The sequence below is a fragment of the Arachis hypogaea genome, chromosome 2 (genome assembly GCF_003086295.3).
Source record: "Arachis hypogaea cultivar Tifrunner chromosome 2, arahy.Tifrunner.gnm2.J5K5, whole genome shotgun sequence".
In the NCBI taxonomy this organism is placed as follows: domain Eukaryota; kingdom Viridiplantae; phylum Streptophyta; class Magnoliopsida; order Fabales; family Fabaceae; genus Arachis; species Arachis hypogaea.
In genome coordinates this window covers 52,744,141-52,816,229 of record NC_092037.1, presented here as the reverse complement: position 1 = coordinate 52,816,229, position 72,089 = coordinate 52,744,141, and the positions used below count along the sequence as shown (strand labels likewise).

The window sequence follows — 72,089 nt, the reverse complement described above, 5'->3', positions numbered from 1 at the left end:
TAAATAATAAAATTGAAAAGAAACAAATTAAATTAGAAGAGAAATCAAATTAAAGGAACATTGAACCTAGAATTAAGAAGAAGCAATACTAAAATTAAGAGAAATTCTAAATCCTAAATCCTAAGAGAGAAGAGAGAGCCTTTCTCTCTCTAAAAACTACATCTAAAACCTAAAAATTGTGAATATGAAAGTTGTCCCCCGATGAATGGATGCATTCTCCCACTCTATAGCCTCTAATCTGTGTTTTCTGGGCTTGAATTTGGGCTAAAAAAGGGTCCAGAAATCGGTAGGGGCGAATTCTGCAACTTTCTGCACGTGGTAGGATGTATGAAATGCAACCTATTTATATGAATGCAACTACATGCAAAATGCTTTTACCTACTTGGTTAAAAGTGAACAAATCATTCAAGAAGAAATATGAACTAGATCTCACTATTTCAAATCATAAAATAAGGTACAAGTAAACTTGCAAAAGAAAATAGCTCATGAAAGCCGGGAACAAGGAATCGAGCATCGAACCCTCACTGGAAGTGTATACACTCTAATCACTCAAGTGTTTGAGGTTCGATCTCTCGGTTCTCTACTAATCTTGCTTTCTAAGACTTGTTCTTCTTCTACCAATCAACATAAATTTAATGCACAAATACACAAATCAAGAGGTCTTTTGAGGGTTGTAATGGGGTTAAGGAAAAGGTAGGATTGTATTTGGTCAAGTGGACTAAATTTGAATCCTTAATTAACCTAAACTTCCCACTTAACTTAGGACAATCTATATAATCATAATATAAAATCAATAACTACCTATTAACTGTGTTTACTACATATTCATACATTCTAATTTTTTAGTACAATACATATGCATTGCTATCACTATTTACTATGGGGCATTTTGTGCCCTTTTATTTTTGTTTGCTCTTTTTCTTTTCTTTTTCTCTTTTTTTTTTCTTTTTCTATTTTTCTTTTCTTAATCTATTTTTTTTCTTTCCTTTTTCAATGCATATGATTAAGGTATTGAATGCATAAACATGTTCTTAACATTTTTCACATTTTCACACAAAGTCTAACATACTCAATTCCCAAACCAAACGTTTCCAAACCCACTTTTCCAACACTTAATTCATGAGCACTTTCACTAGTCTAAACTAATCAAGGATTCAAATTAAGGACATTATTATTTTTCGCGTAGAGTTAGTGATGAGCTAATGTAAAGAACAAAGGGGTAAAATAGGCTCAACATTGGTTTGCAAAGGATAATGAAAGGGTAAGGCCATATGGGTATGTAAGCTAAGTGAAACAAGGCCTCAATCATGTAAGTGTATGCATACATCAAATAATGGAAATATAGAATTAAGCAAGACAAAGATTAAAATTTTAGAGAGAATAACACACACTAAAAATAAAATATATTGGTTGATAAAATGCAACCAATCAAATAGGCTCAAAATCTCACTGGTTTTGTGTGTTCGAGCTTTAAACCATGTTCCAATATAATATTTCTTCAAACAAGTTTTTCAAAAATTTTAATTCAAATTAGTGAAATGCTATAAAAATTTTCTTGAAAAAGAAACATTACTTCAACCAAGTGGTAAAATATGCACAAAATCAAGCAAACATGTAAATGCAATAACTAATTTAACAAAACGTCAAAAAGTTAAATGCTGGCGTTGAGTCAGGAAGTACTAACCCGCGGAAGTCGGTATCGACCTCCCCACACTTAAAGGTTACACCGTCCTTGGTGCATGCTGAGACGTGCAAGTAGACGGGGGTTGTGAGTTACAACTGCTGCTCTTTCTCTAAAGAATGTGCAGATGGACTTGTTTATTGCCCCATTGAAAAGCTTTTCCTTTCCCTTCTCGGTGGCCACTTGATAAACCACTATTTTATGGTTTATCTTGTGCTCAATTGAGTGGTTTTTATCTACTCTTTACCCACTTATTCATACTATTTGCATGGTTTTATATTTCCTTCCTGATTATGTGCTTTGATTAAAAACATGCTTCTCTGGACTTATATTTGCTTATTATTAATCCTCTCTTATCACCATTAGATGCCTTGATATGTGTGTTAAGTGATTTCAGAGATTACAGGGCAAGAATGGCTTGGAGGATGGAAAGAGAGCATGCAAAAGTGGAAGGAATGCAAGAAGTTGGAAAAACTGCTAAGCTGTCCAGTCTGACCTCTTCGCACTCAAACGGATATAACTTTAGCTACAGAGGTCCAAATGATGCGGTTCCAGTTGCGTTGGAAAGCTAACGTCTAGGGCTTCGATTTGATATATAATTTACTATAGTTGCCTCGACACCAGACGACGCGAACGTGTGGGTCACGCGGACGCGTGACCTAGCCAACACCCAATCCGCGCGGTCGCGTGGACGACGCGGCCGCGTCACTTTTCCGCGACCTGTACGGACCAGAAAGCGCTGGAAGTGATTTCTGGGCTATTTCTGACCCAGTTTTTGGCCCAGAGAACACAGATTAGAGGCTATAAAGTGGGGAAAATGCATCCATTCATAATCAAGCCTCTCATAATTTACTTTTCATGTTTTAGATGTAGTTTTGGAGAGAGAGGTTCTCTCCTCTCTCTCTCTCTTAGGATTTAGGACTTCTCTTTCTAGAGTGACTCTCGATCCAGGTTTAATATTCCTTTTTACTATTTAATTTCTCTTTTATATTTTGATTACTCTGAAGCCTTTATTATGTTCGATTGATGTTGCCCAATTGGCTGTTGATGACATTTTTATTTAATGATAATTGAGGTATTTTCAGTTTATAATTATTCTCTTTGAATTGCCATTGCTTCCCATCTAAGGATATTTTTATTATTCCAGCAATTTTACTTTTTCCCCTTTTGGTTCTGATTAAGAATTTAGTAACTCAACAGTTATTGAACTCAACATAATTAATAATCGTTATCTTGCTAATTGAGCTGAACCTAAATAATCCCAACCTTTTCTTAGGAAATAATTAGGATTCATAGGTCAATTTAATTAGTCGCTTGACTTCCCTTTGCCCTGGTAAAGGTTGACCAAGTGGGGTTTAGATTCAACTTTTATTATAGTTGAGAGAGATGACTAAGTTAGACCTCTAAATTCCCTTATCTTGCCAAAAGTTGTTTTACAGTTATTTATTTATTTTTAATTGCCATTTACTTTACTTGTCATTTAAATCACTTGCTTCTCACCTTCTAAACCCTGAATTCACAACCTTTATAGCCAATAATAAGAACATACTTCTTTGCAGTTCCTTGAGAAGACGACCCGAGATTTGAATACTCGGTTAAAAATTTTTAAAGGGGTTTGTTACTTGTGACACCCAAAACGTTTGTACGAAGGGATTTTTGTCGATTTAGAGACTATATCTACAACACGACTATTTTTATGACATTCTTTACTGACAAAAATCCTAACGTCACCACTCTGAAAAAAGAGAAAAAGGAGGAAAAGTAACCCAGAAGTAAAGATAAAACCAAATAAAATATGGGTGGGTTTATGCCGAATAATGAGGGTCTCAAATATATGGTAGCTACAATATACAAGTGAGAAAATAGTAGAAGCAAATGGCATATCAATAGTGTAAAAAGTGCAATAATGGGGGAGAGAGTGTGGGTAATGAAAGACAATATTGGTGTATGTCAATGCAAAAGGATTACAAGCATTATAAAGGATTAGCATTGACTTAAATAATATTACCCAACAGTGTAAAACAAGTTACTAAGCACCAAAATAATACTAGAAAAGATACAACAATTGAATAAGAACATGTAACACCAATGGAAAAATAATAAATTTAGAAAAAAAATAAAAATATGCACAAAATTAAAATGTAATGAATGAAAGTATGCAAATAAATTAAGAAAAATAGAATGGCAAAGAATAAGGATGAGAAGTTTAAGGAGTGAAGAAGAAGAAAGTAAGAAAAGGGGAAGAAAGAATGAGAAAGGAGAGAGAAAATGAGAAGAATGGAATCTGCGAAGTGACGTGTAAGCGTCGCCCACGCGTACGCGTGGGTGTGCAAAAGAAGAGGTAATGCATAAGCGTCGTCCACGCTTACGCGTGGGTGAGCAAGAAACCTAGTGACGCGTAAGCGTTAGTCACGCGTACGCGTGACCACTGGTTGTTCTAAACGCCCAATACCAGCACCAAGGCAGCACAACTCTCGGGCAAATCACCCATTGATGCCGATCTGGCGATCCACACGTACGCGTCGCTGACGCTTACACGTGGGGTGACTAAAATACGGGTGACACGCACGCGTCACCCGTGCGTACGCGTGGGTTGGCTCGTGCGCAAGGCACCCTTCCTACATAGCTCCCGTGTAACTTTCTGTAAGGTTTAGCGTCGCATGTGACGCATGTGTGTGGTTCACGCGCACGCGTGGGATGCGCTTTTCTCTCTCTTCGTTTTTTTAATGCAGAATGCAAAATGCAGATGCTGATGCAAACATTATGAATGAATACGAAGAAAAATAGAAGAAAAATAAAACTAAGAATAAAACAAAATAAAACTGAGACTGAAAAAGAACGATCATACCATGGTGGGTTGTCTCCCACCTAGAACTTTTAGTTAAAGTCCTTAAGTTGGACATTTGGTGAGCTCTTTGTCATGGTGACTTGTGCTTGAACTCGTCTTGAAACTTCCACCAATGCTTGGACTTCCAATAAGCTCTATCAATACCTAGTAAATTTCTCAAGCTTTGATGGAGTTATTCACAAGCTTTGAGCTCCCAAATTTGATCCTCATATATTCCCGGATCCCAAATCTTGATTCTACACCCGTCTTCCAGTTGATCATCATGATTCCATCCGGGTGGTAAGCAATCCGAATCCTCACTAAGGCATCCAAACAGCTTCCTAGACCCATTCATTTGAGCTCTACACCAACCCTTGCATTTAGATTTTGAACATCCAACCATAACGAACCTAGGATGGTGTTGCCAACCACTAACCATCTCCCTCTTATTCTTAAAGCCACAAAGAGCTCTAAGCTGACCATCTATCTCAGGTAGCCCATATTCAAGTGGGAAAGTAAAAGTTAAGGATATGAATTTTACCCACTTGAATGTTGTATTGGATGGTAATGGCTTTGGGTGAGAGGTCTCCAACAACTTTGGCAAGGTGATTTCAAGCTCCATTCCCTTGTGCTCTTCCTTAACAACTTCCACCTCTTTGCAAGCCTCTTCAACTTCAACCACTTTCTCTTGGTAGCTTTCTTCCAATTCAATCTCTTCTGCATTGCCTATCAAGAACATGGGAGGCTGTGCTTCTTCTTCTTTAGTCTACATCTCTTGATCAATCTCTGCAGAGTCTTCAACCATGATATGCCTTAGAGATTGTATACCCTCCTCAGCATCAACATCAAACACCTTGGAAGGAGGCTCTATGATTGGACTTTCCAATGGAGGTTCAGCATCTTCTAAGTCTGTAATCACTTCTTCCTTTTCAATAATTGCTGCTTTGTCCAGTTGTTTAAGTATAAGATCGTACTCATCCTTGATGATTTCCTTTCCATGACAACTCCCTTTAACTACTCCTTCATCTTCAAGGGTCTCTCCTACCTCTACCTTTTGATCCTCCTCTTGCTCCTCTGAAAATAAGGCCGCGTGTAACCAATCCATCGCGATTGCATCCCTAAGACGATCCCTCCACTCTTGTTCCATGTCCATAGTATAATTGGGATCATCTTTCTCTTAGATTGATGGATATGGGTGCTCTTCCATGGAAGGTGGTGATGGGATGGAGAGATCATTATGTGGTTGAAAAGGAAGTGCACAAGAGCTTGAGGGTTGAGTATTCGAGGTAGAGGATTGGTCCATGCGGGATGTAAGAGCTTGAAGAGTATAGGTGAGATTAGTGATAGAGGCAAGTGTGGTATGAAGCTCTGTTTGCTCTTGGTGAATAGCACCAAGGGTGTTGTCATCCAATGGAGGTTGGAGTGGATAGGAGGGTTCATTATTTTGGACAAAGGGCTCATAACACGGAGGTAGTTCCTCTTGGTAAGGATATGGAGATGGTGTATATTGAGGTGGTGGTTCTAAGTATGGCTCATATGGTGGTTGGTATGGTGGATAAGAATTATGGTCATATGGAGGTGAATGGTGAAAAGGCGCTTGTGAGTATGGTGGTTCAAAGTTATGTTGAAGAGGTGGTTCATAAGCATATGGTGGGGCTTGTTGATAACCACAAAGGGGTCCACCGTATCCATCATCTTGGTATGCACCTCAGAATGGCTCTTGACCATAGTAATTTGGTGGAGGTTGGTTGTAACGAAGAGGTCCACCAGAACTATTATCTTGGTATGCATCATGAAGTGGTTGTTGGCTATAGCGCATCGGAGGGGGTTGTTGCTAAGAGGGTTGATCAAATTAAGGAGGCCTTCTTCGCCCTCCACCTAAGCTGCGCAGGAAAAGCCCAAAGCCAATCCCAGGGAACAGTGAAGCTTCATAGGGTCTTTCTGTCCAGGTGGAGGTAGTCCGCATGGCACCTCCCATCTTTGATTCTTCCAACCTTGATGCCTATTCTAATTATAGCTTCCATTCCTTACAACAACATTGGAACCAAACTTTAAGCCAGAGGGCTGAGAATTCATAGTAGCTAATAAAAATTAAAAACAAAAACAAATAAATAAGCAAAAACAAATATTTACAATAACCAATAATAAGGCACACGTTTGCAATTTCCCGGCAACGACGTCATTTTGACGAGAGGACTTTTGCCGGTAAAGAATTTCACAAAAATAATCACGTTGTAAGTATAGTTTCTAAACCAACAGAGAATCCTTTCGTACAAAAACTTGTTTCTCACTAAAGCAAACCCAATAAAATTTATAACCAAAGTATTCAAACCTCGGATCGTCTCTTAAGGAGTTGCAGGGAGGTGTATTTATTATTGGTTATGAGTTTTGTGGAAAATTTGGAGTTTGGGCAATGGGCACAAAAATAATTATAAATTAAAGTAATAAAAATTAACAAGAGGTTTTATATAATTAAATTAAAAAGCCTTGACCGGGGGTATGATTAATTAGAAGTTCTATCCTTGTTGGAATTTTCTCAAGTGTAGTATCAAAAGGTTGTTATTTTCACTTAGTTAACCCTTACTAAATAAAGGAAAGTCAAGTGATTGAGCTAACTCTTATTCACAAATCCTAGTCCTCTCCCTTGGGAAGGCCTAGCATTAGTAAATACAGAATTAGCCAACAACTTCCAATTTAACTAATCACTTGAGCATTCCAACTCAAGTGTCTCTTTTTAATCAACCCCCAAGTCAAGTTGGGAGTCTACACTGTAATCATGCATACCATTTTTGTTGTTGGGAGTTTGGAATAGAAAAGAGACATGATAATGGAAATAAAATCGAAAGCAATTAAATAAATAATAAAATTGAGAAGAAACAAATTAAATTAGAAGAGAAATCAAATTAAAGGAACACTGAACCTGGAATTAAGAAGAAGCAATCCTAAAATTAAGAGAAATCCTAAATCCTAAATCCTAAGAGAAAGGAGAGAGCCTCTCTCTCTAAAAACTACATCTAAAACCTAAAAATTGTGAATATGAAAGTTGTTCCCCAATGAATGGATGCATTCCCCCACTCTATAGCCTCTAATCTGTGTTTTCTGAGCTTGGATTTGGGCCGAAAAAAGGGTCCAGAAATTGCTAAGGGTGAATTCTGCAACTTTCTGCACGTGGCGTTCGTCATGCGTTCACGTGGGTCACGCATGCGCGTTATTTGGAAGTTTTCCTTGTCACGCGTACGCGTCAGTCACGCATACGCGTCAGTCACGCGTATGCGTCGCTCGTGCTTTGCACAAGGCATACGTCCGCGTCGTCCACGCGTGCGCGTCCCTTGGGTTCTGCACAAGTCACGCGTCCGCGTCGTCCATGCGTGCGCGTCGCTGCCATTTCCTTCAAAACTTCATTTTCGTGCGTTTCTTCCACTTTTGCATGTTTCCTTCCTATTCTCTAAGCCATTCATGCCCTATAAAGTCTAAAAATACTCAACACACGGATCACGGTATCGAATGGTAATAAAGGATAATTAAAATCAATAATTTTATGGTCTAGGAAACATATTTTCACATATATTAAGGAATAAGGACGGAATTGAAAAACCATACAATTTATATGAATAAGTGAGCAAAGACTTGATAGAAACCACTCAATTGAGCATAATATAAATCATAAAATAGTGGTTTATCAGCGAGCGTGCTCTTTCTTCCAGATTGGTCCCCCGATTTTCGTTCCTCAGGAAATCAACTCAAGGGATGGTGATGTCCTTTTTGGGTTTACAGTTGTTCGTCCATAGAATGACAGAGGTCTAGATCTTGTGGCTCATGGTCCCTTCTGCTATGAGGTACGTTTTGCTCGTCAAGAAGTGTCATTCACAATGGTTGAGAAGATTCTTTCTGTTACGGGATATACTATTAGTGATTACAATTATCGCATTCTTGGCCGTGTAACAGAACAGTTGAATCATGCCAAGAAGGAGGAAGTTGACCGGTTGAATGAATGAATTCATTTACTGGAAGTTGAAAATGAAGATCTTAGGGGACAAGTTGAAATGTTTGGAGAAATATTGGACGAATAGGCTGCATGTGATTGTGTTTGTGTATTTGGTTCTAGTATTAATCTCTTCTTTTTGTTTTGAGTAGATGGAAGACTTGCATTCTTCCGATTGTAACGGAGTATCAGGTGTTTTGGTTGGGCTTTATGGTTGAAACAAGCTTAATGTGGATCATGATGGGACACAATTTACATATGGGTTTGAGGCAGGTTTAATCACGTTCTAAGTGATTTTCATTAGAGAAAGTAATTGGGTAAAGATTTCCTAATTAGTAAGATAATATTATACAAGTAACTTTATACTGTTAGAAATAATACGTTTTAGTTAAAATTAAATACAAAAAAAATGATCAAGAATACTAGTCACACAAAAAGTATACTACCGTTATATGCATCCTGCTTCTGTGTTGTTATTCTTTTTTAATTGTATTATGTGCTTGTATTTGTGATCAAGAATGTCACATATTTCCCTTCATATACTTGTTGGTTATAAAACATGTAAAAAAATGCGTATGGTATGAATAATAATTAAAATAAAGAATCACAAACTAAAAAAAAAGATGATTTTGAGCAAACTTCAGAATTATCGATTAAAGAACCAATCCTGTCATGATGACTTTTACTTATCATCAACAAATTATGAAATTTACGGTAATGAAAATTAAAAGAAAACAGAAAAATAAAAAACATTGACAACAAAGTTAGATATGTGTTTTTAAAAATATTTAATTGGATATTTATTTATTCATATTTTTATTAGCAAATCATTTGCTTAAAAACATGCTTACATCACTTGTAAATTGATTATTTATTAATAACTCAAAAAATATAATATTAATTTATGATATTATTTTGTTAAGTATATTTAATTCGTTTTTTGTACTTCGTTCATTATATTTTTTATATAGTTGTTTTTACAATACCCAAATTGAGTATGTTATGAATTTTTACTTTCATAATGAAAAATAATTTTCATTTATTATGTTAAAAATAACATACAAAAATAGACAATTTTTTAAGTATTCTTTGATAATAAAACTAATATGTACTTGTTAAAATAATAATAACGTATAAAATAACATACTTTAATATACTTTTTATGTACTCTCAACAATGTTGTTATTATTATTGTTGTAGGTTCTAATTTTGTATGAGTTATATTTTTATTATTATTGTGGATGATAAAATCTTATTATAATTGAATTTTGCTGGTAAGTTACGTATGGCGGAAAAATTAAATAAAATTAAAGAAGGCATACCAAGTTTTAAAGGGAACCAGATTCTTATCACTTAATCTAAAAACATTAATTTAATTTAGCAATGGTTCAGAGTGATTAGGAAGAACTCATGTTCTTAGTTGGCGCGAATGTTAATTATTTTGTTAACCGCGCTTTTGGTGATAGGGTGAGTGAATCTTCTAGATTTTTTCTTGTGAAGAAAGGATAAGATGCTATGATTGATTGATGGAGGTGCATCAGAAAGGGATGATGAGTGTCTTATGATGTGACAATACATGTGAAAGCAGGGTTTCTCTCACACTTAACCTTCCTTGGAGAGTGAGTATGCTGAGGGTTAATAAAACGATGCAAATATTTTTTAAAAAAATAATTGCTATGACATATACAAGTTAGGAATGATACACTATAGGAAATGTCCCTCAATGTAAGCAAGACTCTGTGTTGGGCCTCCCTGACTTCACCGGTCCAAGATGCACAAGGCCCAAGCCCATTAACTATGGTTGCATCGTTGTCTTGAAAAAGGAATGCATGTACGCGTGGAGAGCTTAACACTACTTATACAACAACTTTTTTTTCCAACACAGCAAGGACACTTCCTGGTAACCAACACTGATGGAGAAAAACAGTGTCTCACCCTTTAGCAAGGAAAAAGACGTGTTGAAGTTTTCCGAAGATACCCCAACATCCCAATCTGAACTTGAAAGGTATAGATTATTAGTTTGAGCATAAATACACTAAGTCGTGTAAAATTATGCCTTTATACGGCGGGTTGTTTTTTCCGTAGGGAAGGACGAACTGATGCCAGTGAGAATGGGACAACGCAGGACCAACATGTGTTGCGTCTCCTTGGTAGCATTAGAGAGGTATGAGTTCTTATTTGGTCAAGTTTATTTGTTGAGATGTAGATGTCACGAGGGTTCTACTATGGTCCGTTTGATGTGGTTACTCATGTGCTGACTTGATACTTGTCCGTTGTACTTGCAGCATCTGGATAAAGATGAGGAAACAATGAAGGCCCTTCTGCAGTCTCATGGAGACCAAATTAAGAAGCCGACAGAAGTGGTTGAAGGTCACAGCCACATACTCGGAGCTTTGATCAAGAATGTGTCAACCAAAGAAGATCTTGTGCCGGCCAAGAAGAATGAAGGAAAGAACGCTCCAGCAAAAGAGAGACGCGGCCGACCTAGAAAGACCAGCGATGCCACCAAGAAGACAGGGATGGGGTGGTAGCAAGGAGGACGCCAGAGTTGAAATCGGCAAAGTCGAAGATTGTGGATAGTTCCTTGAAGGTCAGATTGGGTTGAAATGATTGTCATGTGTGACTAGCTACATTTCTTTGTTACGTACTTTGGTCTCCATGGAGCCTCATGTGTTTATACCATGTGTTTTTCATTTATGGTCATCTTTCTTAGCGGAAGCTATACTTTGAGGAAGAAGAGTCTAGCACTGATGTCATGTTGGAGGTACAGCAGCAGGGTCATAGAACTCCATTCACCTATTACACTCATTCTAATGCCTATATAGATGGTGCTGAGACACCTAAGGTATGACCATTATCATCCTATTGATGAATATATATATAAACATCATATATTCTTTGCCTATTGGAGTTTGTCCTAACTAAGTATGATTTGATAAACAGTGTATGGAAATACTATTCCCACTGCCTGAGGGAATGGAGTTAGTTGGAATGGAACTTGCAGTTGCCACCTATGTTTTTGGAAAGGATTTGCCGAAGAGGTTTAGCTATCTATATTGAACGATTTCGATTCTCCTGTTTGCCTCGGATGTTTTCTATAGTTGCTATGTCGACATAATACTTTTCTTGTTACTTAACAGCGAGGTTCTCATCCCAACTGAGCACGGTCTCGGACAAGCGTGCCCTGCACACCCTCTGTCCTGGCAAACGGATGATGGACGACGTACGAACGATATACAACGTTGATGCCGTTTGATTTTTTCCATACATACTCAAGAAAGTCATTGGTTGACCCTTATCGTAATTGTGAATAAATCATTTTTTTGTCCTCCCATTTGATAGGTGATCAGTCTGGTTGCTGTCATGTGCACCGAAGGCACTATGTCAGATTCTGTTCTCAAGAGGTGGTGGCTTCCCACCACTTTCCAGGTAACGAATGTATAGCACATGTCCTTCTAAGTGTTACGAAATTGCTATGTGTGACTCTTAGAATTTCAGCAAATCGCGATTAATCCCACAAATTATTGTCCAAGCATGCTGGAGTACATCAAGCGCAAGTTCATGGGAAAGGCAGACCAACTAGTTAAGGTAACTTTCTCCATTTTTCATTGTATGTTAAATGTCTCTATACATGGCAAACACACTATTTCATTCAACATCCTCAAGTTTACATTCCCCTACACACAGAGGATCATTGGTATCTGATGATCATTGATTTCTTCAACTGGAAGTTAGTGTATCTTGACTCGCTGAAAGATTTCAAGCTTACAAAGTCCCATAAGGATCAGATGTTGTATGTGGTAAGCGCGATTGATGAAAAATTTTTTTTACTCAACTTACTTTTGTGTGAAATAATGGAAAGATGCATTTTGTTAAATTAAAATAATGCATGTTGGCTTGTGGATGAAACAGGAATTTTTCTTAGAGAACTTATTGTGTGATGACGTTTTCTACGAAGGAACTCCAAATGAAATGCACAAGCCTTCCACTTGTGAAATAGTGGAGCCTGAGATCGGACAATAAGCTGTTGGATCGTAAGTAATTGGTTTATTTTTTTTTTCAATTCTTTCCCCCTACGTGGCCAATAACAAGTTCTCTACTCAGAACGGAGTACATTTTTTCCAAGCATATAAGCACCTGTTATAATATACGTTGGTGCCTCAGGTTCTCTATGTGATAAGTAAATTTTGTTTGACTTGTAAATTTCATGTTATAAAAATTTATTGCGTTGTTAATTTAATAGATCAAAGGTCAAGTGGTGGACAGAACCATATTAACCATCACATTATGTACATTCTTTAAAAAAATTCACATACCCCATCCTTAGTTGTTTTCTTGTACCGGTATAACACTACAAATCATTTTTCCTTATTGGACTGATGTATCGTGCACCCATGTTGCCTAATGCTGTTAACTTCAGTAACGACTGCGAAGTGTGGGTCGCCCAGTGGATGATCCAGTCCCATCTGTGGAGTAACTACGACCTATTGATGTGCCGTCAATTAGTTAGCAAAATCACCATTCATAATACTATTTTTGTTGTAACGTTTGCCATTTTGTAGATCGTTAACGAACATACAAGAATGAGGTCAGCAGTTGATATTGTATTGGGGAGACACAACCCCTATCGAGTTGAAATCGGTCGGATAGCTGTATAATATTCGGACAAAAGATGTAAGAAATCAGCCAGAAAGACTAAGAAGATGACTGGCCAAGTGGATGTTACTACAAGTCCTACCATATAAAATGTACTCAGCCAAAATGTACCCCTTTTGGTGGCCAATTATGGGATTTTTGTTTTTGTTTTTTTGGGTCATGTAATGGTGGAATGTTTAAACATTATAACACGAGCTGCTGATGTAAAAAGCCCCTTTAGTTCCAACCAACATGTAAAGAGGCCCTGTTGGTTTGTCTTTTTGTTTGGCTGATGGGTTTATATAAACAGGCCCTTTTGTTGTGTCCGTCTTTTGGTCCCTTGGAATTCAGTGGGTTAATTGTTGTATCTGGGTCCACTTTTAACAAGAGGAAGTATGGTTTGATTTTTTGGGCTATCACAACGTTCTTGTAACAAGTTTGTCAAATGCCTAAGCTGAATGTGAAGTATGCTCCATCTTCTAAGCTATTAATACACACATGAATCTCGTTAAAGGTCATAGGTATTACGTGGGCTTTTCTAATAGATTTTTGACAGAACCTAACAAATTATCCACACAATATGCACTTTAGTTTCTTAACGGTGGGTAATGCTTATACCAAATTTGAATTCCACAAAGTTTTTCATTCTATGACCTTTGTTTAACAGCACATTACCAGTTAAATTGTATATTAAGGCGGTTAACAATGAGGTCAGTTGTGCGAAACTTAATTAAAAATATCCTAGTAACTTACCTCAATTACAAGTGTCCCTTATTTGTAGTAACATTTCAGTTGACGATGTTACATTATCTAGTTCTTATTTTGCAGTTACATTCATAAGTTATCAAGTAAATATCTAATATTACTCACCAAATATCGCAGTGATACTACTCAATCAAATAAAACTTCTTCTCGGTCATTTGCATATTGTAAAAAATAAATCATTTATGGTGTAACCATTACTTAGCCCCTTGGAGCAAACCTTTCCCAACCCAAGAAATCTCTTCATATCCTATCAGTCATGTATCCAGTTTTTCGTTTTTTTTTCTACACAATTGTTTATTTGTGCACCTATTTTTGTATTTACATTAAGTGTTTATTTAAATTCTTTAATAAAACTTATGAAAAACTTGAACATATAAGTATGACTAAACATGCAACATAGCTTCTCGCTATAGTAATTAACAACATTACACATAAACTTATGCCAAATACTGAATACTTTTCATGCAACGACAAACCACTCAAGAGGACAAACAAGAGAAGGTCAAACATAGTGGTCCCCATGCAAGTATACATGGATTAGTTTAACATGAAAATCACATTAAAGGGCTACAGATGGTGGCAACATCATAATCACACATAAGTAGTCCATACTAACCAACATGCGGTTGGGTGGAACCCTCGAATGAAAGCTTCACGCATCTACACCAGTTTAGACAAGTTGTGGAATAGTTCCAGAACCTAAAAAAGTGTCATTCATCAAACTTGTTATCAGGATGCCAAACCCTATTAGTCTAACATACTAATTGTTTATGCGTTCAGTTACAAACCTATTGATTTGGACCAACACCGTCACTGGTTTCGAATGACTTTTGTCCACGGTATCTGCGAAATGGAACCGGCTTCATGGATTCTACCTGGGACATGCAAAGAGACCCACCTCCGAACACTTCTTTTACCCCGATCATTTGATCTTTGGATCCAGTCATGTCCAGTTCAGCAACTTAAATAACTCACAATTGTTACCAATTCTCATATCACTAAAAGGTTCTTCACATCAAAAACCTTAAGTAAGAAGTTGTTGCTGCCAAGTATCTAAGCAAATTAAACACGTTCACGCTTTACCAACAAAGAAATTTATAAAACAATCTATATTACCTCCTCACTTTGTCCATCATCTTCATCCGAATCCAATCTATCCAGTCGGGCCCCTTTGCCCCTTCGAGGCCTTCCATCTGTGCAAGTCCTCTTAGTATGCCCCAGCTTGTTGCACTTAGCACACTTTCTCTTAGACACCTTCTTCTTATGACGCCTTGGTGCTCCTTTTGTTCACACAACAATAGGATCTCAAATTTCACCGCATGCCTTAGAGTTCATAGGATGGACACCTTTGGCCAACTCTGACTCCAAGGTTGCACATAGTCAGCGAAACCTCTCCAAAGCAACAGCGAATAACCTAACCTGCTGGGCACCTAAAAAGAACAACCATCGTAATGCCAAATGAAGTGCTCCATGGCAAAGCAAAAACCCTCTATCACCTCTGTCATCTGTTTTCTCGACGTATGCCTTTAATGATTTTGCTTCATTGGTCCAACGCTTCAACACTAAACTACTAGGTATTGTCAACAAGAGTTCATGCTTCATCACAAAAAATATATGTTTGCATGAAACCCCTAAATTTTCCAAAAATTACAACGACATTCTAATTTACCCATATTCTTATCACATAAAACTATAATATGACGGGCTGGATGACCGTACTCATCAACTATGTACACCTTCGTGGTCAACGACCTCCTCACCCCAACAAAATTAACTGAAGATACAATCTCAATCTCCCTTTTAACATCTCCAAATACCGCTCTTGTGTAAAGAGAAGCTGCATGACGCTCAAGGGAGTCTAACGAGGTTGTCAGCACCGGTTCACTATAAATAGACCTGAACTGTGCTAGCAATTCATTGTTCATATACTCCCACACAAGAAGTTCTAGATTCTGAACAAGCTCCAAGATACTGTGTTTTGATTCAAGAAAATTCTTGCACACTGAATTTATCCCTTCGCACCGTGATGTTGTTCGATCCCCAGTACAAAATTTCTCGCACAGGAAAGCGTTTGCCCACATCTCCTTTTTCCCATACACTTGGTTCCACCACAGTACATCCTGCAAGCCATAATCGGTTGCGGCCTGGGCCTACTCCGCCTCAAAGTCTTCAACCGTCATATCAGAATAAATCCAACGACTAAAAAGCCGACATAAATTGTCATCCTTCACGTTTGACGTGACATTCTTCTCAAAGTGCCAAGCACATAACCTATGCATCACATTAGGAAAAACTGCTCGGATGGCTTCTCAAATTGAATCATCACCATCTGTGACAACAACAGACAGCTGCTTGCTACACATGACCTCCAAGAAATTCTCCAACAGCCATGTATATGATGCAATACTCTCATCTAACACCAAACCAAACCCAAAAATATATGTTTGCTTATGGTTATTACATCCTGAGAAAATCACCAGTGGCCTCTTGTATTTGTCCTTCTTGTAGGTTGAGTCGAATACAAGTACGTCTCTAAAGTATTGGTAATCTATCCTGTTGCCACGGTCGGCCCAGAGTAAATTTGCTAGCATCTCGTCATCCATCACATTATACCTTGCCATTAAAGTTGGGTTTGCATCAACTTTACCCTCCAAGTACACTATAGATGCATTCGCGTCTCTGTCAACTATCTTTGCACGACGCCTCTTATCCACATAGTTGTAAGCATCTTTCTTCAAAAAACCTACCAATGAATACCCTCTAGATACTCCAGCCATATACCGCATTGTCTTTGCCGTTGAGATGCCACATCCTTGAAACCCATCTATTTGGGCTTTCGCAGCATCTGTCATGGAACAAAAATTTGAAATTAGATGAACCATTCCAGGATGAGTCATGTCGTGGTTGTGGTTCAAAATGATTTTCTTGACCCTCCACAGCAAGCTTTCCTTATCTAAATATATACACATTCTTACTTCACAATTTGTCCTTGTCTCTGGCTTGTAAGGCCTCTTCCTATCAATCCTATTATAATGTTTCTTATCTCTCTGTCCCTCTCTATTGCAAAAAAATCTTCTCCGAACTAAATTACCCTTCTCATCCTTGAACATGTCTCCCCTTCTAATACCAAACCCGTATAATTTTCCTAATTTCTTATAAAACTCGTATGCATCGTCTTCGCTACGAAACACCTTCCTCAAAATATCATTTTCCTTTATATCGGCAACATCTCCAAAATCGACTGCGCCCGTCACACCAACCCCATCGTCACACATTGTATTAACGTCAACAACCTAGGGGACGTCCATCACAATATTCACAATGTAATGCCAAATTCTTAAATCAGGCCTGCAAATTAAGCTTAAACGAAAAAAATTCAACATTATTGCACAAAACCAATCACACAAATCTTGTTGCCCCTAAATAAAATATTATGTTGTTTACTCTATGAACCCACCACAATATACCATTTTGTTATCTTAAAATCATGCAACGATACCCTGAAATACATCATGATTCGCGTTCTGCATCCAACACTTTAATAATTACATGAATATCGTATTTCATCGTTTATTAAATGGCTCAGATTATAAACATAAACTTTCTTCACTAATAATTTTTTCCTATTGGTTTTCATTAACTAAATTATTTTTTATTACAGACATAAATTACCTTAACCTTAAACCATGCCGAAACAAAGCGAGCATCAATTAATCTGCAAAGGGGAATTAACTCTATTAACTCAACAAACACAGATCCCTGTTAACGCAAAACAAAAACAGACCCTGGCTAACTTATACAATTAACAACATCAAACTCTACCTACTCAGCATGATTAATGAGCTTAGATGCATGATAATATAGTGTGGTGAGGTAAATTTTTGTATCCTTTGTTAACATGACATTATACAATGCTCCCCTGTGGATTTGTCTCCAAGAAACATTATAATATTCATGAATTCACAAAACATTTACTCTAGGGAACCAGAGAGCATACATGCTGGACTAGGCAAGTAATGCTTAACTACTTTCAACAAATTTGCATGGCCTTGACCAAAGTGGTTATGTGAATGCCTCCAACGACAGCTATCAAAGGAACTCCAACAAAAGTGACCAGTGCTAATTGCCACACAGCACCGAATCTCACAGCAAACTCAGAAATAAGTGTGCCAAAGTAGTGAAAAAACTATACACGTCTTACTAATAATAAGAATAGAAAAATTCAATCTCTTGAACTTAATAATTACATCAGTTATCCAACCAGATAATTGCATCACAGTTATCATAAACTGATTTCAAAGCCTACAAGCAGAGTGAAATTAAAAACATGAAGCATATAATAAATCAAAAGATCACCAATTGCAAATTTTTAATAAGAACAGAAGTTAAGAACAATGAAAAATAAAGAAACATTCAACAGTTTTCACCCCAATTTTAACTAAACTCATTACAATGATTAACAACAACAAAAAATACTGAACAAACAGTGAATCAGTTACACAGGCAGTGCAAATTTAAAATTTAAAGGTTATCAACTTAGAATTCATAATCAAATACAATCAGTGAGCAAAGCCAATCAACCAAGCACTGACTCAGCATTATGTTCTGATTCTGTAATTATGAAGCAACAAATTTAACAAACCCTACTAAAGTCCCAATTTACAGTAACATTTAGATCATCAACATGCCAAATTTTTTGAATAGAAATTCAGCAACATGCAAATATACAAGGAGAAGGAAAATCTGAAAAATAGGAAACAGGGAAGCGATGGTGCAGAGACTCACCAATGGCAGACTGCAATTCAGTGACCATCCCGCGGAAGGCGACGAAGCAAGAGTCCCCACGAGTTCCTTCTCCCGCAAGCGACGAGACAGACAAACCAAGAGTAGCCAGTGACTGAGACTCGACTCGACTGAGATTGGGAGGTAGAATCGACAACATACAACCACAGACGACGAGCAGCAACCAGCATGCAGAGCTCGAGCACTCACTGGCGAAGGGAGGCGCGAGCAACCTAGCATAGAGAAATTTGAGAGGCGAGCACAGGATGCCGAGGAACCAGCAATAGGCCTAAGAGCACAACGACAGAATTCCTTGGGTGCTAGGGACAGCAGCTGCAGTCTCCCACTCCCACAGACGGTGACAAGTATTGGTGGAGGCTAGAGTTTGCTTTCTTCAGTATGGCAAGTTGCTCTTGGCTGCCGGAAGGAGTCAGAGAAGGGGGGATGACACGTACAATCCATTTTCCCCTTTCAAGGAAGGAAACGACGTCGTAAACCAGCCGGGTTCAGATCCGGTATGACAGGCCGGTTCACTTCAGCTGTTCATAAGGGGTTTTCAAGTGGACGGTTTTCCACAATGGACCGGCGTGGAAGGATTTTTAGAACGTTGAGAAGCTTAGCCACATTCCCTGGAAATTAAAAAACAAGATTACTCAAACAAATCCAAAAACACATTAGCCCATTTCCTTTTTAATGCTATCTGTGACTTGTTTTTATCCACAAGAAAACTTGTTTCTGCACAGTTGCATAAAAAACGGTGACCCAGGCCCAAAACCCAGTCATGGCCACATACACAAAAAAAAAAATACAACTTGCCCATTGGCCCCAACTTTCCAAAAATAATTAGCATCTCATTACACTTATTAATTTTCCTACATTGTGCAGTACATTAGCAAAACCACTGCTACTCCCTGACATGCTGTCCCATCAGCTGAACCTGTGAGCATGGGCAACCAAAACGTGTTCATCGAAGAAGGTATCCACATACTATCCACAGGTGTGGATGTTTAATGCCATACACACCATAGAACTCCCCAATTTTTTATAGTGCAGGAAATAACAGGTGTTTATGTCCTTCAATAAAAGTGGATCCTTTTTTTTAATTATTTATTAAAATATGATTTTTCACCATTCAATATATTTTCACATATATTTTTTCTTAATCCCATGTAAAAAATATAAGGTGAGAGATCACACTTTACCCAACAATTGAGAAAAAAATTGAGAGGATTTATTTCTGTCCTTTGATTAAAACCAACGCACATTGTCTCTCTCTTACTTTAATCGCTCAAGTGTCCTTTGGAGTTTGGAGTGCGAACTAAAATTACACAGGTTTTTTTTTAACCACCCATGTACATTTTTTCTCTCTTAGTTTTCCCTTCTTTTTTTCTTCAACGCAAAATTAAAAATGTTCAGTGTTATTTTTCTCTCTGATTTCAATTACACTCTCATATCCGATTTTCACTCTATTTCACCTCCCTGTCCACCAATATCTATTCTCCATCATTCTCTCATTTTTCGGTTTTCACTCATTCGTTGTCATTTCACACCCTTTCTCCCCTTCATGCATTCTCCACAGATTCTGCCTCTCTCGAAGAGTCTTTAAATCACTCCCCATTCATCGGCAATTGGAGGAAGAGAAAGAGCCCACCGGCAATGAGTATTAGGTTTTTCACAGACCGTGCACAACTTCTCCACGGGTCGTGTAAACTTTTTCATAGGCAAAGTTCCTATAATTACAGGCTGTGTTGTTCTCATCATTCCCTTTGTAATTTTTGTCTTCTTGTTGTCGCAAGAGCTGCACTATTTGTCACTTTTTCCCTTGTTCTTCTGATCTTTACAACAATAGTTATGGCTCTCCATCATCGTTAATTATGGTAAGTTTGTCACTTCATCTTTCGTGCTCATCTTGCCACCCCTTTTTTTGGGTTTTTTCTAGACTTATGATACACTAAAACTTTAACTTTAATGGAAAATTGAGAGTTGTATTAAGTTATTGTGTTACTCTTTTTATTAATGTTGGTAAACTTAAATTTTTATTTGTGCAATTTGTTTCAATCAATTTCTTGCCTGTGTTGTTGTTCTAATATGAAAATATTTTTTATTTGTGCAATTTGGTACTGTTATTATGATTTGCGAACTAAACTTGTTGTGAGTGAGTTAGTCTATTTTGGACTTTTAATTTTCATGAAAGAATTAATAATTTGAACTTAGCTCTCATTCTGGATATTTTTATCCTTGCTGGTTGGGAACATTTGTTTTTCTAGTGGTATATAAGGTGTATTAGGTATGAAAGGGCATTCTAGCTTTTTCTCAAAAATTTGGTCTCATGTAATTTTAAAAATTTTCATTAGTTTGCTTCAATAATATAAATGAGTTTGAAGAATCAACTTATTTTTATTAATATTTTTAACTAATATATTCTAATTTATAAGGGATAAGAGTGAGTTGGAGTCAAGGAAAAAAATCAGTAACTAACATAGTTTAGTTAGTTAGCTTTTCTATTATAGGGTTAGTTAAAAGTTGCAATTCTTGCTACTTCTTTATGTGCCAGCATAGTTGATGAGCGAAAATTAAAGATCATGGATACCGGTAAGTGCACCGAATGGCACAAGTAATACCACGGTGAGTGGATATCATTTTCACAAAGATTAAAAGATTGAACAAGCAATTTTTTTACTAAAAAGCCTAATTAGATTAATAAAACCTGATTGATGATCGAAAAAGGCAAGAGAGTATCTTGTTGGGAACCTTGGGAATCTTGAATACTGAATGCTTGAATGCCATGGATAGTAAGCTTGATTGATGAATTGAGAGAAGACAATGATATTGAGAGTCAAAGATTTTGGAGATGTTTATGCTATCAGGAAAACCAATCTTGTTTATATATTTTGAAGTTTGCAAAGATTTTTCACAACAAAACCTTTAGTAAATCAATGCATTAATCAAAAGTAGAAAATCATAGTATTAATCCATCCAAATAAACAGAGCTCCTAACATTGACAATAGAAGCTTAGTTGCTCATGGTGCAGAAAAAATCCTAGCAGAGAAAAAATGTGAAAGTGTGAAAGAAGAGGAGAAGAAACCCTAGGCCAAGTTATCTTCTCCTTTTATATCTAACCTTAATTAATATAAAATATAATTTTTAAAACCTAAAAATATCTTTTCTTAATTCAAAACTAAATTAAAAATCAAATTAAATCATTAAGATTTGGTGCAGATTCACATGGAAGCCCTTCTTTTTCAGCATACTGGAGCCAAACTTGAGTTGGGTGGCGTTTGGTGCCACGTTCGTATCAAGCACGCACGCATTCCAAGGATTTTGGTGCCAATTGCGGAGATGTGGCATTTGGTGCCACTATGGCAGTGATGAAAGTGGAGTTTTGTGTGTTCCAGTGCCAAACGCCGGTGAGGTGGCGTTTGGCGCCACATTGTCAGTTTGGAATTGACTCATTTTCTTCTTTTGAACTCTACCAAATTTGCTCGAATGCTACCTGTAATAAATCAAATTGAAAAGTGACTCAATGTAGTATTCGTGGTGGCTTAAAATGCCTAAATCTTGATTTAATTCAATAATTTCACATGCAAATTCACTAAAAAAAGATACGAAAGATGCTCACACATCACAACACCAAACTTGATTTATTGCTTGTCGTTAATCAACTAAAAATAATATCAACCTGAGACGTGAATTTGCATGAGAGTTAAGTTTTCAATTAAGCTCCTGTATATCTTCTGAGTGGGGTTAAACACACTGTGACCACGAATAGTTTCGGCATCTTATTATCCTTTGAAGCTTAGGAATGCTAATGTCATTCAGAATCAGAATCCAGATAGTATTATGAATTCTCTTGCTTTTTAACTTCAGATTAATCCTTGAACACAGTATTTTCTTGCCTTTTCCTTGGTGCTTTACACCTTGAGCTTAGCAATGACTCTAAATATTTTGTCTCAAGCTTTGCTTGAAACAGAAACACTATAAGCACTTAAATGGGGAACTCTTTGAGTTTAGATCTTTTCTTATTCAACTTTTCCAGTCAAGGGTGCTTAGAGCCTTTGGTATACTCTTTATTGCATTTGGCTTTGACTCTAAGTGTTCTATCTTAGAAATTCCTTGACACAGCCACACCACAAGCACATAGCTAGAAAAACAACTCTTTGAGCTTTTGATCAATTTTAACCTTTCTAGCCATTGATGCTCAGAGCCTTAGGCCTTACCTTTTATTTTCTTTTTCTTTTTGTGTTTTCTTTTACTTCAAGGATTAATTTCTTGTTTAATTTAGATAATTTACAATAGTTCTCTAAATTCCTATTTTTTATGCATCAACATCCTTTGATCCAAATTTAAATATGCACTGTTCTTATCATACATTCAAAGTCACAGATAAACACCATAACATCTAAGTAAATAAGACTAATCTTAAATATAAACTCAATTTCTCATGCATTACATCACTTCTTTTCTTTTTCTTATTTTTTTATTCAAACTCAATGAGTGGTATATGAGACATCTTTTCAAATTAAAAACAACTGAATCAAACTAAAACACCTAAGAAACTGAAAATACTGCAGATCATGCAACAGATAAAGAAAAGCTACAGAAAATAGGAACATAACATAATAATAGAGGAAGAAAAATAGAAAGTATAAAAGGAACTGAACCACCTCGGTCATCACGGTGAGTGTCTCTCTCCTCAGGCTGTGCTCCGTATGGTCCTTTCAGTCGCCCCATATCCTGTCTCATCTGAAGAAGCTCATGGCCTGAGTCTCTTGCTCAACCACGATTTGATGGAGAAGAACGTTGTGACTATCCTGAGTCATCTTCATCTGCTTAAGGGAGGATGTTAGCTGCTGCCAATATTCCTGAGGTGGGAAGTAGTGCCCCTGAGGTATGGAAGGCTAGTCTTATTGAGCCTTCTCCTTGGCCTGGTATCCTCTCTAGACTCTCTGGTACTCCCTCACATACTCCATGGTCTTCTTGGTGATTGGTCTCTCAATCAAAATGGAAAAATCATTCTCTACTTTTACCCTATCAGCGTCACAGAGGCAGTAAATGAGATGTGGAAATCCTAGCTTGGCATATGAAGAGGGGTTGGAAGCAATACTATATATCTGATGTGCAATCATGCTTGGTACATCCACATAATCTTTGTTCATGATACAATGTATCAACATGGCTCGGTCGACAGTGCACTCTGATCGGTTGCTAGTAGAAAGGATGGACCTTGGGATAAAGTCCAACCATCCCCTAGTCAAAGGAATGAGGTCGCTGCTCTTCTGTTGGTTCAACCTACCATCCAAACCCAACCTCCACTGGGCTCCCAAGAGGCAAATATCAACAAGCACCTGGTCTAACTTCTGGTTTTGGTTTGCCTTCTCACTGTAACTATCCATAGTGTGCTCAACAAGTGGCAGTTGGAAGGCTTGTCGGACGCTCCTTGGGGTAAAGTCAAGGACCTTCCCTCTCACAAAGCTTTGATGGTTTTTCTTATTCACTCCTTGGACATCCTTATAGGTGATTCAAGTGTTGCCATAGAACTCTTGAACTATCAATTGCCCGACTTCAGTGTGCAAGTCATAGAAAAACTGCCAACTCTGCCTCTCAATTTGGAATAAGATTTCTAGATACTCATCCCGTTTCAATGCAAATTTTACCTCTGGAATCATGGCTCTTTTAGAAGTAACCTCAAAGAAGTGCTCCTCATGTAACTTGGAGCAGAATTACCTTGAGTCAAAGGAGCCGGTGGCCGGTTCCTTACCCTTTCTCTTCTTTAAAGTCTTAGTGCTCTTTGGTGCCATTGAAATAAAAACAGAAAAATGAGCAAAGTGATAACACCAAACTTTATGATTGTTTGTTCCCGAGCAAAATAAAAAAGAACAAAGGGGAGGAGAAGGATGGAGAAGGAGAAAGCAGTATTGGGCAAGGTGATGGATATAAGGATTTTGGAAAAATAATGAAATAAAAAAATCAAAAGGAAAGGGAGGGGATGAATGGGATCACGGGCAGAAGAGGGGTTGGTTTGTGTGGGAGGGGGATGAATATGGTGGTATTGATGTGGTTAATGGAATGGGGGAGGATGTGTATATATAGAGGGGGAGGGGGTTACATTGGGTTTAGGGGGTTGGTGAAAGGGAAAAGAAAGGAAAGGGGAAAAGAGGGTTGGGGTTCGGTCAAAGGGTTATGGGGAAGGGACAAGAATTGATGGTGGTAAGTGATAGGAGAGATTTGGGGAAGGGATATGGATGTGAAGGAAGATATGGAGAAAAGGGGTGTCAGGGGGTATAGGGGCTAGAAAAAAGTGGAGAGAATCACGAGTGATTCTCGTTCAAAATTCAACTTTTAAAGTTAATAACCCTTTTTTACGAACCTGGCGCCAAACGCCAGTGATGCGGCGTTTGGAGCTGATCTTCCCGAAGCCACATTCAATTGTATAATGCTCTTGGCCCATCTCGTGTACGTGGCACCTTTCCGCATACGCACCACCATGAAACAGTAGCCATCCTCCGCGTCGCGTGCATATGCACGCATACGTGAGCAAAAAAAGGGGCCCATCTTCGCGTACGTGGCACCCTTCCGCGTACACAGCCAGCCAAGGGAGAGAACACCCTCCACGTTGCATGCATGCGTACACAAAAGTAAAAAAAAAAAATTTCCCCATTTGTGCAAACCCTTATTTGCACACTGCTCTTCCCTTTCTTATCTCTTCTGTTCTTTCCCTCCTTCAATCACCAATTTACCACCCACCACCATCTCCATTAGTTAGTTAGTTAGTTTTATTTTTTTCTTTTGGTAGATTAGGTTGTTAGTATAGGTTAGATTAGGTGAAGAGTGTTGGATTATTATTCTGATTTGCTGTTTCTTGCTGTTGATATTCACTATTGGATTGAGATTGCGGTTATATTTTGTTGCTTGGTATTGAATTTTGAATGTTGGATATTTGTATATACCAAGTGCTCATGACATTGCTTTCAAGAATATTTTTGAATTTCTCAATTGCATGTTGTAGCTAGCCACCATGTAATTTGAATTCACTATCTATTATTAGGCAATTGTGTATAATTGATGCATTTTTTGTTAGGTGATGCTTTTTTATGATTAATCTTTATTTACGTCACCTAGTTCATGCATTGAGATTGTGTAATTGTGAAATTAGATTGTAAGCTTACCTAGTTACATCTTTTTGAGCTTTTTAAGTTTTGTGAACTATGCTTGCTATGTGATTGATCTCACCTTTAATCTCTATTTTCCTAAGTTGTATAGCACCCATGTCTCCCACTTTATGTCAATTAGGTGATGCGAACAAAAACTCAAAGTGTGTCATCGATTGATGTGTAAGTTTCATATGTTTCTTGGCCTATTAAATTCTCTTGAACATCAACCAATGTCCATTCATTATCCATTTCATAATTGCTTGATTATTTCTTGAATGCTTTTGTGCTTCTTTATTACTTGTTTGTTTATCTTAACCTACAAGTTTCCTTTAAAGTATCTCAAACACACTAGAATGAGTGAAGTGCATACTTCTTTTGTGTAATTGTGATATAGCTTTCAATGCTAGTGTGTGAATTCTATCCTACGCGCAACTTAGAATTCATGCATTATTTTCCTTAATGTCACAAACTAATTAACTCACTTCATTTTAGTGATTCTTACCTCATTCCAACAATCTATGCTACCTTGATTTTGCATTTAATCGTCTTACTATCCTGTTTTCTATCTTTCAGGATGATTCACCATAAGCAAAAAAGAGAAGCAGAAGAAAAAACAAGCAGCAGTCGGATGACTCACCAGCTGAAGATGGCAATCCGTGAAGTTGCCGTACCCCCCTTGATCATCTTTGAATGCACGGAGGACCGTGGGGAGGTCGTCCGACCAATCGGCCAATCTTGGGTGAAAATTTTTAATCCCAAACACTTTCAGATTTTATTTTTTTCTTCTTCTATTACTTGGTCTTTTAGAATTCTTAGTTGTATTTTTCTTGGTTTGTATATATTTTAGAGCTATATTTGCATTTTTCTTAGTTTATTGCATGTCTTTTCATATATATACATCTATATAATAAGCTTAGTCAAAATAATGAAATTTCCAAGACCATTCCTTTATAGGGAATTCCAGAATTGATTTGATTTAAAATATTTTTCATTAAACTAGCTTGAACTATATTGTGGAACATGGTTTTTGAGCTAAAAACACGCAACCTTGTGATTTTTGAGCCTAATTGTGTGGTAGCATCATATAACCACTATTTTCATCCTTGTGTGTTATTCTCTTTCTATGATTGTAATCTTTGATTTGTTTGATTCTTTATGTCCATTATTCCATGTATATATGCATTTATATGATTGAGGCCTTCATTTTAATTAGCTCACTCATCAAATGGCCTTACCCTTTTATCCACCATTGTTAGCCAATTTTGAGCCTATTTTAATCTCATTTGTTCTTTATTTTAGCACATCACTACCCCTAAGTAAAAAATCATAAATGTCCTTAATTTGGATCTTTGATTAGCTTAGACTAGTGAGAGTGAGTATCATCTAAGTGTGGGGAAGTTTGGAAACATTGGTTGAGGTAAAAGTGTATTTTGGATTTTTATTGAAAATCTTGGGAATTAGGTACATTTCATGTATTTAATACTTAAACCATATGCATTAGTCTCTTTTGTATATATTATGTTATTATAAAAAAAGAAAAAAAGAAGAAAAAAGAAAATAAGAAAAAAAAGAAAAAGAAAAAGAAGGAAAAGAAAAAAAAGAAAAAGAAAAAGAGAAAAAGAAAGCAATAAAAAAGGGACAAAATGCCTCTAAGTAAAGTAATTATAACAATGCATATGTATTGTGATTAAAAAGAGAATGCATGAGTGTGTGAAAAAGTAAATAATGGGTAGTTAGATTTGCATTTGAATTGTATAGGTTGTTATATGTGTTAGGAGAGAGAGTTTAAGTTAATCAAAGATTCAAATTTTAAGCTCACTTGACCATATACATCCTTACCTTTACCCTAGCCCCATTACAAGCTTGAAAAAGTCCTCATGATAATTGCATGCATGCATTGAATAATTGTTAATTGTTAGATGAAAGAGAAATCTTAAAAAGCATGATTATAGGAGAATTGAGTGAATCGACCCTAAACACTTGCGTGACTAGAGCGTATACATATCCAGTGAGGGGTTTGATTTCTCGATTCTATGTTTCCACCTATGATTATTTCTTATCTTGAAAGTTGTAAATTCTTTTCAATAACTCAATTCAATTGTCAATTTGACTTGGTTGTGCTTGCTTTAGCCCTTATGTTCATATATGTATTCTTGGAAATTGATTTATTTTGACCAAGTAGATGTATATAGTATTAGGTAGAGTAGTTACATGCATGTAGATAGATTGCATATAGATAGTTTGCTTTCAATAAATGTTGATGCCCTTGATCTTGTCTTTCTTGATGTATAGCATGAGGACATACTATTGTTTAAGTGTGGGGATATGATAAATTCACATTTTATAGTATTAATTTGCTTTAATGGGTGGATTTTATTAACTTCTCTTGCATTTATTAACTGAAATAGCATGGTTTTATGAATTTCTCCAAATTGTGCTTAAGAGTAAAAACAGTTTTTTTAGACGCTTAAATTACTAATTTTAATCCAATTTAATTCCATTCGATATATTGATGCGTTCGTTGAAGTGACTTCGGGTTTAGAAGGCAAATATGGATTGAAGAAGTGAGGAAAAATCATGCAAAAGTGCAGAATTCATGAAGAAATGGAGTTTGGAACTTTGCAGGTCCTGCGTACACGAGAGTGTGTCCGCGTACGCGACCGTGGATTTTGCAAGCTCACGTACGCGAGCATTTAGCTGCGTACGCAAGTCAATCAGAATGTGCCTCATTAATGAGAGCATGTAAGGGGCGATTTCTGAGGGCTTTGGGGCCCAATCCAATTCATTTATGATGCTATTGAACCCAGGATTGAAGGGGGATGAACCAAGTATTCATAATATAGTTTTAGCCATGTTTTAGGTTAGATTTTTAGAGAGAGAAGCTCTAACTTCTCTCTAGAATTTAGGATAGTTTAGGTCAAATTTTCTTAGATCTAAGTTTTAATTCTTGCTTTAGTTCAACTCTATTTATATTTCCTTGCTCTATTGTCTTAATTATCTTAGTTTTACTTGTTAATCTCTTTATTTTGTCAATTTTAGTTTTATGAACAATATTGTTAATTCCCTTTTTTAAAGCAATTTAATGTTTTATGTTTTCTTGTGGTTTAATTTAGTTGTTGTTATTGATTTCTTGCAATTGGTAGTCTTCGATTTTATTATTGTTGTAATTTACCATGCTCTTATTTTATGCATATCAAGTGTTTGATAAAATGTCTCTCTCGGTTTTATGGTAGATTTTTAGCACTTTTGGTTTGGTATTGAGGACTTAGGTGCCTTAATGTCATTGATGTCCAATGTAATTGGTAATTTTGGGTCGTTAGTCAGTTTTTGGATCATCTATAACCATTTCATTTCTTCCTCCGATGTTAGAGAAAAGCTAAGTGGAATTGACTCTTCTAATTGCCATGTTGTGGTCAATGATCTAGATAGAAAACCTTAACTCTTAACCCTTGCCAAGAGTGTCTTTTAGCATTTATATTATCTTAGTTGTTAGCTTTACTTTCTTGCAATTTACATTTTCCGTTCATCATTCTAAAATCCCAAAAAATATCTCATAACCAATAATATACACATTTCCCTACAATTTCTTTGAGAGACGATCCGAGATCTAATACTCTCGGTATTTTTATTGGTTTGACTTAAGTGACAAACAAATTAAACTTTGATTGAGAGTTATCTGTTGGTTTGGAACTATACTTGCAACGTAATTATTTTGTAAAAATTTTGAGCCGACAATTTTTCTCCATTAGTTCCTCCCACAAGAAGTACTTGGCATCAACGAAAAGCTTCTTAACTTGCTGTTTTGTGTACTCCTTGGGGATGAACCTCATGGCCTTGTAGTTTGCAATGTCTGCAAACCATAGAGCCCTCTGAATAACAAAGAGCTGCTCATCTAGAAAAGTCTCGGTCACAAGAGTGGGTTGTCGCATTCTCTCTTCAGGCTCAATCCTGGAAAGATGGTCAGCCACATGGTTCCCTGATCCTTTCCTGTCTCTAATCTCAATATCAAACTTCTGAAGAAAGATCACGTACCTAATCAACCTTGGCCTAGCATCTTGTTTGATAAGAAAGTACATAAGAGCAGCATGGTCAGTAAAAATAATAACCTTAGAACCAATCAAATAGGACCTAAACTTATCAAAAGCAAAAACTACAGCTAATAACTCATTTTCTGTAGTTGTGTAATTATTTTGCGCATCATTTAGCACACGGCTAGCATAGTAAATGACATGCACAAGCTTGTCTTGTCTCTGTCCTCAGATAGCTCCTATAGCATGATCACTGGCATCACACATCAATTCAAATGGTAAATCCCAGTTAGGAGGAGCTATGATGGGAGTAGAGACAAGCTTAACTTTCAGAGTCTCAGAAGCATGCAAACAATCATCATCAAAATAAAAAGGAATGTCTGCAACCAAGAGGTTGTTCAAAGGCTTCGCAATCTTAGAAAAATCCTTTATAAATCTACTATAAAAGCCTGTATGTCCTAAGAAACTCCGGATTGCCTTTGCATTAGTAGGTGGTGGTAATTTTTCAATTACCTCTACCTTAGCCTTGTCAACCTCTATTCTTTACTTTAAATCCGGTGTCCAAGAACAATACCTTTAGTTGCCATAAAATTGCACTTTTTCCAATTCAAAACAAGGTTTGTTTCTTGGCACCATTTAAAGACCAAGAAAAGATGTCTCAGGCAAGAATCAAAAGGATTACCTAATACAGAAAAATCATCCATAAATACCTTAATAAACTTTTCAACCATGTCGGAAAATATGGAAAGCATGTATCTCTGAAAAGTCGCTGGGGCATTACATAGTCCAGACGGCATCCTCCGGTAAGCAAAACACTAAAGGAGCATGTGAATGCCGTCTTCTCTTAGTCTTCAGGGTCCACTACAATCTGATTATAGCCAGAATAACTATCCAAAACATAATAATATGCATGTCCAGCTAACCTTTCAAGCATCTGATCAAAAAAAGACAAGGGGAAGTGATCCTTCCTTGTTACAGTGTTGAGCCTCCTGTAATCAATGCACATACACAAACCCATGATAGTTCTTGTAGGAATAAGCTCATTATTTTCATTCTTGACCACTGTCACTCCTCTTTTCTTGGGAACCACTTGCACCGGACTCACCCGTGGACTGTCAGAAATTGGGTAAATTATCTCGACTTCCTAAAGCTTCATAACTTCTTTTTAGAGCACCTCTTTCATAGTTGGATTGAGCCGCCTTTATGGTTGCACTACCAGTTTAGCATCTTCCTCAAGTAAGATCTTGTGCATACACTTAGTCGGACTAATCCCTTTCAAATCACTAATGGTCCACCCAAGAGCTGTTTTGTGGCTTCTAAGCACCTTTATCAAAGCATCCTCTTCATCATGACTTAAAGAGGAGCTAATAATCACTGGATAAGAATCATGCTGCCTAGAAATTCATACTTTAAAGAGGGAAGTTAGGGCTTCAACTCAAGCTTTGGTGGACCTTTCTCCTTACTAAGCGTGTTTGGCTCCCCTTTTGGTGGTGGTGAATCATCAATTTCTAGCAAACCTCCAAAGGGGGTTCCAAAGCACCATCAAGCTCTTCCGCTTCAAAGGGCTCTTGAATTAATGGCTCAATAAGATCAACTCTCATACATCCCTCAAAATCACTAGGATGTTGCAAGGTCTCAAGCACATTAAGCACATCAATAAGGGCTCTTCCTATAGCTAAAAAGGGTCTTCCTAAAATAATAGAGGCATTCTTGTCCTCTTTCATATCTGGTATAACAAAATTAGCAGGAAAAATAAAAGGTTCTACTTTCACCAGTAAATTTTCAACAACTCAAAGAGGGAATTTAATTAAATGTTCAGCAAGTTAAAAAGAAATACGAGTGGGTTTTACCTCATCTATTTGGAGCTTTTGATGTATAAATTTTCATCGATCTAGAGTTCTTCAATAAATTGAATCACTTCGTTGCAAGTATAGTCTAGACCAACAATGGATCCTCCATCAAAGTTTAATTTTGGTTGTCATAAGTTCAACCCAATAAAAATAACCAAGAGTATTAGTCCCAGGTCGTTCTCCCTAGGAATTACAATTGAATGCTCAATTATTGGTTATGAGTTTCATGGGGTTGGGTTGATAAAAAGGCAAGAAATTAAATGGCAAGAAAATGAAAACAACTAAAGATAACAACTACTAAAAAGAGATATTCATGGCAAGGATTGAGAATCAAGGCTTTCTATCTTAGTCATTAATCATATCATAATAATTACCAAGAGCTAATCATATTTCGTTATCTCTAACATCGGAAGAAAGTCAAATAAGCCTAGTTAATCCCAATCCATAGGTAATGTTAATGGATACAAGACTAACTAATCACTCTAGATCACTAATCTAAATTGGGTATTAATGACTCAAGATTGCCTAATTTCTCTTTCCGAGCCAAGAATGCACAAAATCTACTCTAAAGTCCAACCAAGTATTTTGTCAAACACTTGGAAGGCACAAATGAAAAGCATAGTAAAATTGCAAAGAATAATAAATTCTACAACTACCCAATGCAAGAAAATGACAACAGCAACTCAAACAAGCAAGAAAGAAACATAAAAAGACATCAATTGGATTAAAGGAAATGAAAATAAACAAAAGTGTTCATAAACTAAAAAATGGCATAAAAGAGAAATTAACAAAAAGAAACTAAGAGGACAAAAATGTAAGAACAAGAAATTGCAAAGAAAACTAGATGAAAACAAGAATTAAAACCTAAATCTAAGAGAGTTTAACCTAAATCTACCCTAATTCTAGATAGAAGAAGGAGCTTCTCCCTCTAAAAAACTACCCTAAAACATGGTCCTAAGCTATACTAATTTCTCCCTGGTGCACGAATTCCCACACTTCGTACAACTGAACCAGCAAGTGCACTGGGTCATCCAAGTAATACCTGAGCGAGTCAGGGTCGATCCCACGAGGATTGTGGTTTGAAGCAAGCTATGGTTATCTTGTAGATCTTAGTCAGGCGGATAGAAAAGTTGTTGGATTTGTTTAAATGCATAAAAAGAATAAAGAGATCTAAACTAGGTTGACCTGTTTGCAATGATAAGAAGATGGTTAAGGCATGGATATGCTTTATCCTTTTGGATTAATCCGGTCTTACTGTCATCTTCAACTGTGAATGATTTCTTCTATGTCAGGCTATATGTGATTGATGCTGGTTGAGAGGTCGCTAATGCTCCTCTAGATCTGAACCCCAGGGTTAGTGTGGATCGATTCTGATTGAGTGTGAAGCTCCTACAGTTCATTCTCCTTAGTGATCCTACTCAAAATGCCACAGAGAAGGTCGAATCTTCCGAATCAGAGAATGATGCGCCTTTGGGTTCTAACCTCTACCACAAAGACTCTAATCTCCCTATACCTCGGCTGATTTGATGTTTCGAGAAGTCCCCAATGAAATCGTGGATTAGCCATCTAAGAGATGTATAATCAAGCTAGTAGTTCAATGCTTTCCAGTCACGTATTCACTTGAACCCAAGAAGAACACGGGTTGTTATCAAGCACGCGATCTTAGATTGAAGAACGAAGATGATTGTCACGGGTCATCCCATTCATCAGGTTGAAGAATGAAGATACATCTTAGAATTGAATCAAACACGGATTGAAGAGAAATAGTAATACTTTTATTAATCCATAAAACTCAGCAGGGCTCCTCCCCTCAACCTAGGAGGTTTAGAAACTCATACTGATAGGAAATACAATGATAAATGAAAATGCTGTAAAAGTCCTTGGAATATTATGTAAAATATCCTTTAAATACTAAACTAATGACTAAGGATTACATAAGAAGGGTAAAACGGTCTTTTAGTGCTAAAATAAACTTTTTGGGCCCACTTGGTGAGTGTTTGGGCTAATCTTTGATGAGATCCACGAGCTAGGAGGGCTTTAGGGCGTTGAACACTGGCTAGGGGAAACTCTTTGGACGTTTGGATGCTGGTCTCCCCTTGGTGGGCATTGGACGCCTGGATTAGGGTAGATAGCCGGCATTGAATGCCAGTTTTGGGCCTTTTATTCTGAAGCAAAGTATAAAATATTATATATTTCTGGATAGCTCTGGATGTTAGCTTTCCATAGCTGCTGAGAACGCTCCATTTGGATGTCTGTATCTCCAGAAAAACTCTTTCGACTGCAAGGAGGTCAAATCCGGACAGCATCTGCAGTGCTTTCTCTGCCTCTGAATCAGATTTTTGCTCCAACTCCTCAATTTTAGCCAGAAAATCCCTGAAATTGCATAAAAACACACAAACTCATAGTAGAATCCAAAAATATAAATTTAAGACTAAAACCTATGAAAATATAGTAAAACTTAAATAAAACATACTAAAAATAAAAACTACATGAAAACAATGCCAAAAAGCGTATAAAATATCCACTCATCACAACAACAAACTTAAACTGTTGCTTATCCCCAAACAACAGAAAACAAAGTAGGTAAAAAGAATAGTAAGATACAATAAATCTCAGAGTTTTCAATGAAGCTCAGTTTCAATTAAATGAGCGGGACTTAGTAGCTTTTTGCTTCTGAATAGTTTTGACATCTCACTATCCATTGAAACTCAGAAGTGTTGGCATCTTTAGAAACTTAGAATCCAGATGATATTATTGAATCTCCTCGTTTAGTTCTTTTTTATTCTTGAACATAGCTTTTTAGAGTCTTGGTCGTGGCCCTAAGCACTTTGTTTTCCAATATTACCACCGGATATATAAATGCCACAGACACTTTAACTGGGTAAACCCTTTCGAATTTTGATCCAGCTTTGCTAGAATCCCCAGATAGAGGTGTCCAGAGTTCTTAAGCACACTCTTTTTGCTTTGGATCACGACGTCAACTGCTCAGTCTCAAGCTTTTCACTTGACACCTTCACATCACACAGCACATGGTTAGGGACAGCTTAGATGAGCCACTTAGGCCAGGATTTTGTTTCCTTTAGGCCCTCCTAACCATTGATTCTCAAAGCCTTGGATCCTTTTACCCTTGCCTTTTGGTTTAAAGGTGTTATTGGCTTTTTGCTCTTGCCTTTTGATTTAAAGAGCTATTGGCTTTTTTGCTTTTTATTTCTTTTAGTTTTTTCGCATGCATATATATATATATATATATATATATATATATATATATGTATATATATATATATAATTTTTTATTGCAATATGCTTTTTCTTTTTCTTTTTGCTGCTTTTTCTTGCTTCCAGAATCAATTTTTTTTGGATTTTTCAGATTACCAATAATACTTCACTTTTATCATTATTCTTTCAAGAGCCAAAATTCATAAATTCTAACTTCAAATATGCATTGTTCATTCATACATTCAGAAAACAAAAGTAATGCCACCACATCAAAATAATTGACTATTCTTATTATTAAACTCGAAAATCATGAATCTCTCAATTCTTTTTAAATAAAATTTTCTTTTAAGTAAGGTGAGAGAGATATGGAACATTTTATAGCCTTAAGGCATAGATGATCATGCAACAAGAACAAGAGAACAGACAATAAAACATAACAGAAAACAGAAAAATAACATAAGAGAAAAGGGAATTAAGAAAACGAATCCACCTTAATGGTGGCGGCTAGTACTCCTCCTTGAGGATCCAATGTAATACTTGATCTCTTCAATGCCACGCCCTTGTCTCTGTTGTTCCTCCCTCATAACTCTTTGTTATTCCCTCATGGCTCTTTGATATTCTCTTATTTTATGGAGGGTATTGGAATGATCTTGATGTTCCATCCTCAACTGATCTATGTTATTGCTTAGTTCTCCAAGAGAAGTGTGCCATTGATCCCAATAGCTTTGAGGAGGAAAATACATTCCTTGAGGTACCTCAGGGATCTCATGTTGAGGCGGCTCCACATGCTCATATTGTGGTTCATGTGCTGGCTCTCTAGTGTGCTGCATCCTACCTTTAGTGATGGACTTGTCCTCTTAATAGGAATGTCACCTTCTATTACAATTCCAGCTAAATTGTATAGATGACATATAAGATGAGGGAAAGCTAACCTTGATTTGGTGGAGGGCTTGTCTGCCATTTTGTACAACTCTTGAGGTATCACCTCATGTACTTCCACGTCCTCTCCGAGCATGATGCAATGGATCATGATAGCTCAGTCTATGGTCATTTCGGACCGGTTGCTAGTAGGGATGATAGAGCGTTAAATAAACTCCAACCACCCTCTAGCTATGGGCTTGAGGTCAGGCCTTCTCAGTTGGACAGGCTTGCCTTGGAAATCCCTTTTTCACTGTGCTCCTTCCACACAGATGTCTGAGAGCACCTGATCTAGCCTTTGATAAAAGTTAACTCTCCTAGTGTAAGGATGTAGATCTCCTTGCATCAAAGGTAAGTTGAATGCCAACCTCACACTTTTCACGCTAAAATCTAAGATTCTCTCTCAGACCATGGTGCTCCAATTCTTGGAATTTGGGTTCACACTAATGTTATGATTTTTAGTAACCCATGCATTAGCATATAACTCTTGCACCATTAAGATCCCAACCTCTTGGATGGAATTGGTTAGGACTTCCCAACCTCTTCTTCGGATCTTTCTTCAGATTTATGGATACTCATTCTTCTTAAGCCTGAAAGGGACCTCAGAAATCACTTTCTTCTCAGCCACTACTTCATAGAAGTGGTCTTGGTGGGCTTTGGTGATGAATCTCTCCATCTCCCAAGATTCAGAGATATCAGATATGACATTTCCTTTCCTCTTTTTAGAGGATTCTCCAACCTTGGGTGCCATAATGGAAAGTAAAAAGCAATACTTTTCCCACACCAAACTTAAAAGCTTTGCTCGTCCTCGAGTAAAAATAAGTAAAAGAGAAGAATATAGTAGAATAAGAAGAAATTAGAAGGAGAAAGTGGGAGAAGGCAATTCGGCCAAGGGGGCTTTAGAGGGTATGAGAGGTGTCTGTATGAAGGGTTAGAATGAGGGGTGTTTATAGGAGTGGACTAGGGTTAGGTTCGGTCATGGGTGGGGTAAAAGGGAGGGAAATTTGATTTTAAAGTGGGTGGACGTTGGTGGGAGTTATGATGGTTTTGGGGAAGTGATATGGATGTGATTGGGTTAGGGTTTATAGGGAAGAGTATATGGGAAAGTGTTAAAAGAAGAGAGAAGAAGTAGGGTAGGTAGAGATGCTGTGGGACCCACTGGTCCTGAGAGGTTAGGAAATTCAGATTTCCTGCCCTCTGCATTGGCATTTGAATGCCTAGAGTCTACTCCCTAGATGGCATTCAATGCGAGCAATACTCCATCTAGAGTGTTCTATTTTCACTGTTGAACATTTCTGTCTCTGTTTTGACTGCTGCACATGATAATGAACCTAAAGAAATAACTTAAAGAAAAAGAAATTAAAAGAAATAAAAATAACTAATTAGGGTTGGGTTGCCTCCCAACAAGTGCTTCTTTAACGTCATTAGCTTGATGGTTAGCTCCTTACAGAAGTGAGTTTGGGCTCAGAATTTTCCCCTTACAGTGAACTTTCTACCCGTCTTCTCATGAATGAGCTCCACATGCTCTAGAGACAGTACACGACTCACTGTATGTGGTATGACTGGTTTCTTAGTGAAGACAACTCTCATGCCAGGTGAGAGGCCTTCAGTTGGGACTTTCTTGTCACTCCAGCCTTTAGGTACTTTCTTTCTAGTACCTTTGTTCTCAGTGCTTGTTAATAACTGCCCAACTCTAAACATAGAATTGATGTTTGGGTGTTTTGTAAAGCTCTGCACTGAACGAGATGGTTGGAACACTAAGTATTGTACAGTTATTTCTCTTTTCTCACAGGGAGAGTTGGGGTGAGGAATCTTGAACAAGATGTGATCCTCCCCTAGTTGTAGAGTCAGTTCTCCTTTAGCTACATCAATGATAGCATTGGCAGTGGTTAGGAAAGGTCTTCCAAGAATGATGGATTCATCCTCATCTTCCCTAGTATCCAAGACTATGAAGTTTGCAGGGATGTAATGCTCTTCAACCTTTACCAATGCATCCTCTACTATGCCATATGGCTTCTTCATTAACTTGTCTGCCATCTCCAGAGAGATGTTTGCAGCTTGTATCTCAAAGATTCCTAACTTCTCCATTATAGAGAGTGGCATGAGATTTATACTTGACCCTAGGTCACACAGAGCCATTTCAAAGGTCATGGTGCTTATGGTGCAAGGGATTAGGAAGCGTCCGGGATCCCGAAGCTTCTGAGGTAATCTCTGCTAAACCAAAGCAATTAGTTCTTTGGTAAGCACTGGAGGTTCTTCCACTAGAGATTTTGTACTAAATAGCTTGGCATTTAGCCTCATGAGAGCTCCTAGGTACCGACCAACTTGCTCTTTCCTAGTGTTTTCATCCTCATCAAAGGATAAGTGTTCATCAGAACTCATGCACTGCTGGAGTGCATGCAAAAGAACCTCTATGGTCTCTATATGAGCCTTGGCTTCCTTTATTTCTTGGATAGGGATTTCTTGAGTAGATATTCAGCACTTAGAGGGTGTACCATTACTAGCATTCAACACCAGCTCTAGTGGTTCTTTAGGCGTTGAACGCCCATCATGCATCCCCTCACTGGCGTTAAATGCCAATTCCTTTATCCTTTTGGGCGTTGAATGCTCAGCAGGGGTATCCTTACTGGCGTTCAACACCAGCTTCCTTATCTAATTGGGCGTTGAACGCCTAGTGAGGGCTTCCTTACTGGCGTTTAGTGCCAGAGTCCCTACTTGTTTGGGCGTTGAACGCCCAGCCAGTATTCCCTGGCTGGCGTTCAACGCCAGCTCTGCCACCAGGATGGGCATTGAACTCCCAGTGAGGGCTTCTTTACTGGTGTTCAGCGTCAAGCTATCATCCAATTTGGGCGTTGAACGCCCAGTGATATCTTCCTCACTGGCGTTCAATGCCTTCCTAATCACTCCAGATTTGGCCTCAGCCTCAGTGGTGATGGCCTTGCACTATTCTCTTGGGTTCACCTCAGTGTTACTAGGAAGAGTGTCAGGAGGAGTCTCAGGGATCCTCTTGCTTAGCTGACTAATTTGTAACTCCAAGTTTCTGATGGAAGACCTTGTTTCAGTTATGAAACTATGAGTGGTCTTTGAGACCTTGGAGACTATAGTGACTAAGTTAGAAAAGCTCTGCTTAGGAGTTTCCATCTTCCCTTGGGAAGATGGGAATGGTGGCCTGTTGTTGAACCTATTATGGGTTCTTCTACCTTGATTGTTGTTGAAGCCTTGTTGAGGCTTCTGTTGATCCTTCCATGAAAGGTTAGGATGATTCCTCCATGAGGGATTGTAGCTGTTTTCATAGGGTTCTCCCGTGTAATTCACCTCTTCCATGATGGATTGGTCTGGATCATAAGCTTCTACTTCAGAAAAAGCTTCTTGAGTGCTGCCAGATGTAGTTTACATTCCAGTCAAATGTTGAGAGATCATATTGACCTGTTGGGTTAAGATCTTGTTCTGAGCCAAAATGACATTCAGAGTATCAACTTCAAGAACTTCTTTCTTCTGAAGTACCCCATTACTTACAGGATTTCTTTCAGAAGTGTACATAAATTGGTTGTTTGCAACCATGTCAATGAGTTCTTTTGCCTCTTCAGGCGTTTTCTTCCTGTGGAGTGATCCACCAGCAGAGTTATCCAGTGACATCTTGGATATCTCAGAAAGGCCATCATAGAAGATGTCTAGTGTGGTCCAGTCTGAGATCATGTTGGGAGGACATCTTCTGATAAGTTGCTTGTATCTCTCCCAAGCTTCATAGAGGGATTCACCTTCTTTTTGTCTGAAAGTTTAAACTTCCACCCTAAGTCTGCTCAACTTTTGAGGTGGGAAAAATTTGGTCAAGAATGCATTGACCACCTTCTCCCATGTGTCAAGACTCACTTTAGGTTGAGAATCTAACCACAATCTAACTCTCTCTCTTACAGCAAAAGGAAAGAGCATAAGTTTATAGACCTCAAGACTCACTCCATTGGTCTTAACTGGGTCACATATCTGCAAGAAGTCATATAAGAATTTATTTGGATCTTTTTGTGGAAGTTCATAGTACTGGCAGTTCTGTTGAACTAATATCACCAGTTGAGGTTTCAGCTCAAAGTTGTTAACTCCAATGGCAAGTATAGAGATACTTCTGCCATAGAAGTTAGAGGTAGGCTTGGTGTAAGCACCAAGAACCTTTTTTGCCTCTCCTTCATGATTAGGTTTGGCTGCCATGTTGTCTGCTTCTTGTTCAAAATTTTCTGAGAGATTTCTTCCGGAGTGTTATGCTTTAACTTGTTGTAAGCTCTTCCTTAAAGTCCTCTCAAGGTTAGGATCAAGATTAAAGAGAGGCTCTTTATCTCTGTTCTTGCTCATTAACAAGAAGACATAGATACAACAAGAAAGGAAGCTTCTATGCTAGAGGACAGAGAACTCCCAGTGAGATGTGAAAAAGAAGAGAAAGAAGAATGAAGATAGAAGAAGGAGAAGAAGAATTCGAATATTAGAAATAAAAAGAGAAACAAGAATTAAATATTTTTTTATTTATTAATTAAATTTGAAAATTAAAGTTAATTAACTAAAAAGTTTTGAAAATTAATTAATGAATTTCGAAAAAGAGGAGGGAGAAATAAAAGAAGGATTTTTGAAAATTAGAAGAGAGAGGAATTAGTTAGGAAGTTTTGAAAAAGAAAAAAGAGAAAATAACTAACTAATTAAGAAAGATTTGAATTTAAGATAAGATAGAAAATTAGAGAAGATTTGAATTTAAAATTTGAAATTAGAAAAGATAAGATAAGAAACTAAAAAGATTTGAAAAAGATTTGATTGTAAAATTTGAAATTAGTAAAGATAAGATAAGAATTTGAAAAGATTTGAAAAAGATAAGATTTAAAATTTGATTTTTCGAAAAAGATTTGATTTTAAAATTTAAATTTTGAAATTTTAAATTTTAAATTTTGAAATTGAATTTTAAAATTTGAATTCAAAACAAGATAAGATAATACTTTGAAAAAGATATGATTTTTGAAAATGTTTAATTTTGAAAAGATTTGAATTTTGAAAATTTAAAACTAAGAAAAGATAAGATATGATTTTGAAATTGAAATTTGAAAAATTTGTTGAGAATTTCAAAAATTGAAGTGAAAAGATAGAAAAGATATTATTTTTTTATTTCTGAATTTAATGAAGAAAGAGAAAAACAACAAAAAGACACCAAACTTAAAAATTTTAGATCTAAGACACCTAGTGTGCAAAAATTAAGAAGAAAAACACAAAGAGACACCAAACATAAACATTTTAAGATGAAAACAAGAAGAAAAATAAGAACACTTTGAAGATCAAGAAGAACACCAAGAACAAAACTCAAAGAATTCAAAGAAAACAAGAACATGCAAAAGACACCAAACTTAAAATTTTTGAAAACCAAAGAGACAATTTTCGAAAAACTTTAAAAGAAAAACACAAGAATAAAAACAAAAGACTCAAACCAAAAATAAAGATTAAATAAAGAAAAGAAAAGGTTTTTGAAAAAATTTTGAATTTTTTTGAAAAAGAAAAAGAAAATAAAGACTCAAATAAAATTAAAGACAATACCTAATCTAAGCAACAAGATAATCCGTCAGTTGTCCAAACTCGACCAATCCTCGGCAACGGTGCCAAAAACTTAGTGCACGAATTTCCACACTTCGTATAACTGAACCAGCAAGTGCATTGGGTCGTCCAAGTAATACCTGAGTGAGTCAGGGTTGATCCCACAAAAATTGTAGTTTGAATCAAGCTATGGTTATCTTGTAGATCTTAATCAGGCGGATAGAAGAGAAGTTGGATTTGTTTAAATGCATAAAAAGAATAAAGAGATCTAAACTAGGTTGACCTGTTTGCAATGATAAGAAGATGGTTAAGGCTTGGAGATGCTTTATCCTTCTGGATTAATCCAGTCTTACTGTCTTCTTCAACTGTGAATGATTTCTTCTATGGCAGGCTGTATGTGATTGACACCGGTTGAGAAGTCGCCAATGCTCCTCCAGATCTGAACTCCAGGGTTAGTGTGGATCCATTCTAATTGAGGGTGAAGCTCCTGCAGTTCATTGGATTTTTTATTTTAATAAATAAAATAATTATAATAATTACCAAAATAAATAATTTAAAAAATATTTACTGAAATAAATATCCCTCTCTTATCTCGTTTACACTGTAAACGAGATAATTTTACATGTATCTCGTTTACAGTGTAAACGAGATAAGACGGGTGGACGCAAATTGCGTATATGTAAACGAGATAATACGGGTGGACGTGAATTGCGTATATCTCGTTTACAGTGTAAACGAGATACATGTATTTTTTTAAAAAAATAAAAATAATAAAAATATTAATATTATCAATAATCCAAATTTTTAGCATGCAATTAGTACATAAAAAGGTTGGTAGAAGAGATTAAAATGAATATGTTTGATCAATTAGTATTAAAAAAGGTTGATGGGACAGTAGAAGAGAATTGAAACGGTTATCTCTCACGTTATCTCCCACTATCCACTGACTATCCCATCAATCTCTTCTAACAATTGGCAAACGATTATTTTTATTTTTCAAATTTAAATAAATCCAATTGGATCATAATTTAATTTAAAATTTTTTAAAATTGATATGTTTGATCAATTAATACTAAAAAAGAGTACATACAAAATTTTAGTTTAAATAATGATCCAATTGGATTAATTTCAATTTGAAAAATAAAAATAACCGTTTGCCTATAAGAGATGGATGGAATATTAGTAAGAGAATGGAAATAGTTATCTCTCACGTTATTTCCCACTATCCACATGAGAGATAACCGTTTCAATTCTCTCCCTACTATTTCATCAATCTAACAATTGGAAATAGTTATTTTTATTTTTTAAATTTAAATCTATCTAATTAGATCATAATTTAAAATTTTAATTATAAAAATTATAATATAAATGAGAAAATATTATGAGAAATTTTCATTGGCCCAATAAAAAATAAATATATTTGGTGTTGGAGGTGGAAAATTGAAGCACGAGGAATATGTGAGTGTTTTCTTTTTCTTTTATAAAAAAATAAATGAATATAAAAAGTAGAGGATGCTTTTCTTGCCGCTATTTTCGACTGTATTATTATGTTGTTTCATTTGGTCTATCCAACCCCACTTTCACATTACTTTTCAGTCACGTATTCACACGAACCCAAGAAGAACACGGGTGGTTGTCAAGCACGCGGTCTTAGATTGAAAAATGAAGATTATTGTCACGGGTCATCTCATTCATCAGGTTGAAAAACGAAGATACATCTTAGAATTGAATCAAACACGGATTGAAGAGAAATAGTAAAACTTTTATTAATCCATAAAACTCAGCAGGGCTCCTCCCCTCAAACTAGGAGGTTTAGGAACTCATACTGATAGGAAATACAATGATAAACAAAAAATGCTATAAAAGTCCTTGGAAGATTATGTAAAATATCCCTTAAATACTAAACTAATGACTAAGGATTATATAAGAAGGGTAAAACAGTCTTTTAGTGTTAAAATCCACTTCTTGGGCCCACTTGGTAAGTGTTTGGGCTGAGTTTTGATGAGATCCACGAGATAGAAGGGCTCTAGGGCGTTGAACACTGGCTAGGGGCACCTCTTTGGATGTTTGGATGCTGGTCTCCCTTTGGTGGGCGTTGGACGCCTGGACTGGGGTAGATGGCTGGCGTTGAACGCCAGTTTTGGGCCTTTTTTCTGAAGTAAAGTATAAATTATTATATATTTTCTGGAAAGATCTGGATGTTAGCTTTCTGTAGCTGTTGAGAACGCTCCATTTGGTTGTCTATAGCTCCAAAAAAGCTCTTTCGAGTGTAAGGAGGTCAGATCCGGACAGCATCTGCAGTGCTTCCTCTGCCTCTGGATCAGACTTTTGCTCCAGCTCCTCAATTTCAGCCAGAAAATACCTGAAATTGCATAAAAATACACAAACTCATAGTAGAAACAAAAAATGTGAATTTAACACTAAAACCTATGAAAACTTAGTAAAACTTAAATAAGACATACTAAAAACTATATGAAAACAATGCCAAAAGGCGTATAAAATATCTGCTCATCACTCTCTCCTTTTTCTCCTTGATCTTGGCCTCTAATAGCATCAGAAATGAGTTGGACTTGGGCCTTTATGGCTTAGAAATCACCCCAGCATATTCACTTTAATGAGGTCACGTGACACTTGTCACGCGTATGTGTGGGTGACGCGTACGCGTCGCCTGGCAGATTTTCTTTCCACGCGCACGCGTGTGCCACATATATGTGTCGCCATGAATTCTGCAAATCCTCATTTCTTCATGAATTCTCCACTTTCCATGCTTTTCTCTTCACTTCTTCCATCCAATCCTTGCCTTATGAACCTGAAATAACTCAATAAATATATCAAGGCATCGAATGGAATTAAGGTGATGATTGTGATTAGAGAGATTGGATTGCCAAGGAATTGGGATCCAATCAATTACAATCCGCCATAGATCTACTCATATGATAGAGAAGGAAATTGAGGCCCATTTAATTCATAGTGGATTATGATATCTCCAATCCCTAATGAATCTTTCTCTTTTATTTTCTTCAATTTAGATTTCCCTAAATTCACTTTAATTGCAATTGTTTACTGCTTTCTTGATTCCCAACACCCAAATCCCAATTTACGTTTCATGCAATTTAAATTTTGTTGCCATTTACATTTGTGCCTTTATTTTCTTGCATTTTAAGATTCAACGCATTTACATTTCTTGCACTTTAAGCTTCTGCCCTTTTACTTTTCAGCATTTAAGTTTAAGTACTTTACATTCAAGTCTTTATCCTTTCCTTTCCAGTATTTATACTTCAGCACTTTACATTTTGTTGCTTTACTTTCATTGTGAATTTACTTTCTGCTCATTTAATTTCACTAAACTCTTCCAAATATTAGCTTTACTAGACTCATCACCCAACTAAAATTGCTTGATCCATCAATCCCTCTGGGATCCACCTCACTCTCGTGAATTTTACTACTTGATGCGACCCGATATACTTGCCGATAGTTTGTGCGGATGCGTTTCCCGCCATCACGTACGCGCAGCTTGCAAATTTTGCAGGGTGTGTGCACACCAGAGTGTGCGATTGCCCTCAACAGAATACTTGTCCCTGTGTGTGCGTGCGCACATGTCATGACATTGCCCCTACTCCGAGCACGCGCACAGTAGTGGGCGTGCGCACACAAATCAAAACTCATAATTTCTGCAACCATAACAGAAATTAGATTTTTGACACCAATTTTCAACCATCATATCTTCCTCTATAAAATTCATATTTCTGCAAAATCTATATCATTTTAAAGCTCTTTAAATTATCTTTAATTTGATATAAAATTCATTCAATTTCAAAAACCATAGCAAAGGATATGATCCGTCATAGTTCACCCAAAAGCTAGTTTTCACCAAAGTTCACAAGTTCGCAACACCTTAAAGTTCACAACCAAATCAAATAAAAGCCCATTACATCTCATCATGAAACACTACCAAATATTATACTTTACCTTTCCATCACATTTCAACTATTTCAACACCTATATAAATCAATTCCACCTTTATAACCCAACAAATTCTAAAATTTGCACATCAATGTTCAATATTAACAACTCGCATCAAATCTCACTACTCATAAGCTTCCTTTATCACACCTCATCATAATCTTCATCTCAACACATCAAAACCATCACAAGTATTAACATCATCACACACTATCAATTTAACAACATCATCATGCATTATCAAATCCAACAATCAATTCAATCCAATCTATCTTGTGGGTCACTAGCCTAAGTATCCAAAAATATTATATATTACATAGAAAAAATCGAAATCATATCTTGGCCGATTTCTAATATGCCAAAATCCCAAAATTGAGTCCAACTCAAGCCTCTAATCACCAACAATCAATCCTAAGCTCCAAATAAATGCCAACAATCTTCAAGTTATATATACACGTAATTTATAACCAATCAACCTAGCGTTCATCATAATCACAATTTCACAAGGTAAAGAGTTTTCTTACCTTTTTCGATGATGTTTGGGGTACAAACCATCAATAACCCAACCTTAGAGACTACCTAATCAATCAAAACACAAAAATTTACTCAAAACCAACACCTAAAATTTTGAATTTCTTAGGGCTACAGGAAAGAGAAAAAATTTCAAAATCTTACCTACAAAAGTTAAATGAGAGTAACAGGTTCGGCGAGAGTTTCGTATAGCCACTAACGACACGCTAATCGAAGTACTGAAGCTCGATATATGGTCAATTGAAGTTGTATATAATTTTATATATTTATTTAATTATTAATGGATTAAACGGTTTGATCATTGACCTATCAGTTGAATCACTAACCCAATAACCCAATAATTTCACCGAGTTGATTGCCGGTTCCATTTTGATAATTATGAAATCAACTGCCGATATTAATATGGGCATCCATTTTGATCTTATCACAATAATAATAATAATAATAATAATAATAATAATAATAATAATAATAATATCGTTGTTGTTAAAAAAGAAAACCGAGAACACATAACAGCAGCAAGAGAGAGAGAAAAGGAAGTGCCCTTTTATAATTTGATTTGATTTGCCCCAACAAATCTCTCTCTCTCTCTCTCTGATCAGATCGGGCGCCCTCTGTCTGAAAAACTCCCGAATTCGACCCCTTTGTACCTCCCAACGTCTCAAATGTTCAAAATTCCCTATTTTTTAAAAATATTCAGAATTCGATCCTGTTGCTAATTTGAATTCGGCATCGTGTCGTTTTCCTACCCATTTGCTGTGATCTGCGTCGGCTCGTTCAGGTAGGATACATCGCCAATTTGAGAAGGGGAATGTTGATTCGAGAGATTTTAGTTACGCTCTCTCTGTAGATCGCACGTGAGTCTCACATGGCGTCGGCGCAGGTGCTGCCGAACTCCGCCTCTTCGTCGCGGAAGCAAGAACATCTGGAAGCTGGCAAGCGTCGTGTACGTATTTATATGTATTTTTTTAAATTGTTTTTTCTTTTGCCTTTTTTTTTAAAACTATCTTCAGCTTGTTTTATTTTATTCTATTTCTATTGATTTTGGGTTTTGTGGAAGTTATGTTATTGCTGTGCGTTTGTCACTGTGATGCTAATGTGCTCATTGTTTTCCCGGAAAAATGTGATGGTGATGGGATAGAGATTAAATTTTGTGTATATATGTGTTTGCTATTTTTTTTTTTTTCAAAACATTACCATGTTATTATCCTTGAATTGATTCGGATTTTGGGTTGGGTAAACTTGAAAGGAAAATGGGAAAGTGTAAATGGAAGGTAATTTGAAGGGAGAGAATTCTGCAATTTTCATATTTTTCTAGAAGAAAAAATTTGCAGATTTTCATCCCGTAGTTGTGTTTAATCATTTATGATTGAAGATCTGGGGGTAAAATTGGGATTCTGCTTTCTAAGAAATCAAGAGAAATCTATCTGTTGTTGGAAGGAGTTAGGTCATTGAGTTGGTATTTGCATGAGGGTCAGGTTCTTTATTTAAAGAGAAATCTATCTGTTGTTTTCCTTGTTCACTTCATTTCCTAATGAACACGTCTGGTATAAGTTTAAATTTTGATGGATTGTTTATGTTTATGAGCTTGGTATCTGATGTGCTAAATTCTGAGAAGGCACAAGCAATCAAGTTTTATATCCACCAAGGCAGGGTTAGTTGCATGAATTAGTTAATCTCATTTATGTTTATCTATGTAAAAGTTTTTTTTTTTTTTAATTTTGTTTTCTGCATCATAAAACCAGTTAGTTTTCTTACGTTATTCCCTATGGTTTTATCAGACATGGATTCCTTTGGTTTACATTTCTTATTAAAGGCTTAATTGGTTTTCTTCTTACATGACTATATAGCTTAAGCTTTGTTTTCATCATCATTCCCTAAATAAGTTTTACTCCAAGTCTCCAACTTTCTTCTGGATGCCATGCAATTCTTCTTAATCTCTTTTTTTTTTTCTATTCCCACCTATATATTTCAGCATTCGTCTCTGCTAAATCGTTTTTCTAGTTGCCATTATGTTGGATTTCATTACCCAACAACATGCATTTGCTGCTCTGATAATTTCCTGTTATGTCCCCTTACCCGTTATCTATTTGGCACACCATTTGCGACTTACATCATACGATTGAGGAAGACAATAACCTGTTGAACAAATATTTGCAGCTTATATCACAAGCATTGAATTCCTATGTCAATAAGAAATATGAATCAAACTGCTACTAAGCCCATAATTAAGACACGATGATTAAAAGTAGACTCAGTAATGCCTGAAAAACATAATTTCATGCCCTTACAAATCTGTTTCAATTACTGCAAAATTTGTGAAATTCTGATGTCAACCGAAATTATTCAATGAATTACTTTATTTCAGTCCATTATATGTGATGAGGCATGTTTGTACAGAACCAAGTGCTGAATATTTGGAAGTTATACTCCCTTTGTGACTATGAGATGCTTCTTGCATATGTTACCCTCATTTGGTTTTCCAGTTTTGGTCACTTTGTCTGAATAGATTAGACATGCCAGGTTTTATAGCATATGCCCCTTCATATTTATTGATGACGGGGATTATGGGTTTGAAGAGTGTTAGTCAAGAAGACAGATGGGTGTCGGTTATGTCTCTTTCACCTCTTAGAATTCTTAGTTATATTACCATCAGAGATGAGGGAGTCTCTTTTAAATAAGAAAAGAATGGTGTTTCTCATTCTTTATAGTTAAAGGCTGTATGCTTTTTGCACAATCCAGAGCTTTTGTTATTCATCATGTGTAAAATATCATAGTGCTGACAATAATTTAGTAAGTTGTTTCAATGAAACATTGGCTGCTTATAAGAAATTGATTTCGTAAATTTTCAATGCAATCTTACGTATTGCACTATTATGTGCTGCACTTCTTTTCAAAGTACAAATCATTAGTCTTTTCCTTGCTTTTGTTAAACTAAAAATAATTTTATTTTTGTTTGCAGCTTGAGGAGTTTCGTAAAAAGAAAGCCGCAGAGCGAGCCAAGAAGGCTGTATCCTCTAGCAATGCTCAGAGCTCTGATGCTAGCTTGAAACAAAACCGAGCTTCTGAAATTGAGAATGTACGAGTTGATCAGTCAGATGGAGTTACCACATCTGATGGTATTGGAAGAGATGTCATTGAGCCATCAACTTCAGGGACAAGTAATGATAAAAGTACAAGTTTAATTAGCCAAAGTACTAGTAGTAAGCAAGAATCCCTGCCTGATATAAAAGGTTTTGCGAGGAATGATCTCAATACAAAGTCCACCAGCCTGGTTGAGACATATTCTGATATTGCTGAAGCTAAGAGATACAATGCTTCTGCTATTACTGCATCTGCTGCTGTAAGTCAATGCAACGAGGCAGATAAGGTGAAAGATACCTTTGGAATTCATACCAGTGGTCCTGTTGGATTCCCTTATGGGTCAACAAACAACCAAAGCATTCTTCTACACTCGCAAGGAAGTCAAGATTTTGATAGCAATATTACTCAATCTAGTCTTCAAGATATTAACGAAAACTATTCAAATAAGAGTAATGGTCCATCGAAGGATTATGTGGTCACTGATCATGGCTCTTCTTATTTTTCTTCAAAAATCTCACCTCAAAACTCTGTTAATACACTACTGCAAAATAACTCAACAAATTCCAGCAATTTAAACAGTGATTACTCCCATGGCTCATTTTCTGGTGGTAATGTGTTATTTTTTCCGCATCTGTACTCTGAGATTTTTATAATATCTTTTTCTTCCATTTTCATACATCTCGATGTAGTACTATTTGCTGAATTTTTTCTTAATATGCAGGCTTCGGTGATTCTTTCAGTTCTAAGTTTCCAGAGACCCATACTAACATTGATAAAAATTTGTCCAGTCTTCATGAATCAATGCCAAAATTCGATTCGACAAGTTATGTTGGCAGCAACTCCTTTAACCATACTCCAATACATTCAGTTTCAGTGGAATCTAGTTCTAGGAGGACTCGTCCATCTTTTCTTGATTCTCTTAATGTCAATAGAAATTCTTTGGGTTCTCCATTTCGGCAGCCCGAGCAAGATTCCTCATTGTTCAATGATTTAGAATCAACCAGCAATAATGTGTCAGGATCTACCTATTTGGGCAAGCCACCCGAAGAGACCAAAACTGTGGCACCTCTCCCAAATTTTACAACTGCAGGTTTCGATAATAGTAGTCAAAATGCATTGATGATAAGTGATAGTGAAAATGGTATGGAGAAGAAGCATGATTATTATGCACCTCCTTCAAAAAATGAGGACTTTGCTGCTTTAGAACAGGTGTTTTATGCTGGTCTTGATCTTGGCATTTCTTTTTCCCTCCTAATGAGTGTTGGCTGTTGTTAAAGTGCTTTATTGCCTGTTCTTTTGATGAATTGGCATCAGAAAATGATGTATTTGATGCTACTGTCTTGTGCTTGACTTATTTGGTAGATTAGGGTTTATAACTAACGAAAGCATTTGATTTGATTATTGGGAGTATCTAATCTATGATATACCAAATATAAAGCTAATGCTGAGATGTATTTGTAGTTATGGGGACCTTTTTGACAGCATCATTTTGTGCATTTATTATACAGTAAGATCAATCGAATGGAATGATCTCAACTTGATTATACATTTTATTATGCTTGTTTTAGTTTAATCCAATGAAAATTGTTCATGGTATTCTTTTGCCAGTTCTAGGCACAGAAGATTAGCATATGTTATGCACAAAGAATGTAATGTTATTATTTAGGGCAAAAAATATTGATCTTTTTCTAGTATATAATACATTTCTTCCGTTTGTCAATTATCAAAGGAGATTCTTTCTCTGAATTTGCAGGAGTCCAAAAATTTATAGATCAGTCAGTAATGAATTTGTGACTTTAGCAACTGGTTTTTACAAACTTAATAATGTTTCTCTTCAATCCCTCTCTCCCTCCCCCCCCCCCCCCGTTTTCTCTCTCTCTCTCTCTCTCTCTCTCTCTCTGTGAATCATTGGATAAGCATTGCCCATATGTTTAGTAGTGAAAATGATACCCAATTTAAGTTATACTTTCAACTTGAAAAGGTTTTAAATTTGTGGGTGTAGCAGTTTATTTTCTTCTATTAATTATTTATATTTTTTTATTTTTCCATAAAAATGACGGGGAGGACTATCAGTGCGCTTGTGATGTGATGAGCGATTCACCTTATCTTTAATACATGTTTTGGCATCCCTTTTTTTGTATGCTCATGATCTATTATTGGTATTTCTTTATCTATCATATAATCTGAATGGCATGCTTTATTGAATGGTTTATCCACTTAGTATTTAGTATTTAGTTGTTCATTGTGGTTTCTCTGTGTTGTGCATTATGCTCCTTTGATTTCCTTTTCTCTCAATCTCTGCCTATAAAATTTTCTATGAGAAGTTATTATTTATATTTTCATTTCCCCCCGTTTCCTTGTTATTTCTCTGCAGCATATTGAAGATTTGACACAAGAAAAGTTTTCTTTGCAACGTGCTCTTGAGGCTTCTCAAGTGTTAGCAGAATCACTAGCTGCAGAAAATTCATCTTTGACTGATAATTATAATCAGCAGGTTAGCTTGTGGAGTATTAGTGTCATTTTCAGATATCAATCTTGGGAACTGTTGTAGTTTTTTATTTTAGTTGCACACTTATATATAATGTTTCGTGGTCAACTAGATGTCCTAATTATAGTTCTTACCAAATATTTTTAATACATGTTTAAGTGTTTCAGAATTCAGTATCCAATTCCATTCAGCATGTTATGTTGGCTGATGTTGAGATCTTCAATAGTTAATTTGAAGACTATCATTTCTGTGATTGTAAAATCAACGCTTGTTATGACACTAAGGTCAAATACTTTGTAAAATAGTAACATTTTGCAGGTTAGAAGGCCACATATGGTTATTTCTTAGGATGTGTGTGTTCTGTGTGGTTGAATTCTGAACCAATATCACAGTTGTTTTTGCATTGTAATAGAATGCATATTTAGCTTATGTGATATGAAGGGCAGCCTTTTATCAACAGTTGAATTGTCTTTTGTGCGACCTCAAGGTCATAGGTTGAAGCCATGGAATTAGCCACTGATGCATGCATTAGGTTAGAGTGTGACCCTTCCCCAAACTTGGGTAACACGAGATGCTTTGGACGCTTTGTTTTCCCCTATTTTTTAGTATGTTTGATGTATGTCACTTGATTTTGGGTCTGCTTGTGCTCCCTTGGCAAGAGATCTGCATTTAGAATATTGTTGAACTCTGTTGTGTGGGTGTAGAAAAGGACCTGAACATGTTTTAAAGTGATAGCAATTGTGCAAATGTCTCAAGTAGCAGATTAGTTTACTCCTGGGTTATTGCTTTTGATAGCACTACTTTGTTCCATACTGTTTGGGTCATTACTAAGAATCTGAATTTCAACTAAAATTGCTATATTGCCTCTACTTTAGACGTAGAATAGTTGTCCATGAGAATAAGTAATAATATCTTCTAATTTGTTTTAATGAATTTCATTCATGTTTTTGTAGCGAAGTGTTGTCAATCAATTAAAATTGGACATGGAGAAGTTACAAGAAGATATCAAAGTGCACCTGGTTTGTATAAGATTCCATACCTAAATGTGTAATTGTATTGGCTGTGCTCGTGTTCTATTATATGCATTCATAGTCTTGTTTTGCATGTTCATGCGCACATATGTCATTTATGATACTTAATCTCATAATGAAAATTAATTTTAAATTTTCGTTTAGATTTGCAAATTTACAAATTTTAACATTGTTGTGTTGCAAATGTCCTAAATGATTGATCAAGGTGGATTACAATTTTGATCTGATAGCACGGTGTTTGAGCTGACCTCCAACTATATAATTGGATTTTGTATCAAACTTGACGTACCCAAGCCTATTGAACTTGTTACATTGAACATCAAAGTAGAATGTAAAAAGATTTTGGTTATATACATGGGATGCATCTTAATATCTTTTTGTCAAGATATCTTATTCTGGCATTCTGGAAGTGGTTTTACAGTTTACATCTGATTTAGTCATTGCCTTTTAAATCAACTGATGTTTGATACCATTGATTTGAAATGTATAACTAAGGGCATTATATACTTACCAGAATTCTTAGGGAAGGTGTGAAACCAACGCAATTTGTTATTTTGTTTGTGATAATCTAAAAAACTTGTATCTTTCTTGAAATCCACATAATCTTTTTTTGTTTGTGATCATCCCATCATCATTGTGGTTTACTATTTGGGAACCTGCCCAAGTTCTCATGTTTCCAATGGTAACTTAGATTGTCATGGTCATGTTTTTGAGTTCAAAATATTGGTGTAATTAGATGACTTTTGAATAAGTTAGACATTCTATATATTTGATTCTGAATTCTCTCCTTGATTGGAATGGACTGATTTTTTCATATCTCTGTAAATGCTTTCTGGTGCTGCATTCTTCTTTCTGGTATTGGTGCCACTGTGTGACCCTTCATGCAACAGGTTGAGCTTGAGTCTGTCAAGAGTGACTACGCAAACGCACAACTGGAGTGTAATGCTGCTGATGAGCGTGCAAAGTTATTGGCATCTGAAGTTATTGGCTTAGAGGAGAAGGTACTAAACTTTCTTGATATGTTGTGTGATTGTTATTTACTTTGAAGAATAAAAAATATTTTCCCGTTTTTTTAGTTAAGTCTTTCAACTGAAATTACTTTTGAACTGTCATTCAAGATGACAACATGTTTTTGAGCATGTAACTACTCTACATCTCTCTCCAATTAGGTTACAATTACAGTGAGTATTTTAAATAAACGGAAAAATTTAAGATAATAAAGAGGATATAATTAACTCTTACAATCCTTTTCTTAGAAAATGTTGAAATAGAAAAATCACCTGCGCTGTTATAGGTAAAGTCGACCTGGGGAATTTCCATTCTTGATGCCTAATGGCCAAAGGAGTTAAGTTCGTTGAAGAAGGGAGTGGGAAAGGTGATAAAAGACATCCACTATCTTTTATCTACAGCTGGAAAGATAAGAAAAAGAGAACCAAGGGAGAGAATCAAGTGGGATCAGCAGTGTAACAAATAGGATAGCTGGCATAAGGGAAGGGAGGATTCATGCAAAGTGAGGAATTCTGTTAGAAGAAAGAGAGGATTGAAAGTGTTTATAAGTGATAGCAGGGGAATGAGGAGATCTATTGAGGATTTGGATAGAACAGGACCCTTAGGAGAGTGGTGGCCTCTTGACTGCCACCTCTATGCTCGTTTCTGCATTTTCTATATTCAATAACACCTTCACAAGGAGAGAATGATATCATACTGATTTCATTATGCTCTTCTGCTTCTACATTCATTCTTCTCTTTTATTTCTCTACTGTATTCTCTTGTTCCACCTATTTCTTGTATATATTCTGCTACTGCTGTTCTCTTACAAGTGAATTGTTAGTGACTTGGGTAACTATGGGGTGTTCAAAGTCCCACATTGAGTAGTATTGGATGTTTGATGTTGTATTTAAGGTGAGTGGTTTCCCCCCTTATCAACTAGCTTTTAAGGCGTGGTTCCCCACTTCCCTTACGTACTTGACAATGTAACGACACATTGGGGTCCTTGATGTTAGGAAGGAGAGTGGTTCTTCCCCTTTAATAGCTATCCTTTAAATTGTGATTTCCCACTTTCATTTGGTACTTTCTAAGCTATTGTGTACGGATTTGGGATATCAATTAGATTCCAAAGTTAATTTCTTGTGTTGAATAACCTTTTTAGGCACTCAGATTGAGATCTAATGAGCTGAAGCTTGAGAAGCAGTTGGAAAATGCGGAAGCAGAGATTTCTTCATACAGGTATTCTTGAGGTTTTAAATTTCAAGCAAAAGAACCACATATTCAATGATTGAAATTTGTTAAATATTTGATGATAGTGCTGCCTGAATTGTTGGCGTTCCTGTGAAGATAATCCATTTTCAAATGTCTGCTTTAGCCTCGATTTCACATTGTAGATGGATTTGATAAAAGTTCTATCTTTACTGAAATCATTTCTCCTTTGGATATTGTTTTGTATACTATTCTAAAGCATCAAACACTGCAAATCCCTGGATTTGACATTTTAACCTAAAAAGTGAAAAGAAAAAGCGAAATTAAATAGGGAATCTTTCGTGCACTACTAGTCCTATACATTTGTTTGTTATATTAGGAGTTTAAATTGAAGTACTTAACTTCCTCAGTAAAATTCCTCCTTAATCTAAAAGGAAGTAGATGGCTGCTTTCCTCTCCCCAACTTTATTTTCTTCTGGTGGAACATACCTTATTTTCCCTAATGAAAGTATTTATTATTGTCTGAGAAAAAATTATCAAACTTCAATCTGCTTTTGAATAAATGGCACTTAATTTTTCACAATATTCAAATAACTTCCATGATTGATATAGAGAAGGTATTTTAATTTAATTTTATTTTTTAATAAAAGAAGAAATTCATTAAGATGAAGATAAGAGTAATACAAGATAGAAGATAAGAGTTCCTCTATACAAGAGCAAAACAACCAAAAGATCTATCTAAGAAAGCATAGCTTTCCAATCTCTCAAGTCTCAACATGTTTAAGAGGGAAAGTCCTCTATAAAGATCATGAGATCTACACCAAATGTTATTGCCGTCTTTTCTTTTTAATTTTTAAATTTAATACTTTAGCTCCCCAATGATGAAAGGTTATTTCATGTTTCTTTTCATTGTTCATTTTGCTTAATTTGTTTATATAAGGATTTTCTTAATAAATGTTGCAGAAAGAAAATGTCAAGCCTAGACAAAGACTGCCATGATATGCGGACGACCATTGAAGCACTTCAAGAGGGTAAACAGATTTTAACTGTAAATTATCCCTACTCATGTAATTTTCTATTTGCTTGCATCTGTGTAATACTTTTGTAAGGCTGGTGCTTTCACTTATTTGACGCTTATAAGAGGAAGGAACAAGCATTAAGAAGGAATATTGATGTGCAATGGTTATAACGAAAATTGGCAAAACAAGCTGTATATTCGTTAGGGTCATTTTTCATCTGAATGTATCTTTTTTGGTGATTTCTCAAACTAATTCCTATTTGGAATGCTACCTTGCGAATGAATATGCATATAGGTGTATGCATAGATGGGGAATGGCTTGGAACACAACCTTTAATTATTCCCAATAGTTTAAGGTGTTAGTTAGAAGCTAATAAATGAATGTATATTCTAGCACACCCTTTGAAATTCTTTCATTTGTATTCATAAGAATGTCACTGGAACGGAAACCATTGAACCACGTCAAGAACCATACCTTCCAAATGTTTAAGCTATTGATGGAGGCAAATCAATGGATTTATGCCTTCACAAGAACAATGTTAAGACATGCTTAAAAAAATGCTAACCAACTGATAATTTTGTCCACTAACTTTTGAATATATATATGTTGAGATGACAAAAAAGTACTGATCTTTCAAATTTGATGACAAATTTTATGTGAATTTAGTCATATATGAACTCAGTTGATGTTCATTCTCTTCCATTCATTGATACAGAGAAGAAAGTGTTGCTTTCTAAGCTGCGAAAGGCGTCAGGCATTGGAAAGTCCATTGAGAGTCATGTTTTAAAAAAGGATATTTCTACATCCACCCAGGATTTAGGTATGTATGCCTCGGTTGTGGTTGTTACTTTGTATATTCTAAATAACCATAATGGTTGGTTTATATGTGGATGTCCAATCAAGCAAGTGTTCATGCTAATTTCAAGTCAAATTAAGCCTGTTTTCATGGTTCTGTAGTTTTTTTTTTTAAGGAATAACAGAAGTAATTGGTTTAATAAAAAAATTCTTAACATGAAAATGAGAATTCAATTATTCAAAAATGAGAGGGAGAAGGACTTGTTTTGGCAAAGAAAATTTTTTCCATTTGCCCTTTTTCTCTTTTGATAGAACATCATTTATCCTATTTCAGTTTGTCTCTCCTTGCATATACTACAAAAAAATGAATAGATGATCATACATTGTTTTCTTAATCCAAGTTTTTTACTAGTTTAATATCTCTGCTTATTTTTTTATATTATGCTGTGCAGCAAGCGAAGATGGTGATGCAGAAAACAGGGGTGCTCATGATGCTGAAGCATCTAGTTTATCCACAGTTCCTGATACTCCACACTCAACTTCTGGAGTTTCTCCTGTGAATATTCCTCGTGATCAGATGAGAGTGATAGAGAACATTAATGCGCTTATTTCTGAGGTAGCTTGGTCTATTGGAAACTCAGTGCCACCTCTCATTGCTCATTACTGTTTTTATTTATTGGTTTTTTTTTTTTCCCTGTCCTGCGCCATATGTTTGTTCCAAGTATTCTTGTAATTAAATAGGCTTGGCATATTCATGTGTCTACCTTTCTTATGTAGTTGGCACAGGAGAAAGAAGATTTGATGAAAGCCTTGACACTTGAGTCATCTGAATGTTCTAGGATGAGGGTAAGTCAGTCAGGGCCTTTTTTTTTTATGTTTGAACGAGGAGCTTTTTTTTTATTTTTGTTTTTGTTCTTAATCATTTTGGCATAACTTACTATTGTTTCTACCATGGAAGAGAGCACTTCATTGAAAGCAAGTTTGATGTGTTTGCTATTAGGGGATGAATTAATTATGACAAAACAATAACAGCCAAGCTTTGTTCTACTTAGTTGAGTTAACTTCATGGATTATATAATGCCAGTGTTATGTCATGAATTATGTGAATATTTAAACTATTGAAATCTGAATCTTTTAAGAATGGTTAAGCAGATTGTTGGGTCTCCCTCTATCTCTATTTATTAGGCTACTCTCCATCTCTACCATTTTTCCCTTAATAAATGCTACTATAACTTTCTCCGCATTGCATTCCCTAAATGTTATTTCACTGTCCAATATTCGAATGATAAGAATTTAGGTGTTTGCATTCATCAGACATTTTCTTATACTGTTACACCTGTAATAGTCCTTGCTTTGGTTGAAGTTTGTGCAGTTTTCTGATATTTATTTTTTCAAATGAAAGACCTCCGATGAAGGCGCCACTGAAAAACAAATACTGCCCAAAATATAAACCAAAAGAAAAGTTTGGATTGTTTATGGTGTTTGTCCAAGGTATTGAATTCTTATAAGGTGACTTTGGAAGCAAAAAAAAAAGTGCTATTGAAGAGAAGCAATTGGTGCTTCTTTTAAGAAGGGAAAGAAACACTTTTGGTTTTGGAGCAAAATTCAATCTGTTTTCTTATCATTATTGTACCCGTTTATCTGTTAATTTTAGTTGGAGGATGCAGACCACAGATTTTTCTTGTGTGTTTTCATATAAACCATTTCATCACTTTTCAACTCACTCTCCGAGTCCATCTAGGTTCCTCCTTGATCAACTCAATTGGAATTGGAAAGCTCAGCCTAAGTTCAATATTGTTTTGGACAATGATACTAGATAGGGTTAATACAAATAACTTGTTGCATATTTGTAGTCCTTACTATAGGGAAGCGATTCCGTGAATGGATATTTCCAGGTATTCTTGGTTGACAGTGTACCATACGTAGCTTAATAAAAGAGGCAAAGAGCTCTTATATCAGATGGTGTGTTTAGGAAACATTGAAGCCATTCACAAGTCGTCTTCATCTAGGCGATTTTGCTTTTAGCATAGTTGATCCTTGATACAAACATCCACATGTTTAGATTAGATTGCTTTGATCTCTGATCTTTTCTTTTCAACTTTAGCTAATAATATATTGTACCCAAATTAACTAGACACTGTAGTATGTCTAACTAATGCCCAATTAATGTGTTGGTATGCAATTTGTAGAAAAGCATTCTGTCAGATCTTATAAACTGTTTTATAATTCTGGTCTATAGTTCCATTCCAGTTCACTGTTAGTCTTAACTGTGCTATTTCTTCTGTTTGCTTTCCTGTTTGAAGGAGATAAACAAGGAATTATCATGGAAACTTGAGCTCCAGACTCAAAGATTAGAGCTGTTGACTTCTCAAAGCATGGTCAATGAGAATATTTCAGGAAAACAACCAGAATTTACTTCTATGTACGAGAACACCCCATATGCAGATGAGGGTGATGAGGTAACTTTTATGTGTTCAATTTGCTTTATTGGGTTATATGAACTTCATATTATCTTGAGTTATGACTAGAGCATATCCTTTATACTTCTTTGAATCCTTGCCTCTTGTTTACAATATCCCCATCTCAAAATATCTGTCAATTTCGGCATAGTGACTAAAAAATCAATGTATTTCGAACACTCCTTTGTCTAGAATATATGTGTTTCACAGTACCACTATCAAATTTATGTATCTTTATTGGATTTGTAAGGATTCCATGGGTGTTGGTTGAAAATTGAAACCTTGATTATATTATTAGGAGTGAAGATAGTTGACCTGTAACCGTTAGTGGTTATTAAGACTTGAGAACAACAGTTGGAAAACTAGAAATCTAAAGAAAAGAAAATAGGAATTGATTTCTGTTTTTTCTTACTAGGTGGTGGAGAGAGTGTTAGGATGGATTATGCAGCTGTTTCCTGGTGGGCCTTCGAAGCGAAGAACTAGCAAACTTCGTTGATTGGATATACATTGAATTTTTAATTGTTGTGATCAAACTCTACAAAGCAACCGGGATGGATTGTTATACCATTTCCCAGTAATGCCACCAAGGAAAAAGAACATCAAATTTCAACCCAGATCCACAAGTAACGTGTCGACAGAGTTTATACCAATTTGCTTTTTTGTTGCTTTTCACCTCCTCAACACTGGAGGCCGTGATCTGTATATTTTGAGTGAACCACAGCAAATTCTTGAAAAAGAAATGAGCTGCTTTTCGGAGCTGCTTATTGATTGTCAAATCCGGCTGCAATTATTTTGGAAGATGGCAATAAAATCTGTTATGCGGTTTAATCTCTTGACTGAGTTCCAAATTTTTGTGCTAATAGTATCTGGATATGAAAGACTGCCCAACCAGAAGCTTGGTGGGGGATGGTGGAACCATCTGGTCAACAAAAAGACTTAGAAGTGGTAATGCGAATGTATTGAATGTACTAGTGCAAAACATGATATATAATGGAAGTTTGTATTTTTCAGTCACAGATATATCTTTTAAGTTTGCACTAACATTATATCGCTTATGGACATTATGCCCTGAAGCTTAGTATATACAGTGAAAACAGCATTCCCCAGTTGATGAAACCTTTAGCATTTGAACATTTTGCTAATGAGTGGGTATGTGATCTATTTTCCATAGTAGTAAATGCACGTTGCTATCAAAAGGTTGTCAGATACCTGTTACATTGACACCCCCGAAGTCTTTGTACTCTTCGATTCGTTATTTCTTGTTTGAACTGCTGTTAAAATACAATGATTTACTATAGTTTATAAAGAGTAAACTACAAAAATGCTCGAATAATTAAATCGCTAATAAAAGTGTTGTAAAATAAATATAAAATAAATAAGGAAGAAGTAATATAAAATAAGAAATATAATTAGATAAATTTAGTAATAATATTTACCATGATTTCAATATAAGAATGATTAATATATTATTAATATTATATGCTGTAGTATATATATAAAAGAAAGAAGTATTCGTAAAGAGAGAGAGTATTGACTTGTTTATTACTTTTAACTGTATGTATTATTTCATATAAGTTCTTATTTATAGGCATACACATGAGCATCATTTTTAAACATTGATTCCCCTTGAAAACTTGAGACTTGTGGAAAATGGGCATCCACCTCAGGCAATCTTATCACAACACTTCTCCTTGGATGACTATTTAGGATTATGCCTTATTAAAACCTTACTAAGGAAAACCCAATGGAAAAAAAACCTTAGTGAAGGAAAAAGAGTACAAAATCCTTTAGTGATGAAGACTGCCTAATTAAAAATCTTGTCAAGAAAATCCAAAGAGAAAAAACCTGACCAAGGAAAAAAGAGTACAGTTCCCCCTCTTGTCGACATCATTTTATGTCTCGAAATCGGCGCATCCCAATCTCATGTACCAATCTTTCAAAGGAGGATTTTGGGAGTGACTTTGTAAATAAATATGCCAGATTGTCACTTGAGCGGATCTGTTGGATATCAATTGTCTCATGATTTTGAAGATCATGAGTGAAGAAGAATTTGGGAGAAATATGCTTTGATCTATCACCTTTGATGTATCCGCCTTTAAGTTGAGCAATGCATGCTGTATTATCTTCAAACAGGACAGTTAGAGCTATATTATGATCAATCAGTCCACATGATGACAGAATATATTGGATCAAACTCCGGAGCCAAAAACACTCGCGAGTTGTTTCATGAATCGCTAGTATTTCGGCATAATTAGAGGATGTTGCAGCAATCGTTTGTTTCATGGACCTCCATGATATAGCTGTACCATCATATGTAAACAGGTATCCTGTTTGAGATTTTCCTTTATGTGGATCAGACAAGTAGCCAGCATCTACATAGCCAACTAGTTGTGACTTGGATCCATAGGGATAAAACAATCCCATATCAACCGTTCCATGAAGATATCGAAAGATTTGCTTGATTTCACTCCAATGTCTTCTGGTTGGAAAGGAACTATACCTTGCAAGTAAATTCACCGCGAATAATATGTCAGGTCGCGTATTATTAGCAAGATACATTAGCGCTTCAATGGCACTAAGATATGGTACTTCTGGACCAAGGATATCTTCATTTTCTTCTTTAGGACGGAATTGATCCTCCTCCACATCCAAAGATCTTACGATCATTGGGGTACTTAAGGGATGTGACTTATCCATATAAAATCTCTTCAAGATCTTTTCTGTGTATGTTGTTTGATGAATAAAGATCCCATTTTTTGTATGCTCGATCTGCAGGCCGAGACAAAATTTAGTCTTTCCAAGATCTTTATCTCAAACTCTTCTTTTAGAGTTTTTATAATTGTTGGAATCTCCTCAGGAGTTCCAATGATATTTAAATCATCAACGTACACAACAATTATAATGAATCCAGATGCAATTTTCTTTATGAAAACACATGGACATATATCGTCATTCTTGAATCCATTTTTAGCCAGATACTCAGTAAGACGATTATATCATATTCGTCCAGATTGCTTTAGACCATATAAAGATCTTTGCAATTTGACTGAGTATAACCCTTGCGAATATTCATTGGATGGTTTAGATATCTTTAGTCCTTCAGGGACTTTCATATAGATATCCCAATCTAATGAGCCGTATAAGTAGGCTGTTACCACATCCATTAAATGCATATGCAGTGTATGATATGCAGATAAACTGACCAAATAACGCAATGTTATCGAATCCACTACAGGGGAATATATTTCTGCATAATCTATACCGGGCCTTTGTGAAAAACCTTGTGCCACAAGTCGGGATTTATAGCGCACAACTTCATTTTTCTCATTTCGGTTTCTCACAAATACTCACTTATATCCAACAGGTTTTACATCTTCTGGTATACGGACTATAGGTCCAAAGACTTCACGTTTTGCAAGTGAGTCTAACTCGGTGATGAGAGAACTTTTGCGTGGTCTAGAAATTTGCGGATAAATCCTCGTTGCAAGTATAGTTTCTAAACCTTCAAAAGTCCTTTCATACAAACGTTTTGGGTGTCACAAGTAACAAACCCCTTTAGAAATTGTTAACCGAGTATTCAAACCTCGGGTCGTCTTCTCAAGGAACTGCGAGGAAGTATGTTCTTATTATTGGTTATAAAGGTTGTAATCGGGGTTTAGAAGGTGAGAAGCAAGTAATTTAAATGATGAGTGAATTAAATGGAAATTAAAAATAAATAATAACTGTAAAATAACTTTTGGCAAGATAAGGGAATTTAGAGGTCTAACTTAGTTATCTCTCTCAACTATAATAAAAGTTGAATCTAAACTCCACTTGGTCAACCTTTACCAGGAAAAAAGGAAAGTCAAGGGACTAATTAAATTGACCTTTGAATCCTAATTATTTCCTAAGAAAAGGTTGGGATTATTTAGGTTCAGCTCAATTAGCAAGATAACGATTATTAATTACGTTGAGTTTAATAACTGTTGAGTTACTAAATTCTTAATCAGAACCAAAAGGGAAAAAAAAGTAAAATTGCTGGAATAATAAAAATATCCTTAGATGGGAAGCAATGGAAATTTAATTCAAAGAGAATAATTATAAACTGAAAATACCTCAATTATCATTAAATAAAAATGTCATCAACAGCCAATTGGGCAACATCAATCAAACATAAGAAAGGCTTCAGAGTAATCAAAATATAAAAGAGAAATTAAATAGTAAAAAGGAATATTAAACCTGGGATCGAGAGTCACTCTAGAAAGCTAAGAGAAGTCCTAAATCCTAATTTCTAAAAACACTACCTAAATCCTAAGAGAGAGAGAGAGAGAGAGAGAGGAGAGAACCTCTCTCTCCAAAACTACATCTAAAACATGAAAAGTAAATTATGAGAGGCATGATTATGAATGGATGCATTTTCCCCACTTTATAGCCTCTAATCTGTGTTCTCTGGGTCAAAAATTGGGTCAGAAACAGCCCAGAAATCACTTCCAGCGTTTTCTGGTTCGTACAGGTCGCGAAAAAGTGACGCAGCCGCGTCGTTCACGCGACCGCGCGGATTGGGTGTTGGCCAGGTCATGCGTCCGCGTGACCCACGCGTTCGCGTTGCCTAGAGTCGAGGAAACTATGGTAAATTATATATCAAATCGAAGCCCCAGACGTTAGCTTTCCAACGCAACTGAAACCGCATCGTTTGGACCTCTGTAGCTAAAGTTATAGCCATTTGAGTGCAAAGAGGTCAGGCTGGACAGCTTAGCAGTTTCTCCAACTTCTTGCATTCCTTTCACTTTTGCATGCTTCCTTTCCATCCTCTGAGCCATTCCTGCCTTTATAATATCTGAAAACACTTAACACACATATCAAGGCATCTAATGGTAATAAGAGAGGAATAATAATAAGCAAATATAAGATCAAAGAAGCATGTTTTCAATCATAGCATAAAATCAGGAATGAAAATGTAAAACATGCGAATTGTATGAATAAGTGAGTAAAGAGTTGATAAAAACCACTCAATTGAGCACAAGATAAACCATAAAATAGTGGTTTATCAACCTCCCCACACTTAAACAATAGCATGTCCTCATGCTAAGCTCAAGAGAAACTATAAAGAGATGAAGAGGAATGGTGAAATGTATGAAATGCAACTACATGCTAAATATTTCTACCTACTTGGTTAAGAGTAAATAAGTTCTCCAAGACAAAAATAATTCAAATCCCACTAATTCAAATCATATAAAATAAGGACAGGTAAACTTGTGAGAAGATAGCTCATGAAAGCAGGGAACATAGAATCAAGCATTGAACCCTCACTGGTAGTGTATATCACTCTAACTCTCAAGTGTCTAGGGTCAATCTCTCTATTCTTCTCTAGTCATGCTTTCTAAACTTTGTTCTTCATCTAACCAATCAACAAATATTTAATGTACCAATGCAAACATCATGAGGTCTTTTCAAGGTTGTAATGGGGCCAAGGTAAGGGTGAGGGTATATATATAAGGCTAAGTGAGCTAGTGAAGTGAATCCTTGAGTAGTCTAAGATCTCACCTAACATATACATACTATATAAAAAATTTAAAATTATACTTAGCTTCCCATAATTTTTCCTACTTTTGTATTACATGCTCATGTATCAAATTTAATTTTGAATTTCGTCCCATGTGCATTGATCCTTTTTATTTTGCATTGGGGGTAATATTACTTTTTTTTTGTTGTATCCCCTTATTTAATATATTTTTTTTTTCAATGCACATGGTAATTTAATTATTTTGACTTCACATGAGCATGCTTCCCAAAAATTTTATTTTGAATTATTTCATTCTTTTCAACTTCCTACCCTTTGTTTTTATCATCCATGTTCCCAATAGGTTTTCCACACTTAAACAATTACACAACTTCTATCTTAAGCTAACCAAGGATTCAACTTGAGATTTTAAATTTGTTTTTCTGCTTAAGGCTAGTGTTGTGATTTATAGAATAAGAGGGAATTAAAGGCTCAAGGGGGCTAACAAGAGTGATGTAAAAGGTAAGCTAATTTTGGGATAAGTAAGTTAGAATCAAACAATGGCCTCAATCATATGCAAGCATGTAGATATATTAAATATGGACATACAGAATGGAACAAAGCAAATATTGCAATTCTAGAGAAGGAAACACACAAAAATAATTATGGTTAAATAATGTAACCATGTAAATAAGCTCAAAGTCTCACAGGTTGTGTGTTCTTTAGCTATAACTCATGTTCCAATTACAACTTCAAACAAATTTTTTTTAACATAAAAATTTTTAATTTAAATTAGTGAAATTTTTCAAAAATAGGATTTTAAAAGAAATTTATTATTTTAACCAAGTAGTAGCTAAATGCATAAAATCAAACAAATATGTAATTAAACATGCAAATGCAATAATGAACAAACAAATAAAATAAAATATTGGTGTTGAGTCAAGAAGTAACTAACCCATGGAGATCGGTATCGACCTCCCCACACTTAAAGATTGCACCGTCCTCGGTGCATGCTGAGATGTGCAGGTGGACGAGTTGTTCCAACTGATGCCTTTCTTCAAGATTTTACAGATGGACTTGTCTGTCTCCCCATGTAAACGTCTTCCGATTTCCTTTCGGGTGGCCATCCTGAAAGGGAAGAAAAAGTAACCCAGTAATAAAGATAGAAAATAAATGAAATGTGGGTTGAGTAATACCGAATGATAATGGTCTCATTTACATGGAAGCTTCAACATGTACGTGAGAAAATGATAGAAGCCATGGCATACCAGTGGTATAAAATTTGTAACATAGGGGAGGAGAGTGTAAGACAATATAAATTCATGTCAATGCAAAATTAATACAAATAACATAAAAGATTGACTTAAATAGTATTGCCCAACAGTGTAAAACAAGTTACCAAAATAAATTCAAGAAAAGATGTAACAGTTGAATAAGAAGGGATATTTAACACCAATGGAAAAACAAAAAAAAATTAGAATAGAAAAGAAAAATATGCACAAATTTACAACGCAATGAATGAGATATGCAAATAAATTAAAATAAAATAAAAAGAAAAATAAGAAGAATGAGAAGGGAAAGAAGGGAAGAGGAAGTAAATAAGAAAGGAGAAGAAAAATTAGGATTTGGAGGAGAGAAAGATAAGATATGTGGCAATTTTAGGGTGACCTGTGCGGCGCATGCGACGCGGCCGCGGAAGGCACGCGATCGCGTAGGTGCGCGTCAGGTAAGACGACGCGATCGCGTCAGTCACGCGATCGCGTGACCCGTGTTGCGCTGCTGGCGTGAGTGCAGCCTCGCGCCAGCACAACTCTCTGTTCAAATTAATTTATTTGCCAAAATTGGGGTGACGCGATCGCATAGGGCACGCGATCGCGTGAGTGTGCGTCAGAAAATAATTGACGCGGCCGCGTCGGCAACGCGGTCGCGTGACAAGGATTGTGCTTCCATCACCAATCCAGCACCACTCTCGCACAATATGGCATTGTGCACCCTTTTACGTCGAAAATGCAGGGTACGCGGCCGCGTGGGGCACGCGGTCGCGTGGGAGGCCATACTTCCCATTCGACGCGGACGCGTCAATGACGCGGTCGCGTGGGTCGATATGTGCCATTAGCACGCCTCCAGCCACGCTCCTGCGTGACTCTCTGTTCACTTTTAGTTTTCCTTTCTCTCCAAGCGACGCGGACGCGTAGCGAATTTTTTTTTATATATGCATGAACAATGCAGAATGCAGTGATTAATATGAGTGCTATGCATGATTCCAGGTTTACTAAAGTAAAATGAAAAGGAAATAAAAATAAAAACAAATAATGATGAAATAAACTGAAAAAGAAACGACCATACCATGGTGGGTTGTCTCCCACCTAGCACTTTTAGTTAGAGTCCTTAAGTTGGACATTGGAGGAGCTTCCGGTTAGGGTGGCTTATGTTTAAATTCGTCCAAAAATCTCCACCAGTGTTTGGAATGCCAATAGCCTCCAGGGTCCCAAACTAGGCATGTGAAGCTTCTGAACAGCTTCAAACATATTTTTAGGTTCCCGAGGTGATAAATGTCAAAATAAACTCTAGGATTCCAAGCCTTGCTTTTAAATCTGCCTCCGTTTTGATTTGTAAGTTTCCATTCAGGCGGGTTAAAAAGTAGAATCTCACCGTGGTGACCAAATGTTCTCCGTGATCCATGCAATTGAGCACGATACCAATCCGTGTACTTCGAGGTGAAGCGTGGAACCTTATTGAACCTTGTGCACCAGCTCTGAGTACGAGCCATTTCCCTCTTACTCTTAAAGCCGCAGAGAGCTCTAAGCTGGCCATCTGTTTCAAGTAAACCATATTCAAGTGAATAAGTAAAATTGTATGTTAAGGATTGTATCCACTTGAAGCTTGTATTAGGTGGTAGTGGCCTTGGGATAGGTGTTTCTGGTGGTTCTGTAAGTTCTACTCCCTTATGCTCTTCTGTGAATTCCTCCACTTCTTTGCAAGAGTCCTCAATTGTATCTGTGTTCGAGTCAAAGTCTTCTATGTCTTCCTCATCACTCAAGTCATAGATTGGAGGTTGAGAGAAATCCACCTCCGCATCATTTTCATATTCACTTGGGGAAGATTCTTCGATTTCAGAGAATTTACTTGCGGATGCAAGTTCATCACCAAAAGAGCTAGACTTGTGAATATCATCATCAAGGGAATTTGCTTCTTGGATTATTCCGTCTGATTCCTCATAAACGACTTGCCTTGGAGATTGTACAGTATCTTCCTTAGCATCAATTGTAGCATCCTGGACGGAGTTTTCCTCAATTCTGGATTCCCAAGGAAGTTCAGCATCGCCTAGATCTTCAACCAACTCTTCTTCTTGAACAAAGACAGCCTCTTCTAATTGTTCTAGTACAAATTCATTCTCTGCCTTGTCCACTGGAGTCTCTAGTATTTCTTTCGTGCTACGCTCTTCATCGGGTTGTCCACATGGAGCTGTGGTTGATCCTTGTATATTTGAGCGTTTAGTGGCCCATTGGATTAGTGCGTGCTCCAGTTGTTGAATGGTTGTTTGAAATTTAGTTATTGTTTCTTTTAGGCGATCCTCTGCTTCGCGGTTTGCTGGACTTAGACATGATACATAGGGAAGTGGTGATGATTGGGAACGATTGGATTGGTATTGGGGTAAGGAAGGATCATATGATGGCGAATGGTGAAGAGAAGCTTGTGAGTGTGGTGGTTCGAGGTTATGTTGAAAGGACGGTTCATATGCACGGGGTGGGGCTTGTTGGTAGTTACAAGGTTGTCCACCATGTCTTTCAGCTGGGTATGCGCGGTAGAATGGTCTTTGTCCAGGATATCTCAGAGGGTGTTGCTGCCAAAAGGGTTGATTAGATCCTCTTGGTTCCATCCATCCTTGATTGGTCTGACCTTGATGCACATTCCTGCTATAACTTCTATTTCCTTTAACAATATTAGAACCAAACTCAAAGCGAGAGGGGTGAGAGTTCATAGTAGCAAATAAAGATAAAAAGGAAAAACGAAAATAAATAAACAAGCAAAAGAAAAATATTTACAATAACCAATAATAAGGCACACGTTAGCAGTTCCCCGGCAACGACGCCATTTTGATGAGAAAACTTTTGCGTGGTCTAGAAATTTGCGGATAAATCCTCGTTGCAAGTATAGTTTCTAAACCTTCAAAAGTCCTTTCATACAAACGTTTTGGGTGTCACAAGTAACAAACCCCTTTAGAAATTGTTAACCGAGTATTCAAACCTCGGGTCGTCTTCTCAAGGAACTGCGAGGAAGTATGTTCTTATTATTGGTTATAAAGGTTGTAATCGGGGTTTAGAAGGTGAGAAGCAAGTAATTTAAATGATGAGTGAATTAAATGGCAATTAAAAATAAATAATAACTGTAAAACAACTTTTGGCAAGATAAGGGAATTTAGAGGTCTAACTTAGTTATCTCTCTCAACTATAATAAAAGTTGAATCTAAACTCCACTTGGTCAACCTTTACCAGGGCAAAGGAAAGTCAAGGGACTAATTAAATTGACCTTTGAATCCTAATTATTTCCTAAGAAAAGGTTGGGATTATTTAGGTTCAGCTCAATTAGCAAGATAACGATTATTAATTACGTTGAGTTTAATAACTGTTAGTTACTAAATTCTTAATCAGAACCAAAAGGGAAAAAAAGTAAAATTGCTGGAATAATAAAAATATCCTTAGATGGGAAGCAATGGAAATTTAATTCAAAGAGAATAATTATAAACTGAAAATACCTCAATTATCATTAAATAAAAATGTCATCAACAGCCAATTGGGAAACATCAATCAAACATAAGAAAGGCTTCAGAGTAATCAAAATATAAAAGAGAAATTAAATAGTAAAAAGGAATATTAAACCTGGGATCGAGAGTCACTCTAGAAAGCTAAGAGAAGTCCTAAATCCTAATTTCTAAAAACACTACCTAAATCCTAAGAGAGAGAGAGAGAGGAGAGAACCTCTCTCTCCAAAACTACATCTAAAACATGAAAAGTAAATTATGAGAGGCATGATTATGAATGGATGCATTTCCCCCACTTTATAGCCTCTAATCTGTGTTCTCTAGGCCAAAAACTGGGTCAGAAACAGCCCAGAAATCACTTCCAGCGCTTTCTGGTCCGTACAGGTCGCGGAAAAGTGACGCGGCCGCGTCGTCCACGCGACCGCGCGGATTGGGTGTTGGCCAGGTCACGCGTCCGCGTGACCCACACATTCGCGTCGCTTGGCAACGGGGCAACTATGATAAATTATATATCAAATCGAAGCCCCGGACGTTAGCTTTCCAACACAACTGGAACCGCGTCATTTGGACCTCTATAGCTAAAGTTATAGCCGTTTGAGTGCGAAGAGGTCAGGCTGGACAGCTTAGCAGTTTCTCCAACTTCTTGCATTCCTTTCACTTTTGCATGCTTCCTTTCCATCCTCTGAGCCATTCCTGCCTTTATAATATTTGAAAACACTTAACACACATATCAAGACATCTAATGGTAATAAGAGAGGATTAATAATAAGCAAATATAAGATCAAAGAAGCATGTTTTCAATCATAGCATAAAATCAGGAAGGAAAATGTAAAACATGCGAATTGTATGAATAAGTGAGTAAAGAGTTGATAAAAACCACTCAATTGAGCACAAGATAAACCATAAAATAGTGGTTTATCACTCGACCTTCATGGATTCTTTCCATTTTGGCCAATCATTCCTTTGTCGACATTCTTCGACTGATCTTGGCTCAAGATCCTTACTTTCATGCATGATATTTAATGCCACATTATATGCAAATATTTCATTGACAATTGTCTTATTTCGGTCTCATTTCATTCCTGTAAAGACATAATTTATCGAGATCTCGTCATTTTCACAAATTTCAGGTACCTGAACATCTTTTGGCATTAAAACTATATCAGAATTTTGGACAACTGCAGGCGTCTCTACTATGTCTTTTTTAACAGGAATAGTATTACCTCTTTTCTCTTTCGAGGATTTTTGTCTTTGGAACCAATAGGCCTGCCCGCTTCTCGCATGAATTTGCTTCAGTGGCTACTTGTCCTACTGGGACATCAATTCGAATTGGAGAATTTTCTGCTGGTATATAAGATTTGGTTATCCTCTTTGTATCGGAAAATGCATCAGGCAATTCATTTGCTATTCTTTACAAATGTATAATCTTTTGAACTTCTAGTTCACATTGCCCTGATTGAGGATCTAAATGCATCAAGGATGATGCATTCCAATTAAGTTCCTTTTCAGGAAGCTTATTCTCTCCCCCTAATGTTGGAAATTTTGATTCATCAAAATGACAATCAGCAAACCGGGCTTTAAATACACCTCCAGTTTTTATCTCAAGATACCTCACTCTAGAGGGAGAATCATATCCAACATATATCCCCAATTTTCTTTGGGGTCCCATTTCGGTGCGATTATGTGGTTCAATGGGAACATATATCGCACACCCAAATATTCTTAAATGGGAGACATTTGGCTGCTGGCCAAAAGCTAATTGCATAGGAGAGAACTGATGGTAACTTGTTGGCCTCAAACGAATAAGTGCTGCGGCATGTAAAACAACATGCCCCCAAACCGAGGTTGGGAGATTTGTTCTCATAAGTAAGGGTCTAGCAATTAATTGGAGGCGTTTAATAAGTGATTCTGCTAACCCATTTTGTGTGTGAACATAAGCTACTGGATGTTCAACACTTATTCCAATAGCTATACAATAAGCATCAAAAGCTTGGGAAGTAAATTCACCAACATTATCAAGATGAATTGCTTTAATTAGATTTTCTGAAAATTGTGCTTTTAATCGAATAATTTGAGCCAATAATCTCGCAAATGCCAGGTTGTGAGAAGATAATAAGCACACATGTGACTATCTCGAAGATGCGTCTATCAGGACCATAAAATATCTAAAAGATCCTCACGATGGATGAATAGGTCCACATATATCACCTTGAATCCTTTCTAGGAATTCAGGGGACTCAAATCCAATCTTTACTGGTGATGGCCTTAAAATTAACTTTCCCTGAGAACATGCAGCACAACAAAATTCACTAGTTTTAAGAATCTTCTGGTTCTTTAGTGAATGTCCATGGGAGTTTTCAATAATTCTTCTCATCATGGTTGTTCCCGGATGACCCAATCGGTCGTGCCAAGTTATGAACTCATTTGTGCTAGTAAACTTCTGGGTTACAATGGCATGTGATTCAATTACACTAATCTTGGTATAATATAACCCAGATGAAAGTGAGGGTAATTTTTCTAATATAACCTTTTTATTTGAATCATGAGTTGTGATACATAAGTACTCATGACTTTCCTCATTCATAGTCTCAATATGATATCCATTTCGGCGAAGATCTTTAAAGCTCAACAAGTTTCTTCGAGACTTGGTAGACAACAATGCATTATTTATTATGAATTTTGTTCCTCTGGAAAACAAAATTATAGCTCTTCTGGAGCCTTCAATCACATTGCCTGAGCCAATAATAGTATTAACACATTTATATTTTGGCACAAAATGGGTAAAATATATATCACTTTTGAGAATAGTGTGCGAACTTGCACTATCCGCAAGGCATACATCTTCATTACATATCCTTGCCATTTTTTTCAAAGGTAAATAATAATAAAA

The 72,089-nt window shown here is 36.3% G+C and overlaps 1 protein-coding gene and 1 non-coding gene across 2 annotated transcripts; both read left to right on the top strand.

The window, feature by feature from the left end:
- Positions 1 to 39,525: 39,525 nt before the first annotated feature.
- On the top strand, positions 39,526 to 39,634 carry LOC112764969 (small nucleolar RNA R71). The gene has a single exon (XR_003183420.1). It is a non-coding gene; the product is annotated as a small nucleolar RNA R71 (small nucleolar RNA).
- A 6,716-nt stretch (positions 39,635 to 46,350) lies between these two features.
- Positions 46,351 to 60,154, top strand: LOC112744231 (protein BLISTER). The gene is made up of 13 exons (XM_025793791.3): positions 46,351 to 46,832; positions 48,849 to 49,578; positions 49,692 to 50,179; positions 51,345 to 51,464; positions 52,412 to 52,477; positions 53,380 to 53,490; positions 54,639 to 54,715; positions 55,649 to 55,716; positions 56,420 to 56,524; positions 56,952 to 57,115; positions 57,277 to 57,345; positions 58,803 to 58,958; positions 59,374 to 60,154. The coding sequence occupies exons 1-13, from the start codon at positions 46,755 to 46,757 to the stop codon at positions 59,452 to 59,454; spliced, it is 2,313 nt and encodes a 770-aa protein (XP_025649576.1). The 5' UTR covers positions 46,351 to 46,754; the 3' UTR covers positions 59,455 to 60,154.
- The last annotated feature ends 11,935 nt before the right edge of the window (positions 60,155 to 72,089 follow it).

What these genes read in the sequence shown, in the direction of transcription:
- LOC112744231 (XM_025793791.3), top strand. Translation starts at nt 46,755, where the DNA reads ATGGCGTCGGCGCAGGTGCTGCCGAACTCCGCCTCTTCGTCGCGGAAG. An exon ending in TTAATGCGCTTATTTCTGAG is followed by an intron (nt 57,116 to 57,276) that starts GTAGCTTGGTCT and finishes TTTCTTATGTAG; the next exon opens with TTGGCACAGGAGAAAGAAGA. An exon ending in CTGAATGTTCTAGGATGAGG is followed by an intron (nt 57,346 to 58,802) that starts GTAAGTCAGTCA and finishes TCCTGTTTGAAG; the next exon opens with GAGATAAACAAGGAATTATC.